At 30.5% G+C, this 72,089-nt stretch overlaps 5 protein-coding genes across 9 annotated transcripts; 1 reads left to right on the top strand and 4 right to left on the bottom strand.

Moving 5' to 3' along the window:
- Window positions 1-10,171: 10,171 nt before the first annotated feature.
- LOC108328607 (arabinogalactan protein 14-like) lies at window positions 10,172-10,683 on the bottom strand. The gene has a single exon (XM_017562490.2). It carries the CDS (start codon window positions 10,600-10,602, stop codon window positions 10,426-10,428), a length of 177 nt encoding a protein of 58 aa, XP_017417979.1. The 5' UTR covers window positions 10,603-10,683; the 3' UTR covers window positions 10,172-10,425.
- An 11,179-nt stretch (window positions 10,684-21,862) lies between these two features.
- LOC108327514 (zinc finger protein 3) lies at window positions 21,863-22,753 on the bottom strand. Its single transcript, XM_017561207.1, has one exon. It carries the CDS (start codon window positions 22,751-22,753, stop codon window positions 21,863-21,865), a length of 891 nt encoding a protein of 296 aa, XP_017416696.1.
- Window positions 22,754-42,246: 19,493 nt separating this feature from the next.
- LOC108326783 (uncharacterized) lies at window positions 42,247-44,743 on the top strand. Of its 3 annotated transcripts, none has more exons than XM_017560343.2 (6): window positions 42,247-42,694; window positions 42,791-42,862; window positions 43,032-43,281; window positions 43,855-44,134; window positions 44,287-44,364; window positions 44,478-44,743. In XM_017560343.2, exons 3-6 carry the CDS (start codon window positions 43,034-43,036, stop codon window positions 44,526-44,528), a joined length of 657 nt encoding a protein of 218 aa, XP_017415832.1. In that variant the 5' UTR covers window positions 42,247-42,694; window positions 42,791-42,862; window positions 43,032-43,033; the 3' UTR covers window positions 44,529-44,743. The 3 variants fall into 3 exon arrangements, with proteins under 3 accessions (XP_017415832.1, XP_017415833.1, XP_052728258.1); XM_017560344.2 differs by having other exon boundaries at window positions 42,441-42,694; window positions 42,791-42,857; XM_052872298.1 differs by lacking the exon at window positions 42,791-42,862 and having other exon boundaries at window positions 42,444-42,569.
- Window positions 44,744-47,007: 2,264 nt separating this feature from the next.
- Window positions 47,008-51,759, bottom strand: LOC108326876 (uncharacterized). Its single transcript, XM_052872296.1, has 13 exons — window positions 51,517-51,759; window positions 51,217-51,282; window positions 51,001-51,087; window positions 50,540-50,638; window positions 50,102-50,197; window positions 49,881-49,946; window positions 49,637-49,727; window positions 48,743-48,810; window positions 48,583-48,648; window positions 48,277-48,327; window positions 48,028-48,092; window positions 47,572-47,652; window positions 47,008-47,234 (listed from the first exon to the last, which is right to left on the bottom strand). Exons 1-12 carry the CDS (start codon window positions 51,685-51,687, stop codon window positions 47,595-47,597), a joined length of 984 nt encoding a protein of 327 aa, XP_052728256.1. The 5' UTR covers window positions 51,688-51,759; the 3' UTR covers window positions 47,008-47,234; window positions 47,572-47,594.
- Window positions 51,760-58,333: 6,574 nt separating this feature from the next.
- On the bottom strand, window positions 58,334-62,958 carry LOC108329746 (adenylyl-sulfate kinase 3). 3 transcript variants are annotated; one of them, XM_017564103.2, is made up of 7 exons: window positions 62,713-62,956; window positions 61,361-61,503; window positions 60,942-61,091; window positions 60,220-60,338; window positions 60,058-60,142; window positions 58,679-58,725; window positions 58,334-58,594 (listed from the first exon to the last, which is right to left on the bottom strand). In XM_017564103.2, exons 2-7 carry the CDS (start codon window positions 61,482-61,484, stop codon window positions 58,496-58,498), a joined length of 624 nt encoding a protein of 207 aa, XP_017419592.1. In that variant the 5' UTR covers window positions 61,485-61,503; window positions 62,713-62,956; the 3' UTR covers window positions 58,334-58,495. The 3 variants fall into 3 exon arrangements, with proteins under 3 accessions (XP_017419592.1, XP_052728254.1, XP_052728255.1); XM_052872294.1 differs by lacking the exon at window positions 62,713-62,956 and adding an exon at window positions 61,850-62,197; XM_052872295.1 differs by having other exon boundaries at window positions 58,520-58,594; window positions 60,016-60,142; window positions 62,713-62,958.
- Window positions 62,959-72,089: the final 9,131 nt, after the last annotated feature.

Raw genomic sequence — 72,089 nt, 5'->3', positions numbered from 1 at the left:
TATATTTATGAATCTCTTAGATTATAGAATATTTCTTGAGTCTCTTGGAATATTCTACAATCCAAGTGAACTCTCAAAAGAAACATTTTAGGTTGACCTTTGAAACAATGAAGGGACACATGAAGAGTTTCTAACCACATGTCCTTTTAAAGTCATATATGTTGGTTGTAACTTCTTCACTTTGACCTTTCAAGGTGAGGCACCATGTGTGCTTATTGGAGTCTCCAATTTTTTTATCAAGCAATCAAGGAACAACTTGTGTGATGTTCTACAAATCAAGGAAACATTCATGTGAAGTAGTTAGGATTAAGAGATAACTAAAATGTAAACATAAGACTATGAATAAATTAACTTAAGTAGTCTTATTAGTGAACCTAGGATTTCTAAGACACATGTGTGCATCTATATACTCCTTCAAGTTCATGCCAAGTTCTATATGAAGATGACCCATCCTTCTTATAAAATTCACTTTTTAAGATTGATAGAATTCTCCTTTTCCCTGTTTAACTTTTAGAGTCCTAAAAGTTTTCTACTCTTTCTGTGGTTCTTATCTTAAGAAGTTTTCTCAAGTCACAAATCTTCTTGCATTATCCTATGGGATTCATCATAAAGGTGGCGTGTTCTTTTTTATTTATGAGACTCAGTCCATTTTCTATTTCATCTTGCAACTTGTTATTTTTGTTCCCTTTGTTTTCTTGATTGTCAAAGCAAAACTCACAAGTTATTTGTGCTTCTATCATTAGTGAGCCTTAATCCATGGGTTTTGAAGTTTTACACCTACTTGAATTTATCAAGATTCTTCCAACCTTCTAAGTTTGCATCACATTGTTTCAAATAATCACTTATTTCTTCTTTAAATGGAGGTGATCTCTTAATAAGTTGTCTTTCATTATCCCTTACACATTAGGACCTTTTCCTCTTGTTTTGTAGAATAGATTTGAGGGAGCGTGAGTTGATGGATTTAAAGGAATTTAAAAGTAAAATTTTTGTTATTTATTTTGAAGGATTAGAAGGTGAAAGTGAATATATTTACAGAGATAATTTGTGAAAAAATGTGAAAGATTTGATCAATATGATAAATAAAAAAATATTTTAATAAATTAAAATAAATATAAAATAAAATCATATTACTTTTATTATTAGTAGTATTATGATTATTATTATGAATATTATTATTATTGTTATGAATATTATTTTTATTATTATTATTATTAGCAACTATGTCTTTGATTGGAGCTACTTCATCTTCAACTTTCCCTACCTCCCTATCCATGAACCATAGCGATCAATGAGTTTCTTTATCTTCTTACAATGCCAATGGTAATAAAGACCTTTTGTAATTTTAGTTTCCATCCCCTGGAATCTTCTCATCTTAGCTAGGATAGTTTTTAACCTTCCCCTCAAATTTGCACCCACAAATCCACACAAATCAATTAAAGTGAACAAGATGAATATGTCATTTCCTCTCCTCACCAATGGTGCACACCCACGAGGGAGCAAAGAGTAAGAGATTATCTTGTATACCAATTAAGAACAAATTAGCTCTAAAAGTAAGATGATTGAATATAGAGTTTAAATTTCTCTCAAAAGCTTGTTAAAAAATGCTATGAGTAGATAGTTTGAAGGAATCATATGTTAGTTCAATAAAACAAGTTTAATTCTTTTTCCACCAAGCTTATAAAAGGATGAAAAATTAAAGATAATCATGTAATAAATAGCAAAGGAAATTAAAAATTTTCTTATATTGATTCACTCCAATTTGAATTAGTTTTACTTCTTCTTTTGGAAACTCTTAAAATGTTCTAGTATAGTTATACAAGTATTTTTAATTATTACTTTTAGCTTACATAGATAGGCGATATGCAAAATCATTTCTAAATATTTCTTATAAATCTCATTGAGATAAAGAAAACAAAGATTTTTTTTAGCTTTTTCAAGTACTCTATTGACTAAAAAAAAAGTTTTTTGAAGATATATCGGGTATGCAATATGAGCACTCCTTGCAAATATGGGAGTATGCAATATGAGCACTCCTTGCAAAGAGAACTTAACAAATATAAAGGATTTACAAGTATAGTATATTCTTATTTTTTAGGTTTAATAGCCTATTTTGTCCCCAGTTTTGCTGAATAATATCAATTCAGTCTCTCATTTTAAAAGTGTTTGAAATTGGTCCGTTAAATATCACAAACGTCATTAATTTTTTCTTTTTCCCTCTTCTACTTTTTTGTACATTGGAGCCTTTTGTCAATAGCATAATTAATTATTTTACTCTCTTTAATCCCATTTAAACATTCAAATTTTACAACAAATATTCTTTATCACTTGTATCGCATTACATCAATATTTTAGTTTGAGTATATGACCTTTTTATCATATATTTTATACATATATTAATTTAACTTATTGAAATAAACATTAATATATTTACTTTATAATATAATAAAAATTTACACTTTTAAGATTGTAATTTTAATTTTGTTAATTATTAATATTACTAAACACATATTCAATTTATAATATTTTTACATACATAACTTATTAAATAAAAAATTAACACGTTAATATATAATTAAAATAACTACCGAGAATTATAAATTTATTTAAAAAACACACAGAGGAGAGAACTCTTAAAGACAATTATATTATCATTAATATTTTACTTAATAAACATATATAAAAATTATTATAAATTAAACTTATATTTATTTATTTTAATTATTAAACATTAAAAGAGTTTAAAAGAAAATAATAGAATCAATCTTTTATATTGAAATTTTAATTTCTTTTATTATACGAAAAGTGAAATATGCAAATATTTTGTTATATTAAACCAATTATTTACTTTTTTGTTGCAATGAATCTATTCAATATATAAACTAAGCTAGTCGGTGATTGTCTAGTGTCCTTAAAATATTTAATTTTGCTAGAATTAACACTTAAAAGAGTTACAAAAATTAATATGTACTCCTAAATTTATAGTTTTTCTAATTTTCGTTAACACAAATAATATATATATATATATATATATATATATATATTTATATATATTTATTGAATATATAAAGTATAAAATTTTAAGTGCTTGTCCGTCAAATTGATTTCAAGAGCAGTGAAGATATCTTTTAATAAATGTCTTCTCATTGACCTCTGCAAATCTTCACTCTTCATTTCATCATTTTCTGTTTCTTCTCTCCTGTTTTCTCCCTCTTCAACTACTGCTACTTCTCACTACAATTCTCATGTTCTTATCTTTGTTGGAACCAAGCAACCTGCCACCACCACTCTGCTTCACATTTCTAAAATGGGTTGTTGTGTCAGTACCGACATATCTTATTCTTCATCCTCAAGCAAACATCGCGAGCCACCACTAAGATCTATTGCTAAAGGTTCAGAAAACAGAGCATCGCCACCGGAGGAATGGACAATGAAGGAAGTGTTGTCAGAAACACCCAAATGGAAGTCCAAATTCGATGCGGAGAAGTCCATGGAGACCGAAGTTAAGAACGAGAAGGAGAAGTTATTCATCAAGCCCGAAGAGATCTTTGAGGTTTCTAAAGTTTGCAGTGTGAGCAAGAGTGTGTCCACGCTCGCCGACGAAGAGTCGCGTCAGAGGGTAAAGGGATCTCCGGCAAAGGTTCATAAAATGCACTCTTTTTCGGCGAGCTAGGGGCCCGAAGGGAAAGAACGGCGTGGAAGTCCCCAGCAAGAAGTAATTAATTTAAAACTATATATTTGAAAAGGAATTAATTTATACTACAAATACTAACAAAAAGACTACATTTTGTAACGTGAAAAAAAAAATTAATGCTGTTGACACAAAATTTAATGAGTGAAGATCAATTTTAAACACTTTTAAAATAAAGGATTGAATTGACATTATTTAATAGGTTAAACCTATTTTTTATTTATCAAACATTCTGTTACTTGACATTTAGAAAATTATAAGTCTGCTTGTTTGATTTATATTTATAAATATGTTGAATAACACCATTGAAGATTTTGAATATTATGATATTCAATTATGAATATTTATAAACTGTGAGTCTACTTTGAATATTATGATATTCAATTATCAAACTATTACAAAAATGTTCAAGTTTCACTGGTAACATAAGTCATGTAAATTAAAATATCACGTGATAGATTTTTTTTACAAAATTTAATATCATGTAAAGTTATTTATAGTATTGTTTACTCACAAAACTTACATTTTGAGGATTTAGTGTTCCTCCTTCTGATTGTTGCTGAAACACTAATTTGAAAGTCCTTTGAGGACTTCATTTCTTCCACCAGAAACCACAAAATTGTTCAATTATGAAATCCTATTAACTTTTCAAGGTTCCTTTTGACCAAGGATTCAAGAAATTTTACTATTATTCTTTCTAATTGTGAAGATTATGGTCTCAATTCATTCAGAAAGTAAATCTGAGAGCTTCAAACGAGTCTTCTTGTGTAGATACTTTGGTTCCTTCATTTTGAGGTGTGTCATGACTCCAAAATGTTTGTTTAATGGCTCCTGTCAGAGATCTTCAGGATTCAATCAACCAGTGATGTGCCCAAATTATGGTTGAAGGACCAACTAGCCCTTTGAGCTTATCTTCTACATTTGAGTTTCTATTCTTCATCTAGCATCATGAAGGTTGTAGTTTTTTCAGTCATGATATCAAGCCCTTTCTGTTCTTTCAGAAACCTATTCTTTGACACATGATGACAGACTTTAGGACGAATTCAATGTTTCTGGATATTTGAATGAAAACAGTGATGCAAAACATGCACATTTTTTCACTTTATAGCAAGTCAACTAAATTTATGCAACAACTTTCTGTTATGTTCTGAGGGAAAGCATTTAGCTTATGCAGGTTTTCAAATTTATTATGCAGAAGCTTGGATGATCTTTTAGAGTTTTAATTAGTTCTTAGTTCTCTATATCCAAATACATTTTAAGAAAAGAGGACTCTTTTAATAGAATAAATAGTTATTAAAAGTTTAAGAATATTTGTAGAAACTTATTTTAGAAAATAGAAACAAAATAGATTATTCTTGATTGTCATTCAAGTTTTAAGCTATCACATTTCCTTATTTGTCAGATCATTTCCTTCCTAACATGAACCAGAAAAACTGATAACAATCACAATTGATAAAAAGAAAAAGAAAAGAGACATGGAACAAAACATATATAAAGATCAAAACAAAATAAAAGGTTGAAGAATCAGATTGAAATAAAAAAAAAACAGCATATTGCAAAGTCAAGGCATGCATTGCAGTTGCATAGGGGTGAATAGTGAATGCAAAGCAGTGATATAATAGTATGTAATCAAGTTGGTTATTCGTGTTTCTTATGGCCATGTTAAAAGGGACTTGAGCAAAAGGATCCAAAGGGTAAAATGATGAGCTTTCTCCAGTTAAGATATTTGTGTTATGATCAAGTTATGAGGGTGCAAAGAGAGAAAGTGACAGATTGAAATATGAGAGTAGGAACGAGCACAAAAAGAGACAGTGTTTATTTTCTGTGATGTGGTGTGGTTTACACGAATAAGAGAAACTAAATGATGTGATTGCTACGTTAGAAAATTAAAGGAGGGAACCACGGCAACTAATTCAACCCATGTTGAAGTGGGTTTGTCATGTGGTTGATGACGTGTGAGATGGCTAAGGATTCCAATAATTCAACATTCAAAACATATGGATAAACAATCTAGTTTGAAACATTATACGAGAGAATCTTTATCTTTCTTAAATTGCTTCCTCAATACTTTCACGTGTTTTATATTCTTCACTTTTCTATTGTCTCATTCACCTTTTTTCCTTTGATTGTGTCCTCATTATAATCATTGAGGATTAGGAATGGGTTTAAAGATTAAAGAGTTTCTTTCTTAAATGGTGAACCTGGCATGTACGTATGAACTTGTTCAAAGTCACAAGCCTGATTTGTTCTTTGTGTACAAGACAAGTGATTCATTGTTTCATGTATAAGACACATGATACATTGTTCGATTCGTTCTTATGTTTGAGAATGGTGTTAATATGATGCATAGGAATTAGTGTCTCTGTTGAGTCTTTCAATTCAGATCCAAGATTGGTTGATTATTCCTAATGTCATTTTCTCTTACTGATTTTGGTGTTGTGAGGAACGTGGTGGCTCTCATGTTTTGTATGCAGAGAAGTTGGGGTCATAACCTGTTAAAATTGACAAATATAATATTCCAGTTACCATTCATTCTTTGGGAATGTCATTATTAGAGATGGTCACGGGTCGTGTAGATGTAAACTAATAAGTGTCTTCCTCTTACATGTCTCGTTAAAAAAGCCCATGAGTATCCATGTATACTTATGGATAATTTTATATTTTATTTTTTTAAAATTTTAAATAAAATCGTGCACGAAATTTTTTTTAAGTAAAATTTAAATCATATTAGTGATGGAAATATTAAAACAAATAATTTTGGTCCTTTTAAAACAACAAATTTAAATAAATTTCACCAAAATATAATTTTTAAAAAATTATTCTTTTACAAAATAACTTTAATTCCATAAATCTAGACAAAAAAATAATAGTATATGAAGTAAAATTTAAACAATTATTCCATTAGTATTTTCTCATTAATAATTTTATTTTGATTACTTGAATTTAAAAAATAAAATACTCAAATAAATTTATTAATAATTATTAGTGAGTAATGGTCATCGACGGATCAGATATAATGATACATGTACTCGTCCTATTAATAAGTCGGTAATTAAAATACTTTGTATCATTATCCTCGAGTATCCATTAAAGATATTCATTTAATACCCGTCACAAATTTTATTCGTTGATATTCACTTGTATAAATTTTATTGTCATCCGTACTCATCGGTGATGGATAGTCCTTATGATATGTGTCCTTTTTAGTTTATCTTATAATGTTGTTTTATGTTGAAAATCCAAGTGTGAGTCTAAGTCCCACATTGGATAAAAATGAGAAAGTAGAGCACTATATAAAGATGAAAGACCCATTAACTCATTGCCTTAAGGTTTTGGGTAGAGAGTGGCGTTAATTTCTTATATAGTTGGGCTCAGATGTCATTGGTGTTTGTGTCTCCTCGATGAACCTCCTCCTCGATTGACCCAACAATGGTATCAGAGCCGATGATTTGTCTTGGTGACAAGCTCAGACGAGTATAATGGTCTTATACCGAAAGTCTTCTTGGCAAAGGGCTTGTTGGGAATCCAAGTGTAAAATAGGAGAGGGAAAGAGATAGGTCACAGGTAGAGATGACTAAGTTATACACCATATGAGATGAAAGATCCATAAAATCAATGCCTAAAGGGTTTGGGTTAAAAGTGGTGTCAATCTCTTATAGCATCAAAATAACCCCTAATACAAAATTCTTACATCAATGTATACATTACTTGAAACCATCATCAATCCTCCTTGGATTAGTACTAAACATTCACATATCATATTATAAACCAACCATTTTTTTCGCATTCACATAAGCACACACATTATAAAAGTTTATAAAAATTTAGTTAAAATTATGATATTTTCACTCAGCCACCATATTTGCTCGCTTAGTGAAAGCATTATTCTCAGCCACTAAATATGCTCACTCAACGAATGCACTCTCGCTTAGTCAAAAGCATTATTGCTCAGCCACTAGATTTGCTCACTCAACGAATGCACTCTCGCTTAGCCAAAAGATATGCTCGCTCAATTAAAAGTGTCTTATAGCATACTCGCTCAATGACCAAATATGCTTGCTCAGCGAGAAAACCATTAGAACTTACAAACTTAAAGTACTCCCAAAACCCAACAAGTATATTTTTGTCCATCGACGGTCAAGACAGTGAATCCTCTGATTTTGGTTTCGCCCAATGAATTTTTCTTGTCCAACGAACACCAAGTCAGTAGCTCTCTTACTTTAGCTTCGTCCGATGAGTATATACCTGCCCAACAAGTCTGTATAATTTTGTAAAACAAAATTTTGCAAATTTATGTGATTATAGTCCTACAAAACCAATCTAACACCAACCATAAATGTCAAAACAACCAATTATCATATCATACAAAATTCAAAAACACAATTTAGCTCAATTTACAATCTTCAAACATCTATCATAGCAAGAATTCAATTACATCAACAAGTCAAAATTCATCAGACAATTCAACTATCATACAAGCCTCCAATCAACAATTAAAACTTACCTATCAGTTGAAGTTCAAGATAACTAGCTTCCTTTACCTGTTAGAGGTTCAATTGCTTTAAAAAAACCTAGAACAACTCCAACAACTCAAGGATCTTTATCTGCTCTTACAAACCACATAATCATGATCAAGACATATTGTTAGAATCACTGATAGGTAGAGAGCTTTATAGAAGACTCACATGACACATGCAAAACACAGATAGCCAATATCCAGAGAAAAACAAAATTAACCCAAAGAGAAGAGTAGATAATCAACTTACTCTATTTGAGAAACTGGTTGAATTAATTTGAAGATCTCACCGTGAGGATCACTCAGACCGTCTTCAACTTTCAAACATATGAATAGAAATTTAGAAAACTTAAAGAAATGATAGAGAGTTCTTAGAGAATAACGGTAGAGAACTCTTGAAAAATATATTTTAGAAAGATAATATAATTTTAGTTAATGATACTTATAAATAAAATTTTTATTTATACATTGAAACTTTTAATATTATCACTTCTAATATCCTATTCTTTAATCTCTCGTCTAGGAAAAAGTATGAGAAATTATTAAAAAAAAGTAAAAGTTAAATGAAATAGTCTTATGGTGCTTCAATATATTGTAATATTACCTTTTGATTAAATAATATAATCATATTAAGTCATCGTATTGATGTAACCTAATATTATTAGAAATATAATAAGAGATAATCAAATTGTTAGGGTATATTTTAAAATAGTTATTAATTGATAGGTTAATAATAACATATTTATAAGATCTATAATTATATTGTGAATATATTCAGGGACGGTATTTCGTTATATAAGGAGAGTTAGGTTCTTCTAAAGTTTTTTCATTTTACTCTTTATATATATTTTAAAATTATATTTATATATTATTATATTATTTATATCATGTTTAAGAATAAAGAATATTATAGGTTTTTAAAAAAAATTAAAAATATGTTTTTTTTTATTTTATGATTATGTGTTCTTGTTTTGAGTAGAGAAAATGAAGATTTTTTTTAATTAAAAAATAATAATTTATATATAAAAAATAATGTATATATAGCATGTTTAAAACAAAAGCACGAGTTTTTAATTTGGTCCTCTAAAAGACTTAATTTTTCTAAAATTTAAATTATTAATTTTATTCTTTATAAATATCTCTATCATTCATTTAAAATAAATAAATCATATTTGTTTTTAAAAAAATTAAAAATACCACATATTGAAGTCTGGGTTTTCTGTCTTTGAAGACATAGCTAAAGATTCCTTTGGAAACATTATTTCATTCATGAGAAATCAAATATTTATTACGTATTCAAATAATATAAGTGTCTATTAACTATGAAACGAAATTACATATTAACTTGTAAATTGGATTACTTCAATCTTATTTCACAATAATAACAATTTGTTTACCGTTCTGCTTAATGTGGACAAAATTATTTAAAATACATAATGAAATTTAAAATTATTAAATAAACCACATTCTATTCCTTAAAGTGAAGAAGACAAAAACCGAACTTTGTTCCGTTAATAACGGCCACCGGTCTTTTCCCTATTCTATTCCTTTGATAAACCTGCCGACACATTTCAAAAGTAAAAATGTTCTAAAAAATCACTACAGTTAATTTTGTTGAACCTGATTTGAAATAGTTGATATACGTCTAAATAATTTTAGCCATGAATTTTTACACGAATTAATAATCAGATTATTTCACAAAGAAAGTTAGTTTCGCATTCTCTTTCATAACTTTTAGCAAAAATAAATAATAACATTAACCAACTTATTAAAAAAGATAACCACGATTGTTTAATTTTAACTTACCGAATTAATAACGTGTCACGTAATAATTAATATGAGTTGAACGATGAAGACAAATTGAAAAGAATAATGATTAGCACAGAAAAAAGCAGTTGGAAGTGAAAGGAGGGGAACATACAAATCACAATAAGATTACATTGTCACAACCCATAAAAAAAGTACAATGAGGAAGAATGAATTTGTTACATGAGAATAAGAATGATGATGAAAATAATAGTAAATATGAAAAAAGAGTCTAGATATGTGATATTCTCTTCTCCCTCACTCCAAGTCACCCATGTATATCCCAAGAAAACAAAAAGGCATAGTCACAGAAGAGTACAGTGACCAAACAGTAGCGAAGCAGATTGGAAAAAAAAGAGAAGAAAACACCAAACACGACCACCTCAACTCCAGACATGAAAGAATTGTTGGAGAATCAGAAGAGAAGAGAAAATGCAAGAACACAGAGAGAAGAAAAGACAGTGGAGAGAGTTGTTGTAGCATCAGATGAAGGACCTGGGGCAGGTGCATCAGCAGCTGAAACCCCAGTTGCTGCCATAACCAACATGGCAATAACCAAACTCAAGAAAACCTTCATCTTCAGTGCCTCCATTGCTCAAAGGTGTTACCTTTTTTTTTTTGTTTGGTGCAAGTGGGAAAGAAGGTTATGGAGTGGCAGTTGGAAAACATCATGGGGGATTGGGTGGTCTTATATAGATGCGGGCAGCGAAAAAAGACGGGCAGCTGTCCGCACTTTCTCGCTGGCGACAGGTTCGAGGTTGCGGGCAGCCGCACCTGCCCGGTTTGTTGGACAGAGTGTCTCCATTCGATTTCATGCTGCGATACAGCTGTCGCCAACGGTTTGTGGGCCTCGCCTTCTTTATAAAATAATAATAAAATAAAATTTCCTTTTTCTTTTTACATATTAAAAAATTATGCTACTTTTTTTAAATTGCCTTTGTGGTTGTGGTTGGCCACCATTTCCCGTAGAAGTTTGGGGGTAATAATGTAAATATAAGGTATCAAAACTTGAATTAATTAGTAAACCATGGGATATTGAAGTTGGTATTCACTGTATTAAGAGAATTTAAGAAAAAAATTATGTCATTTCTTTTGGTCAAATGTCAACTCGTTAATAGACTTATAATAGTTGTTTCGATAATGTATTTTTTTGGTTCAATCTACATGTTGAGCATAATAAATAGCTATGTTTTAATTGCTATAACTAATTTGATGGTTTATTATTCTTTTGCATTTATGTTAGAAATAATTCTAATTTTGCAAAAAAATGTAATGGCATCTCTATGAAAACACGTGAAAATAAATGAAAACCGTGGCAATATAATTTTATTTTATAATACTATTGTTTTAGAATATTAAAAAGAAAGGTATTGTTTTTCACAAATACAATAAATAAACTATTATTGAATTTAAAACAAGTGTAGTAACAAATCAATAAAACATAAACTACATTACACACTAATAAACTATTGAGGTTAAGTATATAAAGTCTGATTTGTTGACACTCTATTTGGAAAGGTAGTAATTTAATTAATTATTTAAAATTTTGAAAGGAATATTTGGTTGTGTATGTTATGATTTGGACATTGATAATTTCGAAGTCAACAGCTTGATTAACTTATTCTCTCATACCTTGTATTCGTCATTATCGTCAATGTTCTTTGTTCTTTCTAAAAACACATTAGCTTTTTTCTAAAAAAAACAATTTTGTATCACTTGTAAGCATTTTAATATAGTATAGAATGGATGAGGTACATTTCTTTGAATCAATTTTTTTCTTAATCATGTTTACATTTCTATTGCATAATTTTAGTGGTTTATAAATTTTGGAGAAATTAAACTCTTCAAATTATGAAGAATTGGTAATTATGAGAAAATAAATATAATGGCTAAAAACATAATACTACAATTGTAATTAAAAAACGTTTATTAACGTAATACAACTCAAATATAATTAATTAAAAAAAACTTCCTATCCAAATTTGTAACAGTAAATGGTGTAGAAAAGTGTCTGTGTGTATAATGTTGATATATAATTTATTTAGTACTTCCTCATTTTAGAGACAAAAGGGTATAAATAAAACCATAAAATGATGAGAGAGATATTTTGTATGTGCATCAAAAATGGCATTGCATTTCACACCTCTAAATGAGAGTTGCATAAGAACCTCACATTCACCATTTCCCTTACCTTTGTACGAATGAATACCAATCATAATTCTCTGGGTGAACCTCGTAACACCAAGATATTGCTCTATTTTTTTAGGTAATACTTTTCTTCTTTTCTCAAACTCAGGCCTTCTGAATATCCCAAGTGATCTTTGTGCTTATATTGCTACCCATTTTGAGTAATAAAAAATATATATAATGATTGAACCAATTGTTTTCATATAGGAATGGTAAAAATGATTAAGTTTGACAAGTCAATCCACCAACCCGACTAAAAATGGTGGATTGAGATTATGTTTTCAACCCGTCAATTTATTCTAACTCAGTTCCATCTCGTTCATTAGTTTGGTAGGTTAATCCAACTGCCTAACATCTTTAAAAACCTAACTGGAACTCGAGTGCGACTCACAGCACTTCACATTCACTTCATTTAAAAAATTGGAACATACCCACAACTTCCTCCATTATTCTACTCTCATCTCATCTTTAAAACTCTAACTCTCCTCTCATCTTAACGTCTACCATTGTCCCCTCATTTATAGAACAAACGTGACGCCAACACTTCACTTAGTTTAAGGTGAGTATTTTTTGTCTTCCTTGACTAAGTCTCCAATAATTGTGTTATTCTTGATCATTAAACTAAATGAATTTGTGTCAGTAACTTATATTGATGGATGAGTCAATTACTAAAACTACTCTAAATGTTGATGTCAATGACAAAGAGGATGATGTAACTCAAAATTGTTGGGAATCCAAGTGTAAGTTCAATTCCTACATTGGATAGAAATGAGAAAATAGAGCATTATATAAATGTGAAAGACTCATTAACTCATTACCTTAAGGTTTTGGGTAGAGAATTATGTCAACCTCTTATATGGTTGGACTCAGATACCATTGGTATTTATATCTCTCTGGTGAATCTCCTCCTCAATAGACCCAACAAAAATGAGGTTGAAGATGATGAGGAGAGTGTTCAATCAAAAATATATAATTGATAGTAAAAAATATGACACTTCCCATTTGAAGTGTTACCTTGAAAAATGTAATAAAACTATATATGAATATGTGAGACAAATGTGGATGAACAAAAAAATTGGAAACAAAAATAATATATCAAATGGTTTTTCATGATATGTGTACCAATTTACTAATTTAGCATGGTTTATCATTCAACTTTGTTTTAACTTTGTTGAATATGAAACGTATAGAATTTAGATATCTTATCTAAATCATGATACAATATTAATTTCTAAAAATACGAAGTGATATAACATAGAATAACACCTTCAATATTTTATTCTTTAAGCATGATTTAGCAATTTGATGTCTAAAATATGAATCCTTTTGAAAAAAAAAAGGAAATATTTACGAAAAAAAAACAATTTTCTGTAATATGAATACTTTGAAGGAATTAGTAATTGTTATTAACAACGGACAGAGTTTATTGTTTCACAAAACCAAATGATATATTAGTATGGATAACTCACACATATTTCTCATTTCCATATCATCCATTTCCATCTTCTGTAATAGTAATGTTTTTATTTATTTATTTTAAGAACTTTATAATCTTACAGAAAAACTACTTGTATTTTTTTTTTGTATATCTATATTTACATTGGCTTATTTGTCACAGAAGTTCTCCCAACCAATCTTCTAGGCATAAAAAAAATGTATGATGACTTGAACTAAGAATAACATAATAATTAATAGAATTAATTAAGTTGGATGATTTTCAATTGAATTGTTATAAAAAAAATTATCTATTAAGTATTTAATTTTTTTAATACTTTTAAATTGATTCTTTATCGCTAAACTTTTTTTTGATTGACTAAGTGATATAGATGTTATCAGTCGTCTTGCTTATTTGTCACATTGTATAAAAAAACAAAATTATGTAATTAATATAGGAATACAGTTAATATAAAATTACCCATGACCTTTTATTCTTTTCATTGAAATTAATGGATTAGATAACAAAAATGGTTTCATTAATGGTGGTGACAAAATAATGTTTTGGTTGTTATAGGTGATGATGATGCACATGAGAATCTCATTATTTAACAGATGTTTTTTTTTTAAATAAAAGTCACTCATCATTCTATATTAATTTCACTGTCAATTTTATATTAATCACAAAATCTAACGTATATTTTAACATGTGTAAATAAGTAAATAAGATGGTAAAACAAAATAACATATACGTCATCCAATTAATGAAAAAAATTAAATAACAGAAACAAAATTAAAAAATATAAAAATTTAAATAGTCCGCAGAAAAAAATAATTAAGAGGGACTCAAATAAACTGAATTAAAAATATCAAATTGATGATATAATTTAAACTTAAATAAGCCTTATTAATAAAAAAGTTGTAATTTTATTTTTAAAAAGTTAATTATTTGTTTTTAAATGAATATAAACTATTTTGGGATATAGGATCAAGGTCAACAATCCAACATCAAATAAATTGTCCAATTGAGTCATCTCGTCAGTTTGTTTAAGTCATTGGAAAGTGTGTATAGAAGACGCTTGATACTAAAATCAACTCAACATTGACAGTTCAAATATTAATGATACAGTAAATACAGATCACGTATCTTCTTATCTTAAACCTATATTTATTGATTATAGGGTTGGTATTTGATTAATAAGGTCCTAATTACATTCAATTGTGGGTAATTACACTTTACCTCTAAATTGATTAGTTTTAGAGTTAATTGTCCTAACTACTAACAAATCGATTCACCTTCCTAACCGTCTAACCTTACTAATGGCTTGTTCACAAATTGTTACAAAACTAATTGTTAGAATCATAGCAGACTGCATAGTCATACGCTATATTAACCAAAACATTAAACCCCACATATCCAAACAAAAGTGACTTAAACAATGATGGAGAAGATAACGTGAATTCTACATTTAGAGTATTGATGGGTTATGCTAAACTAGAAACGGTGGTTTAGTAACCATACCCGAAATAATTGACAACCACAAAGTCACTTACATAGTGTTGTGTCAAATCTTTGGCCCAAACGGTTGCTTCATGTTATTTATAAAGAGAGCAGAAATATGTGCCATCCCACACCAAATTCAAACCTCAATAGCGCTAACTCTTGCTTTTGTAACTTTAAATTTTTAAAAAAGGAGCGTTCATAACGGTATAGGTTTTGCATTTAAAAATATGAGAATGAAGAGATCTTGATTTTGATTTTGATTCTTGAGTTGATCACCTAACATGGGATGGTGGGACCTGGAGCTATCTTCCACTGAAATTGTGGGAAAATGGAAAATGATTTGTTAAAAACAAATTTGTTGGCTTTAAATTTGGAGAGAGGAAGTTCAATGGGACAATAAAGAAAGAAACAAATAACGAAAGAGAAGAAGACATATTATTTTCCAAGAATGGAGCCCGCAGGAAAGTTCAAAAGAATGGTCCCCTAACTTGCTTCCCAACTTAGCAACGTTCCAACTTTGGATTTTGTCCATGTGTCTTCGAATCTCCTTCTTAAATCATGGAGCCACCACTAGTACATTTCTCAAAAAATCTACCTCATTTTTCTTTTTGTTTCTCAATGTGTTTTCTGGGAAATTTGTGAAAGTGAAATATATGTTTCGAATTTATTAAGGACAAACTTATCCCCAAGAAAATAAATCATTAACTAATATTTTCAATTATTTAAAATTAGTTTATCGACAAGTTTAATATAAGAATTCAGAAAAATTTATGAGAAATATTTTACAGACTAATTTATGTTTAATTTCAGAAGAATGATTGTCTTAGATAATAAAGAATAAAATAGTTAATGTTTCTTTTTTATAACATTAAAACTTAACTCATGACTATTGTTTATTCTTCTTTCGTACATATAATATTTTTGAAATCCTTTATATTATATGTTTATATCCTGAAAAGTTTGATTCACAATAGAAACTCAGATTTAATTTATTTAATAACCATTTATCTCGATACGTATTCAAAAGGCGAAATATTTATCTTGGTAGAATATACTAAATATAAATGTGGAAATGTATAAGATTTAAAAAAATTATATATTTAAGATTATTTAAATTGATTATTTTATACTAGGGATAACAATTAGATGAGATAGATTTAGGCTTGATTGCATTTATTCTTGTTTTCAAAATAAAAACTTAATCTTGTTTTTGTCTTTTGAGAACTAATTAGTATAAAATTTGTGTTTTATAATGTGTAACATCTCATCTTAACATAATGTTTCTACTAAATTGAAATATCATAGAGATTTAGTAATTAATGTAAACAAATCATGCACTAGAGAAAACCTATTACAATTATCTCGAGTATAATCAAAATACCATACCAAAACTACAACTTCACGAGAACAAGGATATGACATAAAACAATTTAATCATTTTTTTTAAATGTTACAAGAACTTCTAAACTAATATCTTAGCTAGTTGCTCCATCATTTCCCTCCCTGAGATGTCTCCAACCCTGTATCCCCATATGTTCATTCCATATAGATGATCTTTGTAACAAAGAGAACACCAAATAAACAAAATCACAACCAATGTGAGGGTACGTTAATAGGCAAAAAGAAAATATCATAATTATTACCATTTATCTAATCATTCACACTAAACATACATAAAGACATACTTTTCACAATCTAGGCAAATTATAAACTTGATTGTCTGGATACATATATTGATATCGGATTCACTAGAGACATATATTTGTAATGGCTTCAACTACTCTAGAGAGCCATGGCCAATGAGTTTCACCCTACCACACACAAGTTAATCTCCTTCAAAGGTTAGGCCAAGGAAAAACCTTTACATTAAGACATTTTTCTACTCTTACCACATTACACATTCTACTTTATATAAGTGTGAATGATTATTAGAGTGTCAAGATATCTCCTTACTTGACATTAATACAGGCACTAAATAAAACACCACACTATGATCTTCTCCATGGAATTCTTTAAATCATAACAATTCATGTATCTACTACAACCTTTACATTATTAGTTATATCACTCTGTTAACATTCATGAACATCAATAACATTAACCATTATAACCTCAAAACCAACAAAACAAAAAAAATATGCAGAAAATTGTGTATCAGAACACAACATAGAATTGATGCTCAGCGGAACCTAAGGTGCGACTCAACGCTAGCATGATAGGGGTTCATTTTCCTTGGAGCATCCAGCGGTCAAGATTGGTGCTCAACATTGACGACCCCTAGAGCTCTCTATAATGAGCACGCCCAGTGGTATCTTCTGAGAGTAGTGGCGCTCAACAGTGAAATCTTTCACTTAGCGGTTGGCCACGAATTAGCTCTTTGACTTATAATTTAAGATTGGCACTCATAGTACAAAGCCATCGTTCAACGCTCTATTAGTAGGTTCTATGAAATCAAATTTTCAATCTTTGCACAGTTCCTCAATTTAGCACCCTCAATTCTCTTCCTTCTCAAATCTATTTTAAAACATTCTTTCAACTGTGTCAAATTGGCAATTGTCCAAGTAGAAACTTTGAATTCCATCGTACCCACAAATTCATAATTAGCACAAAACACACTTGATTTTACAAAATTTCAAACCACAACAGATTTGGGCATATATTCAAATAGCAAAAGTGCAACACAAACCAGTACATGACTTCAAAATATCCATCATACAATTCATACCCACACAACGTATTCAACATACATACAACCAAAATGATAGAAAAATCAACATGAAAATTTCTAAAAAAAAACATAGTTTCCCTCACCTTGAACCGTATTCTTGAGCTCATGAACACTGTCCTACAAAATATCCATGACTTCAAAATATCCATCTTACAATCATACAACTCATACTCACACAACGTATTCAACATATATACAACCAAAATAACAAAAAAATCAACATGAAAGCTTTTAAAAATAACCTTAGCTTCCTTCACCTTGAATAATGTTCTTGAGCTTCCGAGTCATGTCTTATTGCTCCCTCCTATAGGAACTTGATTTATACAAAGAAGACATGAACATAGGATTGGACTTACCACCATACAGGGAGTCCATTTAAGTGCAAATAGACCACACAATTCAAAAATCACAAGAAAACAAAGGAATATATGTTTGACTTGTAAACACAGAACAAAACATAGACTTACCTTAATCACAAATTTGAAAGGATGGAATGAAAGAATTTCCTGTAAAAATCCAACAGCAACTTCTTTTCAGAGAAAGAATGATATTTGAGTTAAATAGTGAAGAAAGAAAAGATGAAAAAATGAAAGAAGAAAGACACTTTAGAAAAGAGGTTGAGTGTATAAGTTTTCTCAAGTAGCTAATTTTGTTTTTAAAACAAAAGGTTTTACATAAAGTTGAATAATATATATAAAAAGTATGAATAAAATACTTTTTAACAAAAAAATATCAAAGCAAAAAGTATGAATAAAATATTTTATTAGGTTAAATATGTTTTTAGTCCCTTAAGCATCACACGATTTTGAGTTTAGTCCCTACTCGAAACTTTGATTGCTTTTAGTCGTCATAGTTTTGAAACTGTTATAAATAGTCCCTAATTTTGGATGGTGTTAACTTTTGTTTGAAGTGACTAACGACCAGCCCACGTCTGATGACAGGTATGAGTTTATTCTCTGCCATGTTTTCTTTTCTTTTTATTCCAAATTTGCACACAAGCCCCTAATTTCTTCAATGTTTACACTTCAGAAGGAACACCAAAATTAGGGTTCATAAGGAACACCGCAATGAGGTTAAGTCATTGACAGCCATCTCGCAACGTACAGAAACACAGAAGGCCAAACCCAAATCGTCGTTGAACCTCCAACGCAAGGCCGCCACCACCTAGCCTTCATTCCGCCACAAAAACTCTAAGCCAACCACCTACAAACCCCAAGCAGAAGCGCCACCGTCATCTCCTTCAAATCGCGCCGTCATCGTCGAGAGAGAGAACCAGATGGCAGTTTCATCTTCACCGGACCACCTCGAGCAAGCCAGCGCGTCAACCTCCAAAAACCTGCAGGAATCAAACCAAGAAGCCAGAGACACAAAAACCCCATCACGAAGCCACTATCCCCATTCTCGCAAGTCATCAACCTCCATACCTAAGAGAGATTTGCGCAGCAACTCGCGCCATCTAAGCGCCTCCATAGCAATTTTGCTCCGCGGTGAAACAAGTTGGGCTCCATCAGAGAGCAACCCGCTCTCGTGTTCTTGCCATGACGGCGTAGGCGCAACTTCTTTCCTAGTGCTCAATTCAAAACCCTAATTTTGGGTAAAGGGTGAACTAGCATGTGGCATGGTTTCACTAGACAGACTTACCTGAGTCAACCCTGCATCTAGCTGGTCAAACAAGGGCTATTATGCAATTTTAAAAAGAAGTTAGGGGTTGAAGTGTAAACATTGAAGAAATTAGGGTCTTGTGTGCAAATTTGGAATTAAAAGAAAAGAAAACATGGCAGAGAATAAACTCATACCTGGCATCAAACGTGGGCTGGCCGTTAGCCACGTCAAACAAAAGTTAACGTCATCCAAAATTAGGGACTATTTATAACAGTTTTAAAACTATGAGGACTAAAAGCAATCAAAGTTTCGAGTATGGACTAAATTCAAAATCGTGTGATACTTAAGGGACTAAAAGATATTTAACCCTATTTTATTTTATTAATGTCAAATAATAATAAGAAAAAAATTATAACTAAATAAATTTCAAATAAAATATGAAATTAACTAAAATATTTTTAATAATTAGGGTTAGATATTTACATATTCTCATTCAAGTGTTAGAAGATTATAGTAGTCATATTTGTTCTTTAACAACTTTTATGTTTCTTCCATGGTAGGAGTTTCACTTTTTCATTATTATTTAATTAATATAAAATTTAAATTTACACTTGAATTCTCAATATATAAAATATAGAATTATTTTGTTTCTAAACTTTTAATGAAAATTACAATTATTCATATATTTAAAATTTGTGTTCAATTTAATCCTTCAACTTAATAAATACAAGTATTTGATATCTTTAACAAAATTTTGTTAAATTTATTTGATATTTAAAATGTATTTAATAAACATTTAAGTTTTTTTATAATGTTTTGACATATTTTTGTTATAATATTATCTTATAAACATATTCAAAACATTAACAAAATTTAATTAAAATAACTCAATTTTGCATTTTTAATATTTAAAAACTAAATTGGATTAAACTTTCCAAAAGGAATCAATTTTAATTTTTATTTAAATTTAAGAATACAAATGTATTTAATCCTAAAATATATATTAATGAAACATTGACAGAAAAATATTAATGAACAACACCTTTATAGTTAAGCTTATAACTAGGGATGACAGAAAAATCCGTACCCGCGGGTAAAATCCGTTACGGGTATTTAGTATCCGCGGGTAAGAGGTACCCGCGGGTAGCGGGTATTTTAATACTCGCTTGTTAACGGGTCGATTTCGGGTATCACCCTATCCGTACCCGTGGGTACCCGCTACCCGTTTGAGAGATGAAATTACAATTTTATCCTGTTAAGTTTTCTTACTTTCGTATACTCTCCGCTGTCAGTTGTTCAAACCCTAACTTTCTTTTTCATTGTTGTCGCAGGTTATCTTGTGTGAAGGCTCTGGAACTTCCTCCTTTGTAAGCGTATTTGGAGCTATATACTACACTCTTGTTTGTCCACAGCCACCTCCGGCGGCTACTGAAGAACAAATTAGGGTATACAAAGAAGTAACGGAACCTTCGGTATTGCGCCAAAGAGCTTCTATCAAAGGCAAAACTGTGAGAGAGGCACAGAAAACTTTCCGTATAACTCACGCGGATCAATTTGTTGAGCCTGGAACGTATTTGCGAGTCCATGTGCACCCAAATGCTTTCCTAGGTACACTCAGAGAGTTTGTTGGAATGAATTTACATTTTAGATTATTTTTGGGAATATGTTATTTGACATTTTAAAGCCTTTTTTAGGTGTTATGAGATTGACTGGAGATCAAGGATCATAGCTGTGGCGGAATCCTATGTAGTTTTGTATTAATTTGAATTAATTTGAATTATTTTTACTATTAATTTGTATTAATTTGAATTTAAGTTTTAACTTTTATCCATTGACTTTTCTTGGATATATATTTTAAATATTATTTGCATTTCTTTTTGCAATTTAATTTGAATTTTTTCATTAAAAAATTTATAAAATAATTTTTTTTAAATATTTGCGGGTTGAAAACGGGTATCCAACGGGTACCCGCGGGTTGAAAAAAATCCACGGATTTTTTTAAGGTGGGTATCCAACGGGTAGCGGGGCGGGTAACAGATACAATTTTACCCAACGAGTCGGGTTGCGGATAGGCACTATCCGTACCCGACCCGACCCGACCCGTTGACATCCCTACTTATAACCCTTTCTTAACCATTAAATATAATAAATATAATAGAGTGTTCACCTTCTTAGTTATAGTAGGTAACAAGTTCATTTGGAGAATAAAAAAAATCATATCTAACGAGCCAATAAACTCAAATTAAATTTAAAAACAAAACACATTGGACAACATCAATTATTAATAAAAAAACATATAATTTTACACTAAAAATATAAAATCCCTAATAACTAAAACAAAGAAAGTAACAAGCAAATAAACAACAACATTGATAATTATTTAAAATAAAATAAAAGCTAAAGCTTAAGTGATAAATCAATCCCATACGAAGAATTAGGATTAGAGGTTCCTTCTTGTTTGGATTGACTATCAAAGTGCACAATATTCAATGGAGACATAGCTGGGTTTGATTTGATTTCAACCTCTGCAGAAGATTTACTAAGAAAATGGGTGTTTTGTCTAATAATAAGATTATCACCTTGTTTTCTCACAGTTGCGTCACTTTCCATATTCATAATTTCATTCAAACCTTTCTTTCTCAATCCATGAAGAGAAGAATGATGATCAAACCTAAACCCTAGAGAGGATAAACGGTAAGAAGTCTTATGAATCATAGACTCCATTCGAACCCCAAGTGTTCTACTATAAGATCCATAAAAGGAGTTTGTGAGATAAGGATAATAGAGAAAATGAAGATGTCCAAAAGCACCAACTTCAATCCTTTGATTACCCTTTGCAAGAGCACGTTCTTGCTTATGGGCATTTTGATGTCCTCCCAAAGCTTGTGAAGAAGAAAACTCCTTCTTACAAAAATTGCAAGAAAAAGTCTTAGTCTTTGATGATTTCACTTCATTGTTGTGCTCATCTCTCTTTTTGATGTAATTCTCCCTAGAAGAAGATGAGTTCCCTGTGTCCATCAGATTGAAAAAATCAAACACCTTTGACTCACAAACTGGTTCATTACCGAAAAGTTTAACATAATCCAATCTCATATGGGATTTTGAATTGGAAGATTGATCTTGTTTAGATTTGTCAACCTTCTCCTTCATTGTTCTTAGTTCTTCATTCTTTTGTTCTTCAATACTTGGTTTGTGGAGAATATCTTGTGAAGGGACAGAGATACTAGAACCTTCAAAAGAACATTCTTCCAAATTTTGTGGTGATAATGATAATGATGATGATGCCATAACACTAATATATAGAAGGATAAAACTCTTTTGAGTTTGTGGTAGTGATTGAATAAAGAGAAGATACTACCAGTGTAATGTATTTAAAGATTAATGTTAGTACAAAATCTTCAATGAAGGATAAATGAGATATCATGTGTTATTATTTTACCAAAATTTTTGAAGAGGTATGAACTAGTTTTGTCCAATTTATGCATATACAAATATTCCTAAAAAGACTTTACTATCCATTGTATCTTAATACTCAAATGCTTCAAGTAATTCCATAATCACTATACTAGTTATATAAATAGCTTATATGTAACTCAAATTTAAAGTCAAACAAGTAGCAAATTTGTAACTTGAAAATTACTTGTTCAAATGTACTTAGTGGGACGTTTCTCTTTTGGACAAATCAATTTATAGAAAAAAGAATTCTGGAATTAATTGTGGTTCATGAATGCTCAACATTTTTCTAAATTGTTTTTATTACAGAGTCTAACATGGAAAATAATTAGTTAAATAATTCAATTCCTACTGGGGGCAAGAACATGGTTAATCACTTGAATAATATACCATCCTACTTCTTTGTAGTTCAAATTTGATCTCAAAGCAAAACCTGGTAACTTAAAAGTTACTTACTTATGTTGGAGTAAATTACTTGAACATTCAAGAGGTTTATAGGTAATTATGCGAAGTGATTTTGGCTTCAATAATGTTTGATATCGTTCTAACAAATTCCATAATTTCCTAACGGGTTTAAAAATTCTAATAACTTTTAACCAATAGTTTATTACACTACCCAAAAAATATTATATTATCAAAAAAAATTTACCTAATAAGAAAAAATTTATCAGTAAAATAATATTTATTGATAGAAAAATATCTATTGGTAAAATAGAATTTATCAATAAATTTTATCACAAATTTTAATATTGTAATTACTGATCAATATTTCTACGGATAATGAATTCCTAATAAGATTTATTGAGCTTTTATTATCAATAGATATTTTTGTCAATAAATTTCATTGGTAAAATGGATGATAAAGCTTTTGCTTTAACTTTGATCATGTGGTGGTAAAATCATTCAACAATTTTGACAATTATTTAATTTTTGAAAATCCACTAGTAATTATTTTTAAAAAACTTTAGTAAATTTATCGATATTTTTATAAGTAAAATAGACATGATTTTTTCACAAAATTTGACGAAATGTGTATTATAAATAAAATGAAGATAGATGAAATGAAGAAGAGAAGAAAGAGAAGGAAAAAGAAGAGGAGGAGGAGGTTGTCATGGCACGACAACCTATTTCAACACCTATAAAGGAGGTATCTTAGACTTGTAAAAAGATTGAATATTTTTCTTGAAAATATTTATATCTGACTAGCTTTGTGAGAGTTCTCTTATGATTTTTTTTCCGTAGTCTTATCTTGAGCCTAAAGGTCAAACGGTGGCATCACTAACTTATCTTGAGTTTGGTAAACCTTACCATTATCACCTTCCCGTGTCTAGTCTTTTATCTTTTATTTTGTTTTTCTTCTTATTTTAGTTCATATGATACTTGCTCTATTATACCATTATGCTTCCATTTGTTTATGTTGCTAGTTTGCTTAATTGAACATGTCTTATTCTCTTGAATCTTTAGAAGTAAATTTTCACGTCTAGATAACCTCTTGATTATCTAATATCTAGTTCCTTGTGTTTTATTCACCATTAACACCATATATCTTAAAACTAAAATGGGTCTTCATCATAAAATTATTCTTTTCTTTTTGAAAAAATATTTTTTATTTAGCTTTAATTAGTTAAACAACTCTCACCCATAATATATTCTTCTAATGACTAATATATGGTTTCACAATCTTACCACTCTAATTTGTAGCTTCTAATTACAAAGATTCAGTCACTTTCTTCTTTTAACATTAGTAAATTCTTCTCATACAAAATTTCAATTACTCTAATAAATAATTTTTAGATCCCAAAACTTACTCATCTTATTTATTTTAATTACATTATTATACTGTCATACTTGTGGAAGTTAATTTTCAATAAAGGACTTAACATTTTCAAGGACTAACTTTTAAATTTTTTATTTCGACCCATCAACATTCTTGTATTTTGATTTCAATAACATTCTTGTCATATTGGTCGATGTTTATATATTTCGAAACACATAATTTTGTAACATTGAAAAAAATGAAAAGTTACGAAGGTAGGAGTTTTGTAAAATCTTGAATAATGAATGAATTAGATTGTGATTGTGAATAATGCTTGAACTTGAAGAATGTTGTTATACATTAAGTGTTAAGAAATAATGAGAGCTTATGAGAAAATAAGTGAGGGTGTGAAATTCATTTTTAACTAGATTTATAGACATCCCAAAAGTGTTTTTCTTACATTATATATTTTAGAATACACAGTCTATGTATTGACAGATTAAATGTTTTTACACTATCATTTAACCATAAATGGTTATGTTAATATAGTTATTTCAATATTTGAAATTAATTATCTATTAAAATAATGTGCAATGCATAGAAGTAGCCATTATAGTGCATACACATTACAAAGGACAAACTAAATATCATAAACAAAGTCCCTTATATCAATTTTAACAATCACACATAAAATTTATATTTGATCCTTTTTACAATTATATAAGAGAATTATCACAAATACAGTATCAAAATCATATAAGAGAATTATCACAATTAATAATATTACAGCTCACTCATTCAAAAGGGATTCAGTACAATTACGGCCTAACGACCTTACAACATAACGAAGAGTTAAAACAGCACATTAGATACAACTAGGCCGAACGGTTTAAAACAGACCTATACCGAACGGTCCTACAAAAGAAATGGCCAAAAGATGACCGAACGGTCATACCAAGAAAAATCAATAACTGACCGAACGGTAGAACCGTTCGGCCTTAACTTCCACTTCGACCAGATTTTCTTCTAATGTCTCTTCCAGCAAATCTTCTCCTTATGCTCACATCCATACGGATGATCTTGCAACAGAAAGACAACCAACAAACGTACAAAAAGACAAGACAGGAAATAGGGTAAGCTTATGTAATTCAATTCAAATATCAACATAGATTTCACACTATTCACATAAACAAGATCATTTCATTCACTTTTACATTCAAAGCCTAATGCTAGACTCTGACTGTCCGGACTCTGACGTTCGTGCACCCGGGTGATGTAGTAACTGGGATACCCTCAACAGCTGCCACCCGAAGTTAGTCCGTCCGTCCAAATTAACCATAAGGACGAGGACCTCCTGCCATTCTCACGCATGACTTACCCTTCTCTACGTGAGAAACGAGTAATAACGAATATCAGGATGAACCGCCAGCTTAGCATGCCCACATTCATACTTTACCAATTTCCAATATACATTCATGAGATATTCCTCCCCGGAACGCTCGTTCATAATCCAATTCATTTCGTTTATATCATATTTCATCATCTTTCATTAATAAGACCTCAATGAGATCAATTTGAATAAACGTCTCTGAAGATACCAAATGTCGAACGTTAACTTCGACTCTGAACAAGACCGAACGCTTGGAGTGAGACCAAAGGTCTCCAGTTCCAAGCGGATCAAAACCGAGAGAGAGTGAATCATTAGTTTAAGAAAGGGAGTGATTAACATAGTATTTCTCGAGAACGACTAGAACCAAATGTTTATATACTAAGTGAGCCAATTGGATGAACTGACTCACGAGTTAGACTGAACACCAACAAGCCTAGGCCGAGTACTAAAACTCTAGGCTGGAACCAATTTAGACAGACATTGAGGGACATCAAATAAGGGTACTTAACTGGATCCGGTGAATAAACCGAACGTCAATAAATATACTTAGCCTTTGAATGAGTTAAACATCAAGAACAATCAGAATGTCAGTCAAAGATCGAGCACCGAAAAGGGTGAACCCTATTGAGTTTGGACGAACGTTCTTACTATATATATATATATATATATATATATATATATATATATATATATATATATATATATATATATATATATTTTACAGAAAGGAGAAAGAGTGCCTGGTGTAAGACTGAGCACTTACTCAACACGAACACTTGGTGTAAGACCAAGTACTACTAACTTATAGAGAAAAGGCTTGATAAATATAATGGATACCATTTTTAGTAGTGTTTAAGAACAAACGAATTATACAAATACATATAGATATACTTGGATTTATAACCAAATACCAAGGGACGACTACCCTTGGCCGAACGCTCATGTACAAGTATTACAAAACAAGGACGCTCGTCCTCAACTAGGATTCTTCCCAAATGAAAGAATCCAATTCCAATCAAGTCCACTAGAAAAAACCGAACGGTCAAAAACCATTCAGTGACGAACATACACTTTCATAGGGAATTTCATACTTATAATTTTTTATAGCAATTCATTTCTCCACATCTATTTTCATAAAATCAAACATCCATATCATAATAAATATTCATACATCATATAGTCAAAACATATCAACAATCATACTTCGTATTCATTCTGCAACTCAACAAACATGCATCCATTAAAACGAACGTATAAACTAACATACAATCAAATTATATAAGCTTTCCTTACCTCTAATGTGACCGAACGTTCAACAATGCCAAAATATAGCTCCTCACTACTGAAATCTTAGAGTTCGACGATCACCCCTTATAAAATAAACCAAACGGAAAATCATAAATACTCATAATAAAGTGACCTCTTCATGCAACCAAGAATCTGGGTTTGCATGTGTAAGAAGAACGAACGTTCTAAAGAGAAAGTAACTTACCAATTCAGAACCAAAAACTGATCGGTTCAACTGGAAGCTCTTGACGCTGGAAGTGCTTCAGCGGTGTCTGAGTGGTGATCAGAGAAGAGAAAGAGTGAGATTTTGTAGAGAGAAGTAAGAGCTTTTAGAGAGATGGAGGAGAAAATGGAGTTTCAAAATTTGGAAGAGAGGTTGAATGCAGAGAGTGGCGTGAGTTTTGAAAAAACTAAGCTTTGCTACCACCGTCAAGGACGAACGGCCACTCCGCTGCCCGCACCTGTCTCCCACTTTCTGATTTCCAGATTTCTTTCGCTTGACACCTGACGTCCACTCAGAAAAGTTTTGGATACGATTTTAATGAGGTCTGCCAACCTACCACATGATCTCAATGGATAAGCTAACTATTATAATTATGCCTTCGTATCATATTATCAAAAAATATATTTCCTTACTTTCTTAAAAATTTGTGCCTACTTTATTGTTATGGAATCTAAATTTACATATGTATGGTAACTAAGAAATTGGTATAAAAAAAATCGTTGAATTAAAATAGATCAGTTATAAAGGAAAGAAAATTATACATAATAGCTACATATTAATTTTCGTATTATAATCTTAACATATTTCATACTTTCAAACATGCACTACTAACCTTTTTAATATTTGAGAAATAGTTAAAAAAACAATTATCATTCTTAATAATATCTTTCTTTGTCAAGGTACATAAATGTTAAATTACGTATTCTTGAATACATATTCATTCAAAATGCAGTTGAAAAAATTCATTGTGCAACAGCAAACTTACACTTATTCATGAACTTTTTAATCTCTGCAATCTTTCATAATAAAAGGTTTTGAATCGTGCATTGAATTCGTATGGAACGTCATATTTAAATAAAAGAACTATATTAAAGTATATACAGTTTTAAATAAATAATAATAAAATTGAATGAAACAAAATTAAAAGGGTGTAAACAATCGTGTGATAATAAACTTGGTCAACTGTATCAACAAATGTAGAGTTTAATGATTAGAAAAAAATTAATATACCTTTAATTGATAAATAAATATTCTTAGAAAGTATTGAGATGGTAAGATAGGGTTGTCCACATAAGATAAGACAGGGTTGTCCGATTAAAAACTATGGTCCAAATAGAATTTCACTGTCTTACACCTGTTCATTTGATTTGCATATTAAATGAGTTTAAGTCATTGAGTCAGAGTTGTAAATTTTCAGAATGACCCATTTTATAAATCACTGTAATAAATTTAAAAATATAGAAATAATATTATAAATATACGTTATAATTTATATATTAAATTATTATATCTAAAACTGAAATTTAATTTTATTTAGGAAAGTCAAATTGAAAATAATATTTAATTTTTAAAATTTTGAATTTAAAATTATGCTTTAAATCTCTTGGTTCTTTCAAATTAAATAAAAGATTTATTGACTTTGAGTTATAATTAGATCATTACTAAAATAATATTTAAAACTCGTTTTAAACTTGAATTAGTCCGGTGAGTTACAATTTTTTTTAATAGGTAAAAATATATTTGACCATTGTACATATGAGTATACCACAATTGAAAGAAAAAAGAAAAAAAAGAAACAAGAATGCAATAAGATATTTGAACACTAAAGAGCAAAACATAGATGAGAATAAGAACAATAAAAGTTCAAGAATGAAAGAAACTTAGCCGCACAACATGGGTGAGTTCAAAAGAAGTGGAATGAAAGTTACTTTAACACGTTATTATGGAAAGAAAAACATGCAAATACTAAATTAATTTGAAGGAAAAACATTCGTATTTACGAAAATGTAACTTCAGTTCTTTTGATAACGGCTTCAAGTTTCAAGGTGTTTTCATAAGTGTGTTCCGGCACTTTTTTCGACAACTCTTTCAACGGGTTTTCATAATATCGGGATATGAATTATGATTCCACAATTAACTTTCAAAGAAGCACTTAACATGTAATCGGTATTTCATATTATCTGTGTAAGGTTTAGAAGTTGATTTTCTAATGTATAATATTAGGTTTAATAGCTTATTTTATCTTTGATTAAATAATGTCAATTCAGATCTCGTTTTAAATGGAGTGAAATTGATTTTTATTCAGATCATCATTTTTAATAATAAATTCTTCAGTCTAAATTTTTATTTAAATTTTTATTTAAGAATAGAAACAATTAAAATGAGATTAATCAGAATATTTTATTATTCAAGTTAAAAAAAGTTTTAAATAGAAAAATTAATTTAAATTTTATTTATATAAAAATTATCTTTCCAAAATTTTATTTTTCCTTTCCGTAATATTTATGATTTAATTATTCCTTTTTCAAAGATTTAAACCTGTTTTGATTTTTTTAGGATACAGTTATTTTTTTATTGTTTACAAGAATAACGTTTACATAATGGATAGAAGTTATGTGAATTTAGAGGTTATTACAGAATATTTATTAAAAGGTTTATATATATATATATATATATATATATATATATATATATATATATATATATATATATATATAGTAACGTTGTTAATATAATTAAAATGCAATGATCAATATTTTACTTAAATATATATTGTGAATTAGAAGTTGACTAGTTCACCAGTTTGATAAGTTTTGATATAGAAAAACTTTTCTAGTATAATATATTAGGTTGGGTTATGATGAGTCTATTTTTAAACAATTTTTCATGTGCATGACATGAATCAAAGTTATGAAAGAGTGAAGGTGCAAAATCAATGTAGAAGTAGAAGGTGATGGTTTGATGACGGGTGGTGATAAGATGCTTTGAAAAGAGATTAGGCTAACTCTCAAGAAAGGAGATTAGAATAAGCTAGTAAGGGAAACTCTAGCCTAGGTTAAGATGATTGTGAAGTTATCTCAACAAATTTTCTCTACTAAATAATTTTTACAAGAGTTGACTCCTTTATTTATAAGAGTAAAGGAAAACAGGTGGTCTCCAAAAATGAGAAGCAAAAATAATCTAGAATTTGAACTTTGGAGTCAAAAGGAGACATGTGAGAAATGTGACTTGCCACCTAAGCAAGTCACGCGTCCCATGCCATGAGACGCTTAAAAGGAGAGCTAAACCTAGCTTGCTCACCAAGCTAACATATTTTAGGGTAGAAAGCCCTAACTTTATGTGTCTCACTTCCAAGCCCAAATAAAGCTCATCTTTTTATAGTTCTAAAACCCATCAAGTCCTATTTACATGGGCCAAAGAAAACCCTATACTATTGGACCATAATACAAAGCCCAAAATTCATATTTACAAACAAAGTTGACCCAAAAGATAAGAGCTTGGACTCGCTCACCAATTGAGGTCCACTTCTTGCCTACACTTGGCTAAGGTTGAGGCATTTGTCATCATCGTATGTGGATAGAAAAAAAAAGGATGGTATATTATCCTTGAAGGAAATTAAAAGTCTATGAGAATAATTACCCTGCTTGTGAGGTAATATTGTTAGCCTTGAAGATTTGGAGACACAATGAGACACAATTTCACATGTTTATATTATTGCAAGAAGTTTAAGTATTTGTTTGATAAGAAGAAGCTAGACATGAGACATAAGATATTGAAAAAGTTTTAAAAGGATTTTGATTTTAATTTTATGTATCAATTGGGGAAGGAAAATATAATTAAAGATGTTTTGAGTGAGAAGGTAGTCCAAGTGTCACTTACGATGGATAAAAACTTATGTTAATTGAGGGTTAGGTATGGAACATGCTATGGATTTATGATAGAAGTAAATGATGTTTCAAGGTTTAAGGCAAAGTTTTTGTACATACATACTGGAAGCTAGAGAGAGAAAATTATTTAAGATAAGAGTCATAAGAATTGGTTTAGCTTGCATAAGACAAGACTAAAATGTATTAGTAATTAGAAGAAGTTGTTTCGTAACTCAACATGAAGAGGAGAGTGTCTTAGTGTGCCTTTTCCACTTTGACTTGTTAGAAGGTCAAAGTGAAAATCAAAGATTTGGAGAAATGTTACAACAATTGGATATGCTTAGAGGAAAATAAGATAACTTTGTTATGTATTTGATTACCTATTTTCCTTAGTCAATGAGATAATATGATGCAATTTGAGTGACAATAGACCATATGATGAAGAATGCATCTTTTCTTTTTAAGTGAGTTAAGGATCTTTTAGGCAAAGCTTGAATAGTTATATATTAAAAAATTAGTGAAACTACATAGAGTGCTTCCCAATATTATATTAGGTCACGAGATGATGTTTACTTATATGTTTTGGCAAAATATGGATGACATTTTAAAAATGAAGTTGAGAATAAGTCATGTTTACTATTCACCCACAAATGATGAATATGAAAAGTCAATTTAGTCTTTAGAGAAATTGTTAAGAATTTGTGTAATAGATTCTATCGAAAACTATATCGAGATTATGTTTTTGTGGTAAAATTCACCTACAACATTAGTTTTGCGTTAGCACAAAAACGATGCATTATGAGACATTGTGAGACAAATGAACTACTTAATTTGCTTTCTAAAATATGTAAACAGCCTCACTTTTACATGAAAGAAATTATGGAGGTGGTGAAAGAATATATTCTTAATCTTGGGAGAAAGCTTGACAAGCCATTAACAAAGCTAGGCACTACAAAAAAAAAAACTTATTTAGAGGGGGTTATTTTGAGGAAGTTATAAAAAACCCTCAAATTAATATAATTTAAGATGTTTAATTTGAATTATCTAATTGTCAATGATAGTGGGAGTTTTAATTGTTTTCAAAAGAGGTTTATAACCTCTTCAAATAATAATATATTTTCTTCCTTCATTTCCTAATTTTTTACATTTCTTCTCTTTAAAAATTTTAGACTAATTCTTTTTCCCAATTGTAAAATTTTATTCCCCCGATTCCAAAACCCCATCTCCCTCTAAAAATCCCCCAATTATAAAATTTTATTCCCCCAATTCCAAAACCTCATCAGACTAAAACCTTCCTCCCTCTAAAAAATCCCTGTAAACTCTAAAATCCTTTCTTCCTTTCTTCATTTTCATTCCACCACAAAATTCATCTCCCTTTCTTCCTCGCACGTTCATTTGGTTTTGGTTCGTCTCTTCCTTTCTTCCTTCTTTTATTTTCTCTTTTCATTGATTTCTCCTTTCGGTTCACTTTTCTTTCAGAATCGTAGTCGCGGAACCACAAGCAGATGGAGTTGCAGTGGTGGTTACGTGGACCAGCAGACAACGAAGCTTCCACTCGTGCTACAACCCTGAGGTACATTGTTCTACAACCCTTCGTGCTTCTCTTTGGTGCAACATTTTTTGTTGTTCCGCCATAAGGAAACTGGGTTACTATAAGCGAGAATGTGTTTTTATGTATGAGTAAATTTTAGTGGTTCTCCATAGGCATGGCTATAGGCGAAGGTCAAGGAGTGCTTGCATGATATTGTGGTATATTGGCAACTGGTGACAATTTGGTATGGGAAAACAAGCATACCTAACACCTACTTTTTGAAATGCTTTAAGGAGATGTTACATGTATATATATCATTCATGTATTCAAATATCACACACTTACTTTTTACTTGCTAACTATGTTTTCTTTTTTTCAAAAGCTTTGATTTTGTTTTAAATACAGCACAACGATATGTGGTTTGAGAGGTGAAACTATGTGGGGATTATTTATTGAGTGATCTTGATGTTAAGAGTCTATGTTTGTGTCTAACTTCTTGTTTTTTTGCTCATTGAAGACTTGGTTAACTTCTATCTTTTAAGAGTCTGCATTTGTGTTTGTTCTTAGCACTAAAATTGATTCAAAAACATGTTTAAACATCAAATTGAATGCCAATTTGTTCAATTGGCCAATGGCTCAGTCCATTAGATCAAACCAACAACCACTGTAACCCCAAACAATAACTTAGCATATTTAAGACCAAATTTCAAAAAAACAAGAAGTTAACCAAGTCTTAACTCTGTTTTTAGCTATGGAGAACCACTAAAATTTACTCATACATAAAAACACATCCATGCTTACAGTAACCCAGTTTCCTTACGGCGGAACAGAAAAAATGTTACACCAAAGAGAAGCACGAAGGGTTGTAGCATGAGTGGAAGCTTTGTCATCTGTCGTTCCACGCAACCACCGTTGCAAATCTATCTGCCTGTGGTTCCACGACTACCATTCTGAAAGAAAAATGAACCATGACCAATCGAAAGAAGAAATCAACGAAAAGAGAAAATATAAGAAGGAAGAAAGGAAGAGACGAACCAGAACCAAACGAACGTGCGAGGAAGAAAGGAAGATGAATTTTGTGGTGGAATGAAAATGAAGAAAGGAAGAAATTGATTTTAGGGTTCAGAGGAATATTTAAGATGGAGGAAGGGTTTAGTCTGATGGGGTTTTGGAACTGGAGAAATAAAATTTTATAATTGAAGGATTTTTATAGGGAGATGGGGTTTTGGAATCGGGGAATAAAATTTTACAATTATAAAAAGAATTAGTCTAAAATTTTTAAAGAAAAAAAATGTAAAAAAAATTAGGAAATGAAGGATAAGAAGCACAGATCAGCTAAAACATAATTTTAACTTTCTCTTGTGATATAAAGACACCAAATTGATTGAAGGTATAATGGTATTGTTGTATTGTGGTAATGGATGACCATATTCAATTACGAAAGTAGTAAGTATTTATGATGAAAGATAATTTGTGAAAGAAAGATAAGACAGTGATGTAGTTAGAAGGGAATGAGATGAATGAGAAAAAAAGGAAGGAGATTAAGAATGGTCAGACTTTTGGGCGTGGCAGAGCCTTATTTAGCAATAAAGTCATCAACAGTGGTAGGCATGAGACTTTAATGAAGCCCACCAATTCATTCCTGCACCAAAAATAGTACTTTTTTTTTCTTCACAACTTTCTTTCACTCTCTGCATTTTTCACTCAAATCTTAACCCTACTATTATCCTCAGAAGAAAAAAAAAGGTTCACTGATAAATCCTCTCCATATTCATAATTGGTTCTCTGTTTAGGTTTGTTTGTTAATCAAGATTTTAGCTCTAATTATAATCTCTTTTCATTTTCACTTAATCGTTACTAAATGTACTGTTATTATATTATATAATATTTCGAACTTCTTTTTTACCTGTCACATATTATATTTGTAAGATGTGTTTTGATTTCAGTTCAAACATCCAAATCAATTTTTAACTTTTTATAATATTAAAATATTTGGTTTTTTGTTAGATTCGATTAAAACTAAAATTCACTTTAAACTCAAGTTAATGTTTGAACTTCAGAAATGTAAACCAAACACATACTAATCGAATCCTCCTACTAGCTTCCACAATTAATTTCATAACACTAGATATGTTTTTAATCGATAAGATGTGAAATTAGATTTGATTTCTGTTATATAATTTTATCTCTAAATTTTAAATGAATAAATATATTACCAAACATAAAACATTTATCTAATAAATAATGTTATCATATATATCCACGTTAACACGTGACACATGATAACATCGTTCGTTATCTTGAGAAATTTTTAATATTATTTATCATTAGGAATATATTCATTTATTGATAAAAATTTAAATTTGAAAATAAAAATTATTCAAAGTTTAAACTATAAATAAAATCTAATTTCACGTTAAAGTGAAGAAAAGAACATATTTAACATTTAAAAGAATTATAAATATTTTACTTTTTAATATATATATATATATATATATATATATATATATATAAATGGATATGTTTTCATTAGCTAAAGTACAAATATTTTTGTTAGATGATCATAAAATAATTTTTTATATTAATATTATTCTTTAGTTAGTTGAACTACAATTAATATCTTTTTAGTTGATTAAAAAAACATAGACATATCATAAAAATAGTCAAAATAATAAACTTATAATTATTTTTTACATAATCCCAGATTATATAGAAATATATAATATAGTAAGTCCACATTTTAATATAATAGAACAGTTAGAAAAAGACCGTAAACAAAGTATTAAGGTTACAATCATCCTAAAAGAAGTCTTAATTTAAAACTTTAAAAGTATTAGAGTATTTCAAAATTAACAGGAACAACTAGGAATCCTAACTAGACTAAGCGGTAGCGTCATCTCCTTCCAAGGCCTGCTCCAAAGACATCTCATCCACCTCTGCTCACATCCAAGTGGATGATCATTGCAAAAGAAAAGCACATATCAACAACACAAACACAAAAGCAAGGGTGAGCTAGATATATAAAAATCCTGTCATAATAATCACATACAATATGCAAATAAAGACAAATATACTAGACTATACAAACATGACTTGTTGCACTTTAAACTTGACTCGTCCGGACTTAGAATGATTATCGAGCTATGACGAGTTATACACTCGTGGTGGCTTTTACTGCTTTGCAAAGCCGTTGCCAATGGGTTTCACCCTACCACACTCACGAGGTTAGTCCGTTATCACTCGCCTTGGGCCATACTGGAAGCATCCAAGACTAGGACCTCCCGCTACTCCTCACCACATGAATCAATCCTCTCTACTTGACAATGAAAGACGATTGAAGCGTCAGGATAACCCCCAATACTGAGCTACCATGCAAATCATTATAAAATACACCAAGGGCACCACCATGAATCCTCTCCTTGAGGAGCATGGAATTACGTCCATTAACCATACTTTGTTACATTCAACCACCAAACATGTCTCATACATTCACATACTTTCAATTGTAATAACATGACCACCATCATACTATGCATTCCAATCATTCCACACACTTAGTTCAACCAAAACAAGAGCAAAAGAGAACTCTGGACTCAGAGGATTCGCACAGCGCACCCTATTCGCAAGGCGAGACAGAATGGTCTCGCACAGTGCACCCTAATTCGCATAGCGAATTAGCTTGCTGAGGCTACAGACCTCAGGTCTCTCGCATAGCGCACCAAGGTCGTTATGTGAAAGCTCAGACAAAGAGCACACCCCCAAACCTACTCGCTTTGCGCCCATCTCGCTCTTCGAATTAAAAGGGCAATGGATTCAGACCACCACCAGTCGCATAGCGACAGGATTCGCTAAGCGAATCCACAAACAGAGAGTAGCACCCTCTGGTCATTCACACGACGCACCTGCTCGCACAGCGAATGACCCAGACAATAAGCACCCTCTATAAGGTCTCGCTATACGAGACAATTCGCATAGCAAAACTGCATAATCTGCAGAACGCATAACGAGACCATGAAAAGAATTAAAGTTGTAATGTATTTCTTTATCAATTTTCCCACTCATTTTCTTCTTTGGACTAATATTTTTCACTTGCTCTTTAATTGGTATTATTTTCTTTCATAATATTTTCTACTAATTTGGGTCATTTCATATATAAAACTATATATATAATGATTATAATTTTCAAATTGATTTATTAATTTAATAATCACATCAAATACGATTGAAATATTTATACTTCTTAATTTACGGAGATATAACTAAATTAACAATTATAATATATTAGAAAGAAGTTATTAAAAAGTTAAACAAACTATTTACATTATTAGAATCCACGTTTTACATCATAGAAGCCCAATAACTAAAACATGATTTTCTACTAAGAACCTAAACCCAAGTAAGATTTCTCGAAACTTTTTCTACCAAAACGCTATTTCTATTTGTGTTTCAAATTTCATTTTCTAATAGAAATATATGCTGTTTCTAATAAAATAAATTTACCAAAATTTATGAATATATGCTGTTTTGTTAAAATAACTTTAACAATAATAATGAATATAAATTAAAAATTAATGAATATGATTATGTAATTATTTAAGTATTTATTGTTATTAATATTGAATGGTGTACTTGATTTCCGTTATTTTCATCAATAATTTTCAATGTTTATTAAACACATTTTATCATTTTTTTTAATTAGTATGATTTTATTGAGTAAATATAATCGTTAATTAATTTTTAGTTATTTATTTACTGATTTTAAATACTTAAAATTTACAATTTTTAGTCATTTATTTAATTATTTTAAAAGTTAAATACTTAAATTATACTTTTATTTATTTATTTGTAGATGAATTGTTTTAATTAAAAAATTGTTTTTGATTTTTATGTTTTTGATATATATATATATTATTGATTTTATCTTTTAATAAATATTGATTTTCATTTTTATGTTTTTGATATATATAAAATGTTTACATCTTGAAATACTTTCAGTTAAGTTAAAGTTATGGACAACTAATATATAAGTTAAATATCCGTGATACATTTGTATATTAATTACTGCGTGGAACAAAAATAAATTACTTAACATAAAAATATTCAACATCAATAGTAAAAACCATTGTGTTGAATTTTTGAAGTATATCATTTAACTAATAAAATAAATACTAAGGATATGATGATCATCAACATAAAAAAATGCAATATAATAAAAATTTAGAAAAGAAATAAATACAAAAATAGCTTTCATGTTAAACATTTGATAATAAATCTTATAATATTTGAGAATGTTAATATTTTTTATGTTAAATATTTGAAACTAGATTTTATAATATTATGATATATCTATTTTATGCTATCTTACATCAACTATAAGATTTAGATATTTAGATATTGATTTTATAAAACTTTCTTATGATTAATATAATATAACGTTGTGTTCACTCAAACTAAATTACTCTAAAGTGATATTTGGTGGGATGAACTAACAAGTATGCTTTCTATTCCTATTCAAGGATTTAAAAGCAAGTGAGAGTGCAAGAGATTAAAGCAATCTCTTTTAATGAAAGAGAGTTATGAGTTATTTATGCATTTTTTTTAAATATTCCTAGCTTAACATCACTATTTTTACTATATGAGTATGGTGTTGTTCATGTTGAAGTCTCTGTTCCCGGAATGTGTATATGAGAGTGTGACATTATTCATGTTAAAATCATTTCAAGTGAGCAATAAAATGGTAGATGAGATTAGGGATACCTGTTACATAGTTCATGTTGGGCCAAGATGTGCTTCGAAGCTAGTCGCATGAGAGAAGGGTCGTGCACCTTCAATGGCCAAAAGGTGGGACGATAAGGTTGTGTTGAAAGGAAAATTGTGTTGGAAATCCAAGTGTGAGTCTAAGTCCCACATTGGATAGAAATGAGAAAGTAGAGCGCTATATAAAGATGAAAGATCCATTAACCCATTGTCTTAAGGTTTTGGGTAGAGAGTGGTGTCAATCCCTTATATGGTTGGGCTTATATCTCTTTGGTATTGTGTCTCCCCGTTTAACCTCCTCCTCGATAAGTTAAGTTACTTAACTGATTTTGTGAAGTTGGAGGTGGAGGTGTGCTGTTGTGGATAATGTATTATGATGAATAAAAATAGAAAAGGTTAAAACTTCATAAAATAGTTTTGTAAAGGAGATTGTTTGAAAATTATTTTTATTTTTATATATAATATTATATATGTATAGGTTGAGGACATCTCGACCTATAGAGGGATGTAGACACTTCGGTTTGCACTAAGGACACGTTCACTAATACCGTAGTATGGATTCGCATAAGTAAAAAGGACAAATCATAGAAGAATTAAAGATAACTAAATGTATTAGGAAACCTTAAGACAAGGTAACCCTAAAACCTTAGGCCCAATTAATAGGACCCATCCAAGTACTATAAATGGTCAATGTTCATACGGAAAGTAGGTATAATCATTTGTTATGACCTTGCTTTTTTACGACTAGTTACTAATTTGAGCATTAGAATATCTTTGTAGACTCTTTAACCGAAGTCACTCAACGCTTATCAGTAGAGAGCATTACGATACTTACGATGAAAAAGAACTTATTATCTGAAGAAGAGAAAAATGATTGAACACTAAAACTACCTAATATATGTCGAATTAGACAAAAGACTCGTGTAATTCTAACTACATCTCAACCCAAAAAAACAAATATATAATGATTTATAATTGTTGTATATAGAATTTAAATTATTTATGTTAATTTTAGAGAATGATAAACATTATTAATAGAAGTTTTTTAGATGAAAAAAAAGAGAGTAAATGTTAACATGTTAAAACTTTTCTAACAGTAGTGTATGTAACTTATTTTAGAAATTGGTATGAAAAGTACCAACATAGAAGTAGAAAGTATTTTAAGATTGAATAAAATATCAAATTAACGTTTATTTTTGTAAAACAGCCAATATTTATTTGAACTAATGTGTGATTTATTCAAAGCACATATTAAATTTTAAGTCATATATACAAAATGAAAACACTAAAGGAGAATGACATATAATTAAGTATTATTGTATACTTAAAGAAATAATTAAGTTTTAATCTAGATTGGTAAGTGTAATTAACCGATAATAACGTTATCTTTATGTTATCAAACATAATTAAACTTAAATGTTGACTATTATGTATAATTTTATTTTAATTTAAAGTTAAGTTAAATTAGATAAATTTTCAAAAATAACTGTAAACATAGTTGAAATATTTCGTATAAAGTAAAAATGCTTAATATATCATTTGGTCCTTAATTTGGGGCGATGTGTTCAAAGTGGTTCTATCTTTTTCGAAAGTTCACTATTGTCCCATATTTTGTAAGAAACGGTTCAAGTTATTGTGTTAAAAACACTCACTGCATAATGATGTGACAACTGTGATCTATCCAAATTTTTATTACATGACAAACCCAATTGATGTGCAATGTTTATGCGAGAGAGCCTTTATGATTCTGCACTCTGACTCGCGGCAACCCATGGTGGCGCAATGCGTTTGATCAGCAATGAACGAAGAAAAAGCTCTCGTTCTGGACTTTTGTTCTTTGCAAAGAAGACAAAGATGGAGAACGAACGAAGAGGCTTCTTGGACGATGCATGGAGGCACATTGTTTATGTGTTTCTTGCTTGCAATTTGCAGGTTGGTGCCCATGGATGCTGCTTGGGAACTAGGGTTTATGCGATTTGGGTAGCAATTATATATGTTTATGGTTTGTTGTAGGGTTTCTGCGATTTTCTTGTTCATGTTTGGGTTGGAATTTCTGGTTTGCAGGTTAGGGATTGTGATTTGGTTCTTGCTTGATGTAGGTGAGGTGGGACACATGGTGGAGATTTTGTCCTAGTTACTGGCGACGCGGTTAGGGTTTCATGGTAGCTAGGGCTTGGTTGGAATTAGGTGATTTGGGTTTGATTTCTGGGTTTTCTGTTGGTTTTCTCTGCTTCGAATTGTAGGTCTATGTTGATGGTGGTGACGGCGGCATGGTGGCCTGAGGGTTTGGTGATGGCGCATTTCGTTCTGCAACAGTGGCTAGGGTTTCACGGTGGCGACACAAGGGTTTTTGTCCTTAGGAAAATTGGGGTTTCATGGTGTCATTGTCACATCAATTGGGTCACGATTGCCACATAATAAAAAAAGTTAGACAGGCCACAGTTGTCACATCATCACGCCATTAATGTTTTTAACGTGTCGTAACTGAAAATAACTAACTTGAACTGTTTTTTAAGAAATATGGAAATATAGTGAACTTTCGAAAAAGATAAGACCACTTTAAAAACATATCCTTCCAAACTTGGGATCAAATAATGTATTGGATCAAATGATGTATTAAACTAGTTGAAAACAACTCATCACAAAAAGTAAGGATTCGTTCAAAACTGTAGAAGTTACTATCTACCTAATATTTTTTTAAAGAATATTTACTTAATTCTTTTATTTATATTAAATTTTAGAAAAATATTTCCGTTTCAAAAACATATTTTATTTTTAAAAATTAGTTATTATTTAAATTTAGAAAATCAAAATAAACATGGTAAATATTTAATATTTGATATTATGTTATATTTTGCTCTTATATATAGAATACATGAATAAAATTAAATAAAAATTCATTTATATAAGATATCTCTTATATCTTTTATATATTTCATATTTTCAGAATCTTTATAAATAAATTTCTAACAGTGGTATTTATATAGAGTCATTGTTTTTATCGGAGACTGCATAATTGAAGGAAATTTCTCACAAAGTTATTATTGCATTGATAGTGAAAACTATGATTTATAAGCGCTAAAAATGTAAATTCATCTAAAGAAGCTAAATTTATAAAAAGTCGTGAGAAAAAAACAATATCTATCGCCTAAAAATCTCTGACTCAAATAAAAATATATGTTATTATGATATTTATGAATGATCCTAAAAGTTCCAAATTTTTTTGAGATTATTTAAAAAGAGAATAGGAAGAAAACAAATTTGATGCATGAAAATTTTAATCTTATTAAGAATTTGAAATACAAAGTTTGAAACAATTAAAATATATTCAAATAAATTATTGAGTATTGGTAACCAAATAAAATTGGGAAAAAGAGTTTTCATATTTCACACTCTTGAAAAAAACTCTGATAAAGATATGAAAAAAAATACTAGAAACCCAACATTTTCTTCAATTATTTTTATGTCAAGATAGGAATTATTTTTACTATAAATAATTGATGTATAGAAGGTAAGAAAAAGGTCAAGACAGTGTTTTTTTGACGAATGATTAAAACAAAAGATGCCAATTTTTGTAAATGAGTATTTAAATAGGTTTAAGCCCAAACTGTCAGCCCAAAACTAAGCCCAAATCCATCAATTGGAGCAGGTTCGTTTTATTACCAACCCCATTTATCGATATCGTATTCTCCCACTCCAACGTGAATAAATAAATAATAAAATACTATTAGAAAATAATTAAATTATAATTATGTTATTTATTTTATTTTTTGTACACAATTATTGAGAAAAGAGGGAAGGAGAGTCTAAGGGTGTGGGTCCCTCCAAAACTGTGATCAATCACCAAACCCTTTTCTTCTCATCCGACGGCTCTGATTCTCTCTAGTTTTGCCATCACTTCAGAAGAAGGATAAATACACAAACCCACACAACAACAATGGCCATTACACAACAGAACGCCAGAAGAAGAGAGAAGAGGAGAATAACCCTCAAACCCCATTTCAACTTCCTCAGAGAGAGACTGTTTCAGACGCCACTTCTTCCTCATACAGATACCGAGGTGCAAAGGAAAATTAAAGCTTGCAAATTTATTAATACAGAAGATCTGTGATTTTTTCCTCTTTTTGTTGTTGTTTGTTGAAGAAAACACATACCCTTAATCTCTCATCGTCAATTTGTATCATTGTGAGTTCTTTTTTTCTTGTTCTTCTCATTCAAGGCTGTTTTTTCTTCTCTTCACATGCTCCTTGTTCTGACCCTTTCCTTGGTTTCATCTGCCAGAATATCTGTTTGCAAAGGATTGTTTCTTCAGAGACGCAGATCTTGAGGTTGGAGGCAATCCTTCACGGTTTGGTATTCCACCCCTCGTCTGAATCTCGTTTTTTACAATCCACCACACTCCACACACGCCCTTTAACCAGAATTGGGTTTTTGTTTCCCCATTTGCCACTTTTTCCCCCTTTTTTCTGTATGGTGAAAAACTGAAGCTTGATGAGCGGTTTTGTTGTTCTGTGTGGTGTAGGTATGGAGACCGAAGAGAGGAACCAGAAAGGGTGCAAGGGTTCGGAGCCAGAGTTTTTCTTGCAGTGGGGGCACAGGAAGCGGCTGAGATGTGTGAGGGTGAAGGACCCTCGGATTTCAACGAGGCTCAACGGTGGAATCAGAAGGAAACTTGGTTCTACACTGGATCATCGTTCTGGGGTCTCTGGGGTCACTGTGGCCGAGAAAGAATCCTCTCATAATCATCATCAACAACCCAGTCGCCTCACGAGGTGCTTACAATACCAACATCGACTAAAGATTGTCTTCAAATTTTCTCCTACCTTTCTTTTTGGCTATGGTTGGGTTTCCCAGAGAAGATATGATTTTTGTTCATTGAATGTAATGATGCTGTTTCTCCTCAAGTTAGGCAGAGGAAGAGCACAACATCAAGGAGAAACTTCCCTTTCCATTTTCGTTTTTTTTTTCACTTTCCTCTCGTTTTGTTTGGTTTTCAGAAAAAAAGCGGTTTTTGGTGGAATGGAATGTGTTGGTGTTTTTCGTTTTGGGTTGCTAGGAATTCTCAGTGGATGATGAGAAGCAGCAACAAAGGGAAAAAAATCGTATTTTTTTTTTTCATTTATGGTAACTTTACCGCCAGTACAAGTTTTTGATGTGAAAAATCAAGTTTTTTTACCATCCCCGGATGAGATAAGCGTGTAATTTATGGGTGTAACCGTTTTTAATTTGTTTTTTGTTTTATCAGAATGATATTACATTGGATCTGTTAGCTCTGCGATAATGTATGAAATTTCCCTATTTTGTCCATTTTTTTTCGTGAATTTTGAACTAAAATTTGGTTGCAGGAATTCCGATGGGGCGATTCTCCGGTCGTTGGTCGGCGAGACCAGGAAATCAGCGTCGCCTGAGAAGGAGGACCGGTACTACACGACGAGGGGTTCGGCGGAGGAGAGCGGAAAAGTAGCCGGCGACGGTAACAACGGCGAGGAACGAGCCCTAGTGTGGCCGAAGCTTTACATCACTCTTTCAAGCAAGGAGAAAGAGGAAGATTTTCTGGCCATGAAGGGTTGCAAGCTTCCTCAGCGACCCAAAAAGAGGGCGAAACTCATCCAAAGAAGCTTACTTGTAAGTTTTTCTCTCTGAAGAAGAAAAAGGGAAATTTTAATTTTTGTATATTTGTGGGAAAAAAAGGGGAAATTGTGGTGGGTATTTTGGTTGGGTGATCTTCATTCTCACCACCTTATCCTGTGTTTCTTACTGCTGGTGTTGTGTTACAGTTGGTGAGCCCTGGTGCGTGGTTGACTGATATGTGCCAAGAGAGATATGAAGTGAGGGAGAAGAAAAGTAACAAGAAGGTAAGTGGTTGGTGGCTGTGCCATTTTGTGTTGTGGGGTTCTTACTTTTTCCCCTATTTTTTGTGTCTGGATCTGAATTCTGAAACTTGTTCATGTTCTCTCTTTTGATGCAGAGACCAAGAGGGTTGAAGGCCATGGGAAGCATGGAGAGTGATTCTGAATGATGGTGAAAGAACTAGAGGGGGAAGGAAGAAAAAAAAAGCCCTTTTAAGCTCTGAATGTTTTGGAGATGATGTTTCCATTGAAGAAGATGAAGATGATGATTCAAGTTTTTTTATATTTGTGTGGCATGTATGTTGCCCCCTCATGTTTTTCTTTTTGTAAACGAGTAAGATCCGATCCGATCCATTTCAATTAATTAAGAAAATTATTTTTCTCACCTTCTATCTTTCTTCATCTCTCTCTCCTTGATCCGAATCTTCTGATGTCTGCACTCCTTAAGCAACCCTCTTCATAATGTTTTTTTTCTCGTGCTTTTGTGAGAAACATTGATGAAAGTGGTTAGCTGGGAGTTTGGATGATCTTGTGGCAAAGCCGTTTATGATTTATGCATACGATGGTGTGCCCCCACAGTTTTTGAGTTTGCCGACATAACACTGGAATGATGTACCTTGGGATGTTGTTGTGAATGATTTAGTTTTTGACCGTGAGAACCTCGATAGTTATAAAAAGATAGATAGGATAACTAATAAGGAAAGGAAATACTTGAAGGATTTTAAGCCTTAGGCATATCCATCATTGGGCATGGTAGCATGATGCCAAATTAAGCATCATCTACTTGTAACAGTGTACCACCACGGTATCTCACTCATTCTGTTGTGCCTATCTAAACACCACTGCAAATGTTCATTTTCATCATTTATAATTTGGATACTCTTCAATCTCATTTCAATACACAAAATCTCATAGGGTCTATTGCTGAACGTGCTCAAGCCTATGTATGAAGTGGGTGTGTCACCGAAATATCCATGATTCCTCAAATAAAAAAATAACCTCTTGTCTTGTGGGATTCACAACATTTGCGAGTGAGGTAGTTGTAACACGTGAAACATTTTATTTACACTTTCTACTATTTCTCTGATGAATTAGCAAAAAAAGAATAAGAAACAAAGGGTGCCAGAAATTGATCGATGAAAGAAAGAAAGAAACAAAGGGCAGCAAATATTTTCCCTTTTGGTCTTTGGTCGGCTTTTGTTTTCAGCTACAATGGGACAAGAAATCTGTCTCTAAGTTCTTCCCTAGATATGAAACTTGATAAATTGTAGGCTATCTCTTGTCACTTGCCATGAAAATTGACCTTTTGTCATTGAAAAGAAAATAGTAAGAGTAAAACACTTGATAAAATATCATATGAATATCAAATTTTGACTTGTTAACACCGAAGACAGCTTGCAAAAACGCGCATCTTTGCAGCTTTGAAGGCACCATTTTCCATTTGGTTGCTTTTAAAAGAGTCGCTGTGTAAAAAGGACTTTGTTTCAACTCATTGTGCTTTCGTCGTGCGCACTTCTCAAATATCTCTCCGGTTCAAGTTATTTATAGAACAATTTAATTATCTTTAATCATAAAATAATATTTAAGTGTATTTACTTTATCAAATCATTTTACTTTAAAATGTTTAAACATCGCATTCCATTAACGTCTTATCATTTTATCGAAAGATCATTTGGTAGAGTCTATGATTTTAAAACTGTTTCCTTTAAACAAAACATCAAATAATTGTTATATGCAGTGGTTTTTTTTTCTTCAAACAATGATATATATTGTCTGAAAGGACGAGACTTAAATTAACTGTTGTGTTTGAATTACATTCGTGAACACATAACATATATTTTAAAACTACAAAATTCATTAATAGTATGTTCAATTACTGTTTTTCACACTTGTAACAGATTTTCACACTTGTAACAGACGTTCAGACTTTCTAAGAGATTTGTATAAACATGTTATGTATTTTGTAAGTTCATACCAGGAAAACGGTTTTCCAAACACCAGTTCTTTAAATCAGACAGATTCCTCTTAAGCCTTGATTGAGCTGATTATATCACAACACATAATTGATTATATCATCAATACTTTATTATTATATATATGTTTTTTTTTCAATTTCTAATCATTTTCACTCTTTTTCTCATAATTCAGACAATCTTACCTTTCATTGCTTTTTTCTTTTCTTCTTTTTCTTGTCCAGTTCAAACAAAACATTAATAAATTATAACAAGTTGTAGAATCCATTAGGTGTAACCACTCAAACTTCCAACAGTACTTTCTCTACAAGCAACATCAGTAGCTACGTCTAAAAAGAGGGCTAAGTCCTTGGCCGTTTAGCAAACTTGATAGACATCACATTCTCTCAGCAAGAGCCACTGTGTTCCCATTATGTCAATGAACATAAATCATCACAGCAGACAAACAGATGTGACTTCACCGTACTTTCTCTCATAACACAAATGTAGTTAGTTATTTTAAGTGTTCATTTCCTTTGAACTTGTGATTAGATTAAGGTACGTGCTCACAAATTCAAAGAAAGTTTGGGTGATGGCACAACATCTAGCTCACAATTTTCTGACGCATGTACCAAAAAGTAAATAACTACTCTTTCTCAAAAGGGTTTATTCATAACAATAGTACATCTGGAAGAAATTCATATAAAATCACTTATGTATATCAAAGGGTTTGTTTCTATGAGAAACATCACACAATCTGAATTTTGAAGTGCTTTTCCTCATGAAAATAACAAATAGTGTATATACAAGAAATAAAGAAAGTCAACCATTTGCTTTGAAGTCTTCTTTTTTGGAAATTATAAAGGCATTTCCTTTTTCGATGTGTATAATTTTCTTCTTTCCAAGAAGGATGTCTGGCAAGTGCTGCAGCATTTCAAACAGAAAGGGATGAGAACAGAAAGCACCTTTCATAATACCCCATCTTTTAAGAGTCTTCTTCACTACTTTTTTTACATTTTGCAGGCTTTGTTACAGTTCAATTTATACCAGAAAACGTTTCTCTGTCCACAAAACCAGGCAACTCAATTACGGATACCAAAGGCATGAATTGTAAGTTGGTAAGTAGCAGACAAAAAATTTAGCAGTAAGTATGCAAGTATTTATCTGGCATAAGGATATCTAGTAGCAAGGCATGGTGAACTAATCTAGAAGGGTGAAGCACAGATTGAATTGAAGGATTAGATGAATTTTGGATGAGCACCTCTTCATTGATCTGTGGAGTCATCATTCAGCCTTAGGCCCGGCAGCTTGAAGCATCTCAACAATGAGAGTCTTCACATCCCTAAAAGAACAATACAGGAATCATTTCTCTGCAGAAAACAAAATCAACGTGCAGCAGGAAAGGTTTTTTTTTTTTTTTTTTTCCTGATTTCTTATCAGAAACCCTATCGGCATGATTAATACCATCCAAAAGGATGATAATAGTTAGAAAAGTAGAATTTGTCTGATTGAAAGCAGCAAGTTTAATTGAATAAATCAACAACAGTAAAGCCTAGGCTAACACAGTAATGCTCCCATTTTCATCAAAGTTCAGATGAGCATAGAATTGCATTAGTAAACTAGAAAACAGATGAGCATATTTGATCTCATGAAGGCAGACATGTCACATGTCATTTTATGCAGGAGATGGGAGTTCATATCAAATAACATGTCTCACTTTCTATCTTCTGCACGTCGAGGGAAAGGTACACGAAGCTTGAAAGTATCACCCTGATAACCAGCCTGCAAAAAGGTCAACTCTTCTAATAAATAAGGTACACATTCAAACTCGAACAAAATTAAAACACAGTTGGTGAGGATAAAAGATTATTATTGAAAGGATCAACTTAAAGAAGATTACATTTCTCAAATTTATAAGTGAATTCTAAATTATTTTATGTCAATGAATCACTAATGAAGGCAGTACCTTAACATTGAAACCAAGACTATCCAAATCTAGAAGGTATGCAAAGTCCACCTGCAGATGATGATGATGATCAACTCAGTTAAATTAAGACTGAACATAATCAGGCCCTCCCTACCCCTGACCAGGGGCAAGGATTTGGGTATGTCCGTATATTGTTTACAGAGCATATTGTTTCATGTTATAGATCATAGATTCTTATGCCTGACCATATGGAACAAAAGTAATTTTACACGATAATAGCAATTGAACAAAAGAGCCTCTTTTATTATCTACGTTGTATACTATGGAATGGTCAAGATGTCATACTGGAACTGAGGTCCAATGCTGCACAATCACTTTGTTATCGTCAGCATGATCTTTGTTCATATGAGACTGTTAAAAGCACAACTTATATTAGAACAAAAAATGACTGACTTCTGAAAGTCACTGCAGATGTGTGACATGATGATCAGTCAGAGATCAGTACCGCCACTGGCTTGGAAAATTGAGCTATGGGGTCAACTTTTGCAGATTTATACTCATCTCCAGTAAACTCTGAAAATCAAATAAAAAAAAGCATAACATAAGGATAATATAGAAAACGCATGAAATTCAATTATGGTCCAGAGAAAGCACTCAATTTTGATGCCATTGACATTATGATCAACAACAGTTATGTATATATTAAAGAAACAAAATTGACCACAAAATGCAAACCAGTACATTTTCCATTTGAAGAAACCTACTAGAAAGACATGGTTTGTGTCATCCCATATAATGCAAAGAATGCATCATCATCTAGAGAGAGAAAAAATTTATCCTAGAAAAAGTCTCTAAAGTGAGAAAATAAGGATGAAACCACTCTTAATATCAGTAGGGTAAGATCAAAAAACAATTTAAGATAAACAATGAATATTACTCATTTTAGAGATCATGTTAGAAGAGCTTTCTCCCAACATCATGATTTCCAAACACCCATAAATCTAACAATTAAAGATCATCTTATTGCCTGCCAACTACTCTTACCTTCGAGGCTCCAACCGCAATGAATAAATCATTCAACTATTCCCTCTTCTACCCTATCCTCCTGCATAAACTAACTCCCTTCCCATAACACTAACTGCCCAGCATATCTAATATAATTAACCTCCATTATTCAGACAACTAACTATTATGTATCATTCTAATAAACTGTTTTCAACTTTACTAAGATGGCAAGCATTTTGCACAATTATCTTCCACTATATCCTTTAGTTTTAAGAAAATTAAATAGTTAAAAGTTTACTTATATGAAAACTTAATTCGCCCTTCCCTTCCCATCCAAACTAATTCATAGCATTAACAGCAAATGAAACCAACAAGAATGACAAAGTTAACAAACCTCCTGATCCTAACAAAGCTGTGGCAACACCTGACACAAATCGTACAACTTTCGGTTCAATGCGCAAGAATTTGAAGTCTCCAAAGTCAACCTTCAATGTTGGAAGGTTTTAGAGTTGTTAATTCAAAAACAATAAGAAGAAGGAAAAGGTACAAGTTATATCGGATGCTTTTAGAGTTGTCAATTCAAAAATGATAAGAAGGTAGAGATACAAGTTACAGAGGGGAACAATGAACAAATTTACCCAAAATGCATTGGGATGTCTTGCCAAATATGCAGCTCGAACAGCTTCTTTATCCTTTTCAGGTACCTGAAAATAAAAATCCGCAATACATTTAAACTGCAAAGCCTTTATATAACGTTATTGTAGTATAATAATTATATAATACAATGTGCAATAGTGAATGGAAACGAAAACACATAAATCATGCATATCAGGTAAATAAACAGAAGAACATAACTTACAGTGATAGCATCACCGTGTAAAGTAATCACTAAATCAGTCCTATCTTCAGGATCTCTAGCCACAAGTAATGAGCATTTAGGATTGGCAGTTAGGTCCTGCATAAAAACACTCTTTAGCAATGGAAGCGAGCTTGTAACTGGTTAGGTGTTGGTTGCAAAAGATGCTCTTATGGGTAATAATTGTTAACAAGACCACGTGCTGTTTGAGGATACGGAAAATAGGATTTCAAACTGAACTTGTGGTATTACAAGCCAAATTCAGCACAATGTACTGAATCGCTATATACAGGCTAGTTCACAAAAACCGCATTCAACATCAAATTCCATTTCTTTTGAAGTCAGTTCTCAACAAGAAGCAGTTTCAGTCTTTAAATTATTTATACTTGTCATTTTCCAACAATAGGGAAGTTTCGAAGGAAGAACAGAGAAAGGAAAAACCTTGGAATGAACTGCCAGATCGCTCACGGCTAATATAGGATATCCATTTGCATCACATGCAAAGTCAACCATAGATCCTGATGGATAGCCATCGAACTTCTGCTTGTTAAAAATCAGAAGATTAAGTCATTTGCCAATAAACACGAATAAAATTTCATGTCAAATATATGAAGACAGAACTCAGAAGGCAGCCAGATTTCAATTTCATTTCTCTGCCAAACTTGAATTTTGTTCATGTTACTTGGGTGGGAAAGTTTGTAGACCTTTAGTCTTTTAATACCAGTAATAACTAAATAATTGACCACGAAAGAAAGGGCAGAACTAAACTTCCAGAAAGACAAAATTTCCTCTCTCCATTTAAAAGACTTTCAGAATTGGTAATGCTCAAAGATACTTTCAGAATTTTTCCATTTAAAGCTATCTTTTTTTACCATCATATTTCTTAAGGAAAATAGATAAACCTTGGAGAATGTAGAGAGCATCCCGCGAACGCTACGATCAAGGACAGTTCGAATTTCCTCAACTGGAGAAAGTCTAGCAGCTTTTTCCTATCATACCAAAACAACCCCAATAAATTAACACACAACCAATCACACCCATAAATATTCATTCTATTTCAACCACTTCCAAGTTCACACGCAACAAACTGAATTGAACCGAGAACCAATATGAAATACCTGATGTTCTTGAATCAATTGAAATACACCATCTTTGTCGATGTTGGCATCACCACGCGACACAGCCTGATATTTTAGACCATCAACAACACACTGTTATTACTTATTCATGCACAGTGATCATCACGTAACGAACAAAGACTTCATATCAATGAGATATTCAGAAACCCCAAGACCCAATTAAACAAAAAAATCCAAATTCCAATCATGTGATGCAAAGTTTAAATTTTGAAGCGTGCAAGCTAATTATGGTTCAATTGGGTGGAGGAAAAATATGAAAGAAGGAGGACAGAAAGGTACCGGAGCGGAAGACTGGGGTGAAGCGGCCATGGAAAGAGTGAGAGAGAGAGGGGAGAAAGAGAAGTTTGGTGAGGAAGGGTAGCGTGCGTGAGAGAAGAAGGGAAGGGTATTATGGCCATTTCGGTGACGAAAGGGTGAGACCCTCGTCAATGGCGTCACCATGCTCTTCATGGTGGTAGTTTGTGTACCAAACTCTCCTTACCACTAACACTGAAATAGTACAATGCAATTCCAACTCCGACACATAACACAACCAAATAATTTTCTTTTTAAAATAATTTTAAAGAATAAAAGAACATTTACATGGTTTCCATAAAATATATATATATATATATATATATATATATATATATATATATATATATATATATATATTTACATGGTCGTGTAACCTATGATAAATTTATTAATTTAGTTTATAATCAACTTACATGAAATTATTTTAGTTAATCGAATGATATTGAATTCTAGAGATTTTAAAAACTAATTTGTTGTTGATTGGAGTATACTTGACAAAAACTTATTTTAGTTTATGTAATAGTTTTTAATTCTAATCACTAGTCACGGAGATTTATTTTGTTTTCACCCCATAGGACTATTTAAGTAAAAAAAAAAATTACTTAAAATTTTAGAGCATTTATTTTCATTGGTTAACAATGAAAAAACTTATGCATGCATTCCTTCTAACTCATGTTAATATGTAATAAATGAACTAAAACATGTTTATATTGTGCTTTACTTAATTTAAAAAAAAACAAATTTTAATGATCACATTTAAGAAAGATTTAAAAGGGAAAAATTGTTATTTTTATGCACGTCCACTAAGACTTGTTATAGAAGAAGGAAATAGTTTAATATAAAACATAAATAATATTCTTTAATTCAAAAGTAGCATAATGAATTATCTTAGATCGTTGTTGATAAAAATATTGGTGAGGTGATAACTCAAATCAAACTTGCACGTGTTACTCTGCAACGTGGCTTGTTCAGTCTTGTTTTGTGAGTTGAATTGTTACAAACCTAGTCCATTTTGCATAATTGGTGTTATTTCAAAATGTGAGTTTTCCAGTCTTATTTTGTGAGGTAACTTGTATAAAATTAACTTGCGGGCTAATAAACCTAGTCCATCTTGCATAATTTGAAATTTGAAGGTCAATTTATATAAATTAAGAAAATAAAAAAGGTTAAATTTATTGTAATTTCCTAATTCCAAATTTGACTATTTTTTAGAGATAAATATTTAATGCAAGTATAACAATTATAAGTGTTTCGATCATAAATGTTTGTTGCGTAATATTCTGTGTTCATGTTTTAGTGTAAGGATTCATATCCGTCTTAACCGATAGATGGTTGGTTATGTGTTAAAAGTGTTTAGTTTGGATCTGAATACAATGATAATAAATGTTGTAGTTAATGTGTGGTTAATTAACCTATCTAAATGTTGTAGTTAATGTGTGGTTAACCAAATTATTTTTTGTAGAATAATTTTATTAATGTTTGAGAATATGAGTGTGTAGAGATACATGGAGTCCTTGATAATATGTTTATGGTTTTTATTTTTATTTTTTGTAAAAAATGAATTTATTAATGTTTGAGAATGTGTGTAAATACAAAAATATACTCACTACCCAGAATAAAAAAATAGAAAAAAAAACAGGCTTATGTGTGAATTTTTAGTAAAAAATAAATACAGTCAAACTTACATCCATCATGGTTATCCCGATCCAACGCAACCCATAAATTATCCTAAAACTGAACACTATAGATTATTACTTGCTTGCAAATGATAATAATTGTTAGTAATTCTAAAGTAGTCATCTCGTATATTGTGGATTCATTCTCAAACCTTTATATAAATCCACCGTCACATTGTACTTACATCATACTTTTGTCTACTTCCATAGTTAGTACTATGCAAATGGAAGGAAGAACACATTTTTTGAGCTGTCACGATAAATTTTATTATTATGTGAATAAATTAGCTGATTAATCATGAGGAACCCCTGCCAAGTTGTGAGATGAGAAGATTGACAAAGAAAACTCTAGAAATACACAATGACAATGTTAAAAAATCTTAATTGTATTTGGTATCACGTGGTTGTTTCAAGCTTTATTAAGAAGGAGCTCGTTAATAAGGAAATCAAAGTTATATCAGTCATTTTTTTTTTCATTTATATATATCAAGCATGCTAGATTGACGTGGAGGAGTCTTAGTAAAACTGACAGACAATGTTAAAAAATCTTAATTAAGAATGGCATTTGGTCTGTAGAAACCAACAATGACATCCTTAATTGTTATAGCAATATGCATCATATATAATAATCTACTATGTAGTAATCTGACTTCACTTCATTACTTATGTAGGTCCACACGTACTCAATTATACATAACCCAAATTCTACATAACAATATCAACACACTATACATTTTCTTGTATATTTTATTTTATTTATTTATTTTAAAAATAATAACAATTTGGCAATCACTAATTTTATATGTTATATAATCTATACTTTATTCTTTCAAACCACTGTCATTTATTTATAATTTTTTTCATTACTTTCTCCTCTCTCAAGTATCATTCCTTTTATTCAAATAATTTTACTTTCTATTCCATTTTTCTTGTTTTTTTCACCTCACTTTTTACTTTTTCTTTCGAAACAAATACTTAGAACTGGGTAGCATGGGAGGCAGGAAGGACACAGCTTTGATAATTTGTAACAAGCAATGGCTCGAATACCACAGAACATGTATGGTGTCGTTCATGGGAAGCCAAACATACCCTACAAGAAAGTTATTATAGTTCATTATCACTTCATTAAAATCTTCATTTTATAAATTGCTTAGTGTAGCTCATTATCCACTTCATTATGATCGTCATACAATATTTCCAGAGGAATTTGGATTCTCTACGGAGAGAGAGAAAGAGAGAAAGAGGCAATAGGCCCTGCAGTCTAGTCTTCTCCTTCCCCTCTCAGAAACCTACAGTGTTCTCTAACAAGAAGGACAAACAAAATCTAATAAAACCATTACATGTCATTTGTACAATCTCACTTCTTAATAACGCAGTGTTAAAAAAATGATGGAATAATAAAAGTATAGGCATCATATTTCAAGCTTATTACCCTTTACCTTCCCTGACTCACCCATGAGTATTGAGTACCCAAACAGTAGTAAAGAGCTGAAGTACAATTGCATATAATCTGAATAAAGGAAAATCATGGAGAGCTGAAGAGAAGAAAAAAAATTTCCACATTTATTTTGTCATGGTACATAATTTTAAAACAAAACAAAAACTAAAACCCTACTTCATTACTCAATTTTGACTCACCCAAAATTAAAAAAATTTCAAAGAGATTTTTTTACAGTTAAACTGAGAACATTTTTAATCATTCTGATATATTAAGTCCTGCATACATTACCCTTCAACTTTGCAGCCATCACCTAAATGTTCTTTTGTACAATCATTAAACAAAAACAAAGAGTCCACAACAACAATAATAAATTAGTACTTTTTTTCACCATTGATAGAAAGCACTAATGCACAAAGTTGATGGTTAATCAGTGCAGGATAGTTTGACAAATTGTTTTGCTTTTGAATCAGAACTTCTCTATCCATAAAATTCAAACTCAAAATCTTAGCTCATCATTATTCGTACCAAACAAATTCAAAATAAAAAATAAAACAGACTAATTCATTTCACCTTGCTTCAACAATATCCAAATTACAAAATCAATCAGACAAACGGCATTAAATCAAATGAGTTAAAGCAAAAACCTAAAACAGGCATGAGGATAAAGAGAAATAGAATATTAATAAACAATTAATATAAATATATAAATATATGTACATACAGAGAGGATATTCTCAATCGGAATGTGGATGACGATAGCCAAGGTAGGAAAAGAGAGAGCGGAAGAGGTAGTGGAAAGGGAGGCAGAAGAGGAGGTGCAAAACGACGTCGCTGCTAAGCCTCTCGGGATTGCAAGCTATGAATTGGAAAAGATGCGCTGATGCGTGCGCCACTCTCGCCACCACGTTGCTGTTCAGCACCATCCTCGATCTACGTCGTCGTTTTCTGCTTCCTTCGTCTTCTTCTTCACCCTGATCCGTGTTTGTTTCGCAATCAAAATCAAACTCTATTCGAGGACAAGGCCGTGTTTGTTAGTTGCACGTTTGGGACCTTTTCGACTTGGATTATGCTTTTCTTTGTGTCGGACGCGCTTTTTTGGAATGTGATGAGCGATGGCAGAACAAGGTTTCGATAAAGGGTTTGCATTTTATTTGGTTGGTTCTTAAGCAAAAGAATTTAATTTTATTGCATTTATTTATTCTTTAGTTTATTTTTTCTTTATCAACTTGGGTATTCTAAATGAAACGTGATTTCTTTGTAATTAAAGATTATTTGTAAATATGGAAAATGCATAATGCTAATAAATGTATGACTCTACTCAGTTTCATATATATTTTTTATTTATTTTTAATGATAATTGTGGTATAATAGGTATTATATCAAAAAGTGTCATGCGTAGTTGTACGAAGGATCTTGCTCTATTTATGATTTGATATATTTTGTTTTTCCTTGTTTTTTAAATGAAAATTGTTTTGGTAACAATTATTTAGTTTTTTAAAGTGTTTTTGTCTTTTAATTTTTTGTTAAAAAATAATTTTTTAAAATTATTTTCAATCATCTAAGTAGTTTATTGTCATAAGGGTATCTTGTATGGTCTTTAAGTCATTTTCTTAAACATTTTAATACTTGAATTTGTGAGAAAATAGTTAGACTAGTAAATTAGTAGTTCATGGTTAATTTTTAAGTCTTTTAGAACTTGTGTAGATGTTGAGTTAGGTGAAATTTGAGTCGGAGTTGATACTTGCTTTTTATGGTGTTTTTTGTCACGTTTTGGTTCATTTTTTTAGGAGTTCTAAGTAGTGAAAATATAAAATATAGAGGTTATAATACAGTTGAGGTGTTGGGGTTGTTATTGAATCATTTATGACTTGTTAAGACCCTTAGTTGGCAGAAGTGAGTTAGAAGGTGTTGTTCGGAGTTTAGGTGCTTTTGAAGTTGTCAAGTGGTTGAGTGCACCTAGTTTTAAGTCTAATGATCAAAGGAGTACTTTGCTTTAATTCTAAATGTGATTTTCCATCAATTATAGGGTGTAAGAAACTCATTTGATCATTAAAACAAAGCTCAAGTGCATAAAAGGCCAGTTTTGGAAGTGTGCAATTTATTTCCATGGGGTTCGAGCGCTCAGTGACCCCCTTGGGCACCTCTTAATTAATTTTTGAGTTTTTCATTTTTGGGTTTTCTTGTGTTTTCTAATGCACTGTTTTAGCTTCTTTGATGTATGTGTGATGGTTTATTATGAGTTTTATGGTGATATATGAAGTGGTATGTCTACTTGTTTGTTTTATGGAAAAGGTATGGAAATGAGTTCCATGGAGGAACTTAATGGTGGTGGTTTTAAGTATTGTAAGTATGAATATAGGAAGCTCAGTCTTGGAGTTCATCTTGACGTTCTAATGGTCATTTATTCTCAAGGAAAGAGGGATGAGGCATGTCGTGAGAATAGCAAGAGATAGGCCAACTGTTTCACCACGACAGGTGCACAAACTATCATATCTCGATATTCATACTATATTCGAACGAGTCAAGTTTAAGTCTGTGATATGATTAGGATGAAAGTTTTATTTCGTGTGTAATATAATATAAGATGAAATTTTATTTTATTATGATAAATTGTTTTACCTCTAGTTTACCCTTGTTTTTGTTCTTGTTTGTCTATGTGTTGTTTTCCTTTTTAGCGATGATCACCTAAACGATGTGAGCTTAGGGAGACAATTTTTTTAATTGTTCCAACGAGATGTGAGAGTGAAGCATATAGGTTGTTGGATGGTTCTTCAGAGGTAGATCTATTGTGTTTTGTAGGTTTGTTTTAATCTAGTGGTTCTATTATCATGTGTAACATTTTATTTTAATAGTTTTATACTATTAAGATGAGATATTACAACTCGAGGTAGACCTTTGATGAAAATGTCAAACATGAAAAACTTGTGTTTGACCATATATTACTTTTTTCTCCGAACAAAATGAATATCCATCTCAATATGTTTTATGCACTAATTAGAGATGATCATGAGTGGGAGAGGGAAGGGAGGGATGATTAATGACGACTGAAAGAAGAGTGTTAACGTGCAAATTGGAGAAGGAAAGAAGTAAGGATAATAAAACAGCTGATGGAGGAAAGACAAAACGAGGATTAGAAGCAATGACAAATAAAGAGAGAGCTTTGGAGCATAAGAAAGTGAAAAAAAGAGAAGAAAATCACGACATCAAACACAAAGAAACGAAATCTAAATCTAAAAAAAACTCATGATGCCATATAAAAGAAAAAGATAATTTGAATATATATATATATATATATATATATATATATATATATATATATATATATATATATATATATATATATATATATATATATAACAATATGATCTATATAATTATGTATAACATAATTATAAAATATTTAATAACCTAAATACAGGAATTTAATTAATTTAATTATAAGATATTAATTGTTAATTAGCTTAATTTCAAAAAAATAATTTAAATTATATCAATATTATGTCATTAATAATTGCACTTTACTCATTTAAATTGAAAATATAGAGACTGGCAGTCTAAAAAGAATTTAATTGGTATATGTTTTAAGCTTAAATAAATTAATATATATATATATATATATATATATATTTTATTTTATTTTATTTTATTTTATTTTTTTACGTAAAACAGAAGTCTCACTGCCTTTGCAACAATTATTCGCTATTTATTTATTCCTTTATAACTGATGAACTTTACATGTTCATTTTTCCTCTCACTGGTCTCCTACATGCACATCCTAGGATTTCTCACCAACTTCATTACAGAAGAAACATCATCATTAGAGATAATCACATATTTCAAACCCCTAATGTTCAAGAAAACCTTCCTTCTCCAAGTAAGTAACTACTTGTCCAGCCATCACAGTAGGTGTTGGACAAACGCCACCATCCTGCTTTATCTCAATCTGGAAAAGGATAATAGCGTAAGCTAAAGCATGTTAAACACTGCACAGCATGTAAACAGCTTTAGAAGCTTCAGGAACATGTACCTCGCAATTTAACGGTGGCTCATATGGGTCATCAATGCCGGTAAAACCTGTGCAATTGTAGTTAGTTCATAAATACCGTATAGTAGAATTCAAGCAAATGTTAGGATAATTCAGATACAATGCTGAATTCTTGCAACATTATTTATCAGGCCTTGAACTTTGCAATCACATTTAATATTATAATTCAGCCGTTTAACTATGATATTCAGATGGACGTCAGCCCCGGTAAACTGAAGCCAGGGATAATTTGAGAGTTTATGAAAGTCAGCTCTTAGCCTGTTAAGAGACATAGTAAATTAGGTATTAGTTTAGTTATTCCTCACACCGTATACAAGACAGTAGATGCTTTCATTTAATCACTTTCTTCATTAGCAACCAAATTCCAATTTAATTAAGTTTTTAATTCAATAACTTGACTTACAGATCTGAATCCAAGGATTTGTCCAAAAACATTGCCATCTGAGGTTAGACTCAAGGATTAACAAGCATCGGTTGTTGGAATAAGTTTAACCAAGGAGTGTTTTTTTTCCCACCCTTTTTGTTAAACTACACAGGAATCACAACCACTTGTTAATAGTATCCGTGGTCTCTGTGAATGGGTCCAAATAAACTGTGTACGGTACAATACCATGCCACAACTTTGATCTCTGACAAACAGCCTTATTATCAACATAGCACAATATTTTCAGAATCCACCCATTTTTCAACTGTCATAGTCACTAATGAAACACCAGCTCATATCAATAGGTACTTTCACACCAGTCATCATCTTACCACTGATGTTTCAGAAGGCACCCTAGCAAAACCATTTTAACCACTCCCTAATTTAATTTTCTTAAATAACTTTTATCATAAAGACAATGATTTCCACTCTCCAGGAAAATAAGTTCATTGCATTACGAAAAGTTTTAGAAAAAATCACTAGTATTCATCCGAATTCAATGAATGACTCCATATGTCGTAGTCAGAATAATTAAATATGAAATCCTGTTGTAGTATTAAACTAACTAAAGTTCAATTGTTTGCAATATTTTTTCAATCTTAATGTGAGAAATCTGAAAGCTACCCAGACAAACTACCCTTAATGAACTAACTATATACCTTGGCGGACAGCTGAATATGCTAAACCTAAAACACTCAACCACATAGATCTATTAGCCAAACTAGTGATTACTCTAGCATCTTCTACAGGTAAAGGAAAAAAGCGTGGGGTTCAGTGCTTCCTTGAAATAATTATTGAATTGAATATAACCAAGTTAAAAATGCAGAACAGGCTTAATTCTGGGCTTCTTTTATTTTATTTTCTTTCTTGCTATGTCTCACTTCAGTTTACTCACGTTAGACAGGTAGGACAAAGCCTTTGCGAGAGAAACACACACCTCTGATTTTGCCCGCGCGAGCAAGCTTATAGAGGCCTTTTGGATCTCGTGACTCGCACAATTCTAGGGGCATGTTCATGAAAACCTGCCAATACATTCCCCTATCAAATATCATGTAGACCAACTAATAAAAAAGATAAGAATTGCTTCATGGTGGCTTGCCTCAATAAAATTCGCATCAGGTAACATGGATCGGCAAGTGTCTCGATCTCTTCTGTAAGGAGATATCAGACTGGCAACACATATCAAACCAGCATCAGCAAAGAGTTTTGCCACTTCTCCTGAATTAAATAATTTTCAGATTAGTAAAACAAAGTTGGCAAAGAAATATGGATCAGAGATTCAAATAAAGCATCTAGACTTCACATAACTGCTACAATCAAAGTACCGTTGACTAAGCAAATGACATATGAAGATCATTAAATCAGATATGTAATATGTAAACATCATACACACACACTAGTTCTGGGCATGTCATGGTAATATGTCTGGTAATAGGCTTCCACTTTATATGAACAATTTACCTGTACTTCTGGTTGCAAACACCACCTACATTACTCAAACATCTAGTTAACAGATATCTGTTACCATATTTCAACTTCAGAAAAACAGGGTACCGAAAAGCCATGATAAAGCACAACAGCATATAAGACCCTCCATCCTTTTGATTCAATCGTTCAACTATACATTTTTTCATAGAAAAAGGGCATGGACAATTACTAATCAGTTGCTCAAAGGGATAACAAAAATGTAATATTTATCATGCTGGTATAGACTACCAATATCACTCTAAGATCTAGCTTTGGTAGATAACCAAATAATTAAAATATTAAACTGACTATCAAGTTCCCACTTAAAGCATTAGTTTACAGGAGCAAGCTTACCAGTCCTGCGAATGTTTTCAGTGCGTTCTTCAGCTCTAAAACCAAGATCTTTGTTTAGTCCATGCCGAAGGTTATCTCCATCAAGGACATAAGATAACTTTCCCCTTGAATACAGTTCTCTGCTTAGGGAACATGCCAATGTGCTTTTTCCTAAACAGATACATGCATTAAAAATGAAAAAGAATGTAGACATGAAAGCTTATTTGGTAATTACCATACAATGTGACAGATAATACTTGCCTGCTGATAAGGACAAGTTAAAGTGAAAAGCTAAATTCAAGGAGCAATAAAAACATAATGAAAAGCAAAAGCATCACAAAGAGAGATAATATGATTTTTTCATGCCAAAAAAGAACTGAATATCTGGAACAGATGTTTAAAAATGTCAGCACCAAACCAATAAAATTAATAGCATAAACCTGATCCGCTGAGTCCAGTAATCCATACAACACATCCCTTTTGGTTAAGTAGCTTCTGCCTTTCAGCCCTGCCTATTTGACAATCTTGCCAAAAGATATTTGTTGAATTGCTCAGAGTTGCCATTGCAAACAAGTTCCCTAGTCTTATCCACAGATCAATATTAAGCTATCAGTTTCATTTCACAGATTACTGAAGGATCATAACATAAGTAGAGAGGGCCTTAGAATAGAAATGCACGATAGTAATACAACTAATCAAGAAACTTGGTAAGTGCTTCATCAAGACAAGCATTACAACAGCAGTACAGTACATGCCACAGGACTGAAAGCACGACAGCATGCATCAATTTCAGACAGTGGAATGGTGATCTCATCACTCACTTCCACTTGTTATTGTCAGTAAAGAAGTATGACCTGTTTGACATAAATAGCGTCTACATACATTGTACATAGGAAAGGTTCCATAAAGTCTAGGATGAGTCACGAGACCTTCTAATATGGATTTGGATCCTCTCCTATTCTTGAGTGTCAGGGCACGCACGATTCTATTGAAAAGGGGAAGACACTATTTTAAATTTAAATACAACAAGTGACCCCTTGATCTGGTATAGCCAATCATGGTGGGTCCTTATATGATACAAAAGGTAGTATTTTATCACTCTATCCAAATCCTCAAAATATGATCCAAAACCCACTCTTATGTTTCAAAACGGAGAAATGTGTTCAAATCTCTTCATAATATCACAACTTATCCATGCGATTGTTGCTACAAGTCAGTTTTTTTAAAATAAAATTAGACTTTCAAATTCAAATACAAGAGAATGAAAAAAATAAACGATTGAAAGAGAAAATCTTATGAAAAATAATCATGCTTGTTGACAGAAATTAATAATTGATAAAACTGGCGAATACTGAAACTGAATAACATAAAAATCAGGAAAGGAAAAAGAGTGTCCCAGAAAAGATTCATAAAATTAACTAGATGTAGCCCCTCTACTTTATTTTATAATCACACGATTCATGCATGCCAATTCTGCAAGCAACAAACTTGATGATTGATTTGATGAGAAAGGCAACGAATATGGAGGACCCAGCACAACACCCATCAGTCCCTTTCTTAAGAAAAAATTGAAGGCATTGTTGGCATGGGCACACACTCCAATCCCTTGTCCAAAAAAAACATTTTGAATTGCATGCTTATCTAACCTACCGACCCTTTCCTCAGAAACACCGAAAATTCCTATTCTCTCATGAATCAAGGAGAGAAATGATGGAAAGAATTTAGCAAGAAAATTGTGTTGTAAAAAAAAAAAAAAAAAAGATGAAAGAGGAGAATGAGAGTGAATGAGTACCAGAAAAAGAGAGAGATTGGGTATCTGAATCTGAGGGGAATTTGGGGTGTGGTGTGGATTATGGCATGTGATGGTGAAAGGGGTTTTATAGTGTGTTGCTGGGTTGAAGGGGTTGGAAGAAAGCAGTGGCAATGAATGAATGTGGACACACATAATCAGAGAGACTTCCTCCTTCCTTTCCTTTCCCTCTCTTTCTCACTCTCACTCAGGACGCGCCATTCAAGGTCCTCTGTCATTCGGACCACCCTACCCAAATTAAATTACATTCAATTATTATTATTTTTTTTCTCTATTTTCTACCAATCTTTCCTTCCTTTTTAATCTCGTATATTATTCTTCATTTATTATTATCTTCAGTCTAAATTATTATTCCACTTATATTAATTACTTGTCCCACATAATCATCATCTCCTTCCACCAAATTAATTTTATTATTAATTATCTTTTATAATGGACCTTCACATGCATTATCGCACCCATTAAGAAATGAGGAGAGTAAAAGCAATTCATTTATTAAGAGAACAAAACTGTTTTTAATTAATTAATTAATTAATTATATTATTAATTTATGTGTAAAAGTCTTAGACTTAAATAATTTCGAACAAGTTAGTGTTATTAAAATTAAAATTTATTTTATATAAATTATAGAATTAAGTATTTTTTACATCCTTATCTTTAATACAGAATTAAAATTTATTTTCATTTTAAATTTGAATAACTTTTTGTTTTTAAACTTCAAAATAAATAAGTATAATCGTTTCAATTTAATTATGTTAAATTTTTTAATGTATTAATAATGTTTTAAACTTTATTTGAATTGTTTATATTATTTAACTCATTCTTATTTTAATGTTAATTAGAAACATTATTTAAGCAGTAAAAAAATTAACATCATTAAATTAAAAAAATATTATTTTTTAAGTTTGAAGTCAAAATGTTTCTTATAATATAACAAATTTCAATTTCATTTAGAAATTAAAAATATATCTAATCATAAATTATATTTCTATTTTATTTAATATATATATATATATTATCATTTTAAATCTTTTTATAAGGAAATACTCTCAAAATTTTATTAAACAAACTATAAAAATATTACATTATTATTAATTATTGTTATTATTACTATTAAAAAATGACATTTCATGTCTTACAGGAGATAAGAAGTATTAAAATAATTTCATGAGATCTTTTTTAATGTAAATAGTGGTTGGGAAGATTTTAAGATTGGTTAAAGGATAAAATAGTCTGAAAATATGTGAACATATAATTAGAGAAACTGTGTTATTAATTTTATTAAGTTAAATTTGACCCTTGTTATGATTTATGTTATTTTATATATTAATGTTTATATTAATTTTAATATATTTTTAATAGATAATTAAACTTTTTTATGTGAAAACGGTTTAAAAAGAAACATGTGTTATAGTTATTTTTAGGTACAGAAGTTATATAATTATTTTTTAAATATAGTTGGGTACTTTTATGAATTTTAACATTTTAGTTATGTTGACATTTTAAAATTAATCACCTGCATTTGTTTTATATAAAAATTTATTAAAATAAAAAAATAATTACAAAATATGGAAGATTATATGAAATCATAATAAAAGTTAACTGAACTATACTTATTAAGAAAATAATATAAATAAATATAACATTGAATCCTTATATTATTTTTTGTGAATAAAAATTAAATTAACTAATTTATTCACACATAATATTTTTTTCACAAAAACATAATTTTTTTTTAATTTTTTGTATTCTCTTAAAAAAAACTTAAAATTATTTACATATTTATTTGGATTTCTATAAAAATATTTTTGCTAAATCAGAATAACTTCTAACTATATTATTAATATTTTTTTAAAACTAATAAATATATAAAACTTGTATTACATCAATAAATTGAAACTATCATATCCTCTCTAATTTAAACGTTAAAAACTTTCAACATTAACAAGTTACTAACAATATTACTTATATCCTTCTTAAAATATATTTTGAATGTCAACTTTTTAATTTAAAAAACAATAAAAATAAAAGCAATTGGTGCATGAAATCTACAATTTTTTCTACTACTTTAGGCATAAGAGTGGTGAAGCAATCTATTTTATTAAATTAATAGGTATCTATATTATTAAATTAATAAATTGTTTTATTTATTAAAATATAAAATCTCTTGATTAAAAAATATGAATAATGAGATAGATTATGCGACTTTTTGTTTACGGATAAATAATTAATTTAGTTTAGAAAATGATAAAATAATTGTTTTAGTTTAAAAACCAGATAAATTTAAATTTAAATAAACTCTTTCTAAAGAGTATAAATCATATAATAATTATTTTAATTTAAAAAATATTAAAATTAAAAGGAAACTGTATAAACTAAAATAAACTAAAATATAAGAACGGTAAAAAAAATAAAAATAAAGTCAATATTTATTATTAATTGTTATAGATTATTATTGTTTTCATGTCTAAGAATTATATTCTCTAAAACACTACTTACATACTCCACTAGCATATCACTTCATATTATAAGTTACTCACTATTTGATATATTATTATTATTTTCTTGTACTTTATATAAAACTTATATATAACTTATGTTAACCATGACATTTTAATTAGGTAATAATTAGAGTGATTATTATTTCTCCTGAAAATTTATTAAAAAAAAATATAAAAAACAAAAATACGAGAACCAAATCAAATTTATGTAAAACAAATAAAACTTTTGAAATTATATAATTATGAACATGAAAAGATAAAACCTATTATGAAAAAATATATATAAATTTATAATCGATAATAAACTAAAATGTCAAAAATAACTCTTTTTATTTAATAATATGAAAGGAGTCATTTTATTGGTACAATAATTACCCTCTTAAATAATATAAGAAACTTAAACTTACATACTTATACATAAGTATAAACATTTTCTTTGTCTTTCTCTCAACATCAATATACAATTAAAAATATACAATTAAAGTAAAAATTCAATTCAAATTGCATATTTTTCTCTTTTATTTTTCAATTATATTTTTAAAGAAAAATAAAGTTAGATAGAAATTTCTTTTATTGGTTATTATCATTATTAAACTGGTTATTATTGTTATTGATTTTATTAAAATTTTGAGTGTGAATTCATGGATAGATGACAAAATTCTAATTTTACTTTTTAAAGTTAATAAGAGAGTTAAAATATTTATAAATATAGTAAATATAAGTTAGTGAAGTGAATATTTTTCAAAAATAAAATACTAATTATATTTATAGGATTAACATGAATTATAAATCTATATTTTTATTAAAATAATATTTACTTAAAGCATATAACATTATAATAAATAATAATAAGATATAAATAGTAACCATTATTCCAAATTACTAATATTAGTTATAATATATGATCAAATAGATATATATTTAAATTACTTTATAATAAAAAGATTTAAAAAAATTATTACATCATACTCTTTAATATAAACAGATAATAACAGTTATTATTGAATAAAATACTACAACAAGTAAAAAATCTTTATCACTTCTTAATTATATTAATTAAATTAATTTTTTACTACTATTTAAAGACATTAATGCTATTTTGTGTATAATATTTATTAAATAGATGCATTAATTAATATTCATTAAGTGCACGTGTTGATAAATGCTAGTTAATACATTATAATTAATTAAATATATACACTAATAACATTGCCAAAATATATATATACTTTAATACTTTACTACTTTACTGTGCTCTCCATAAACAATTCTAATTATGTAGAGAGCATTATCTATTTTCTAACTATATCCTTCTAATGTAAATTAAGAATTATATAAAGTAAAGAAACTTCTTTTTTCTAAAATTGAATATGATACTATATTTAACAACTCAATTAACAAAAATATACCATTAGGTCAATTTATAATTGATATTAAACAACATAAAACAACATATAAATAAATATAAAATGTATTTATAGTTCTCCAAATAACGAAAATATGATTAAGTTTCAAATTATATAAATTTTATTATTTAAGAGATTTATAATATATATATATATATATATATATATATATATATATATATATATATATATATATATATATATATATATATATATATATCATTAACAACATATAATCAACCGATAAAACATAAAACAAAGTTAATGAAATTTCAAATTTCATATGTTAAAATAACTTATGAATACACTTTATTTAGATTCGTCCTCTTATAATGAATCTCAATTAAAACATAAAAAGATACATGTATTCTAAATTTTATTTCAAAAAATATATGTAATTGACTAGAGGGTGATAGTAAAGAATAGTAGTGAGACTGTAAATATTCATTTAGACGCTAGATTTGGTAGGAGATGTTTAGAAGAATTTCACGAAAAGCATCGCGTATAACTTTAAATTGTAGTGACAAAAGGAAGCGTGAGTTTTAAAAAAATACTTTAAGTACCTCATATTTAAATAAAAGTATCTTGATATACATGTTTTACTTCACATAATCAGCGTATAGTGAATATAAGAAAAATAAATATAGATATTGTCTTTTTTATAATGAAAGCAAAAAGACATTTAATAGAATAAAGCAATAGACACAAGTTTTTTTATACTGATTTGTTCCAACTGAGCTATGTCCAGTATTTCCCAAGAACTCTTGAGAGGTTCCATTTATCTTTTTCAAAGATTACATTAGAGTTTAACTCGATTCTGGTTGTGCGGTATTATTCATCACTCCTAGTATCTCTAGACTTTCTCGTCTAGTTGAGTTTAATTCACTCCTAGTTGTGCAGTATTATTCACTACTCCTGATATTCCTGAACAATCTTGGTATCTCACTGATACACTGCCTAGTTGAGTTTCACCCATAACCACTCCAGGTTTCAAAATATTCTAGCCATTCTTGGCACCTGAGTATTCTAGCCACTCTTAACACCTGAGTGTTCTAGCCACTCCTGACATCTAAGTATTCTAGCCACTCTTGACATTTGAGTATTCTAACCACTCTTAGAATCCCTATAAATTATGGTATCTACCTAATACGTTGCTTAGTTGAGTATCACTCACTCCTAGTTGCAAGTGTTTTAGTTGTACAACAAATCCATTATGGGATATTACAAGGTACAAATGTTTAACTCTCAATGAGAGGATATGTCTACAATTACAATCTGACACTTGTAAAGTTACAAACTTAATTTAACTCTCTAAGAGAGGATAATTGTATTAATGTGCAGCCTTGTAACTTGGAGGTTGCTTCCTTTGTTGAAGAGCATCAGTCAATGTAAGCTTAATGAGCATCAACATTGAGATTGTTACTATTTTTCTCTTTTCTTTAGTGAGATTGTTCCTTTGATTAGGGAAACATCAAACGATGTAAGCATGAAAAGCCTTGGAACGAATACTTGCTTTTTTTTTATATTCTCTTCTATTCTTTAATGAAGTTGTTTCCTTTTATTGAAGAGTTGCATATTGTTGATTGATTTCGGCAAGCGTATTGAATCGTTCAAGTAATATAAAATGGTAATATCAGATATCGTTTTTCAAAAGACTCGTGTAATACTAGAGAATTGTACAATTAACAATTCATCTAAACTGAAAAACAATACAATGATTTACAAATACATGCAACAAAATAAATGTACAAAAATATACAAGGTGGACTTTGGTAGTGAAGACACTTAATAATGGATAAAGGTCAGAAATGATATGGATCGACTTTGCTGATGTTAGGTTTCACCACGTTCACTCTCGTGCATACGAAGTTTGACTCCTCTCCATCAATTAACAATGTCAATCCACAAAATTACTCTAACCCTAATCCCTTAGATGAAAGAGCCTAGATTTCCACTATTAACCTCCAGTCCATTGGTCAATTAAATAGCAAGACCCGCATTAAGAGATAGGATATAAGACAACAAATGAGTCATGTTCCATCCCTAGAATCCATGCACTCACTAGGCCTCTTGTTTCAGATATAGGTCACAAGATATGTCCCCATACCCCCATGAACCACAAATCAGGTCATAAAATCTCATTACATGCAAGCTTTAAGATTGGAAATAAGAAACTAGCAATTAATGAAAAAGGCATATATATATATATAATTAAATCATTCAACAATTACACAAGAATTCAGAGGCTATATCTATCCCTAACAAGATGAGTTTGGTTCTCCATTTCCATTAAGAGCCTTCAAGCTTACAAAATGGTCATGGAAGAAGAAGAAGAACCCAAAGAGGAAGAAGGGAGTGTTCCCACAAACCCTAGCAGCCCTCCAAGCTCTCCCCTGAGTAAAATCATCCCTTCAAACCACCAGATCTGCCACATCAGCGAAAGTCGCGCTCAACGCAGCCCATCAGTAGAAAGCCGAAAGCTTTGACGCTCGGTTGTATCTAAGGATAACAACGGATCGGGTCGAGCATAAATAGTACCTACTCGCAACGCGACCCAAAAAAAAATCCACCTGCTACCCGACCCGTTACCCGCACGAATATCCGTTTAAAAAATATCCGCTGGTATTTTAAAATTCGCGGATACCCGTGGATACCCGCAAATATTTAAAAAAAAAATATTTTTATAAATTATTAAAATAAAATTTAAATAAAATTTCAAAAAATATATAAAATATAATATAAATTAAAATTTAATTTTAATTAAATTTAACCTCATAAAATATAAATTAATTTTAGTTTTAATTAAATTTAACTTAATAAAATATAAATTAAATTTTTCTTTTTTTTTGCGGATAGCAGATATCCGCGAGTACAGATAGTATAATACCCGTACCCAACCCGTTTATAAGCCGGTATTAAAATATCCGCTACCCGCAATCCGCGGGTAGTAAATATTTGTGGATATCAACTATTTGTCGCGAATTTTATCCGCGGATATCCGCGGGTGCGGATTTTTTTGTCATCCCTAACTGTATCCCAATTGCACCCCAGCGGTAGAAAGTTGAGACGAATGCGCTCAGCTGCACCCTAGCACCAACATTGCAAAACTCTCCCTTTTTGCTATTTTGCTTGTTTATGTGGCTGGTTAAGCTCTTTAAATTGGTGGAGGTTCTTCCATAACACAAAATTAGATACAATCAGGGGGATTAGTGATGATATTTTATAAGTGTAGCCCAAAATACAATTATTTATAAAAACAAGATAAAAGAGGGGATTGAGCAAGTATCAATCTAGAAAATAGTTTATTTTTCCATGAAAATGAAGCTCAAATAATGGTAAGAATTAACATTATCACATATGAAACAGGCTTTGACTAGTAACATTCTTGATCATTCAACTGACTTTGATTTGTGTGCTCCTTCTTTTCTCTATTCGCTTTGGATGGAAGAGCTTCAGACGATGTGTATGAGCTTGGTGAGCAATAGCATGAATGTTCAATGCATACTCTTTCTTTTCTTCTCTTCTTTTCACTATGCTCTCAACTTCATTTTTCTTTTCTTTGTTTCATTTCAACCTTAACTATTTCAATCTCTTTCTCTTTTCTTTTCTTCTTTCTTTCATCCTATCTTGGGCATCATAATTTATTCTTCTCTTTTTCATTATTGTTACTTCGTCAATCTTCTCTCTTTTTCAGATCTTCTTTATATAGCCTTCTAAAGAGATGATTCTTGGATATGGAGTTAACTCTTGTGTGGGATTCTAATTGCTTTTTGGTAGATGGTCATAGTCACTTGTCTTGTCATGCAAACATAAAGTGCTTTATCATATCTTGATTGAAACGTGGCTTGTACGACATGTCAGAGTAGAAGTCTATACTTAAACCATTCCTAGAATGTTATTTTCTTCTCTTAACGTCTTTATCCACATATGTACTTATTCTGATTAAACCATAGTGTAATTCTGATATACATATTAAACGATGACAAAGTATATAAGCAAAATAACACTTTTACAATACATGTATTAAATGACATTAAATGTTTTGATCATTTATGAATGTTATCTTGCACTATATATTCAAAACATTTTGTCATACATCGTGTCAATAATAAATATATCAGTTGATCATGACATTCAAATAATGTTAGACAATATAAAGCATATTGTTATTCATTGTGAAGTGTTAGACACTTATAAATGAAAAGTAATTTGATGCATAAAGATTTGCACACTTTTCATCAGACAATATCATTCATAAGACATTTTTTTATTGATTACAAGTTTAAGATCACATCTTTATTGTTCAAAGTTAATATTCATTAGACGATGTTTTTGCTTTAAGTCTCTCTCTTCTTGTAGTATTGATTAATTGTAAGACATCAAACTTTATTATTACATATTTTCTTAAGGGTGAAGTGTCATCCTTAAGACTTAAAGGTATATCCTTTTGTTTTGCGTATATGTCCTTTAGACGATACTTGTTGTAAAACATGTTTCACTTGATAGATTTTTGCACCCATTGTTTTACAAGATTCACTTAAACACTTTTATACTCATCACTTTTAAGCATAATGTCTTGACAAATGTATGTAGGCTTTTCCTACTAATCATATGCTTCTTCTCAAGAACACGTCATGTCATTTTAGCTTATCTTTTTAGCTATTTAACATTTAGACATTTCGTGTAGCTTTATGATATGATCATAGATGGAGCAACAATGAAGAAGCTTAAGGGTTTGTTCTTTTGGGGGAATTTGGGGGAGATGATTTGAATGGATTTGAGTGGATTTGAGAGTAATTTTTGAGTTGTTTTTTTGAGTGGATTTGTGGTTAATTGAGAGTCGATTTGGAAGTAAAGTTTGTGAGAATTAGTGTAGGATTTGATTGATGTGATAGATTTTAAAAATTAGTTTAATTGGTAAAAAATGAAGATGACCAAATTGCCCCTAGTTATAAAAATATTATAAAATGTGGTTTTGTAATGTTATATTTAATTGTAAAAATGTTTATGAAGAGGAAAAAATTATGAATAATTGTTAAAATTAATGTTTAAAAATTATAAAAGTTATAATATAGTAAAATGAATGTATTTTAAAATGTAGTATTAAATTGTAATATAATTTAGTACGAAGTGATATGAATTTATAAGTCATTGAAGTGATAATGATTAACATTAATCAAACAACCACAATTAAGTAGCAAGTTATAATATTACATGACCTCACTGAGCATATATCCATTTGATGATATCTTTTAGATTTGAATAAAATACTTTGATTAAATCCGGATAGTAGGGTCCCTGTAATGTAAGAAATTGGCTCAACCCTTGAAATAGAAGATGTTGTTGGAAAAAGAACCCTGAACCGGTAAATGAATCAAAATTCATTATCTTGGAAGCAACTATACTCCTTGTATAGAAATCAGCTACATAGTTTTCCATTTGATGACTGTGA

Source organism: Vigna angularis, chromosome 2 (assembly GCF_016808095.1).
Source record: "Vigna angularis cultivar LongXiaoDou No.4 chromosome 2, ASM1680809v1, whole genome shotgun sequence".
Classification (NCBI taxonomy): domain Eukaryota; kingdom Viridiplantae; phylum Streptophyta; class Magnoliopsida; order Fabales; family Fabaceae; genus Vigna; species Vigna angularis.
This window is presented reverse-complemented; position numbering and strand designations above follow the sequence as displayed.

Bases quoted from the DNA above. Each gene is read 5' to 3' on its own strand.
- LOC108328607 (XM_017562490.2), bottom strand. From the start codon at position 10,602: ATGGAGGCACTGAAGATGAAGGTTTTCTTGAGTTTGGTTATTGCCATG.
- LOC108327514 (XM_017561207.1), bottom strand. From the start codon at position 22,753: ATGGCATCATCATCATTATCATTATCACCACAAAATTTGGAAGAATGT.
- LOC108326783 (XM_017560343.2), top strand. From the start codon at position 43,034: ATGGAGACCGAAGAGAGGAACCAGAAAGGGTGCAAGGGTTCGGAGCCA. The intron at 43,282-43,854 runs GTGCTTACAATA...ATTTGGTTGCAG, and splicing joins CAACCCAGTCGCCTCACGAG to GAATTCCGATGGGGCGATTC. The intron at 44,135-44,286 runs GTAAGTTTTTCT...GTTGTGTTACAG, and splicing joins TCATCCAAAGAAGCTTACTT to TTGGTGAGCCCTGGTGCGTG.
- LOC108326876 (XM_052872296.1), bottom strand. From the start codon at position 51,687: ATGAAGAGCATGGTGACGCCATTGACGAGGGTCTCACCCTTTCGTCAC. The intron at 51,088-51,216 runs GTATTTCATATT...TTGGTATGATAG, and splicing joins AATTGATTCAAGAACATCAG to GAAAAAGCTGCTAGACTTTC. The intron at 49,947-50,101 runs GTAAGTTATGTT...TTTTATTTTCAG, and splicing joins TACACGGTGATGCTATCACT to GTACCTGAAAAGGATAAAGA.
- LOC108329746 (XM_017564103.2), bottom strand. From the start codon at position 61,484: ATGGCAACTCTGAGCAATTCAACAAATATCTTTTGGCAAGATTGTCAA. The intron at 60,143-60,219 runs GCAAGCCACCAT...ATGTATTGGCAG, and splicing joins CTGATGCGAATTTTATTGAG to GTTTTCATGAACATGCCCCT. The intron at 58,726-60,057 runs GTGTGTGTTTCT...ACAATTGCACAG, and splicing joins TCGCGCGGGCAAAATCAGAG to GTTTTACCGGCATTGATGAC.